Consider the following 72089-nt stretch of genomic DNA (forward strand, 5'->3'; position numbering starts at 1 on the left):
AAGCATTGGGTGCTTAAGGCCTATTCTAACCCGGATTTTCACGGGTCTGTCTGATTAGGATTTGTATTTACATTAAGAGGGGGGCACGTGCATGCCTTAATATTATGCGAAAACGGAGAAACGGAGCATATCAGACAAGGACACAAAAACACATCATCAGATATAAAACGTTTATTGCCACACTATCGAGAACAATTACAATTTGTTGACATTACGTTCATAGTTTGAAAAATCGTTCAAGTCCGTGCTGTTATCATCAAGGTCACATGACGCAGCAGTTCAACTATTTCGTTTGGACAACATTTGACTATAAACAGAGCATGTGATCTGTAAATTAGCCTTTGAAGCGTCTCGTTGTAATAATGTAAGTTAATATTGGTAGAAGTTATAAGAAATACAAATATGAAAGCTGAAAACAATTGATGTGCGATCAGAAAATTATTGTGTTATGTGGTGGCGAGGGGTTAGGGTGATGGGGCTTGGATTTGTTTGATAAAATATCTTGTCCCAGAAAAAAAGACAAAAACAAATAACAGTTTGCAAAAAAATATTATATTGGTAGCTGGAGATGTTGTATGCCACAGGAATAAAGCGTGTATTGATGTAGTGACCTGTAGAATATATTGTCTAATACAAAACTCCTATCCTCCCCCCCCCCCCCCCCCCCAAAATGCACCCCCAAATTGTTCAACAAGATATTGTATATTTGACTTTTTTTTAAATACAGATTTAAATATATATTTATGGGGTAAAATCTTTTGAGTCACAGATTGTTTTCTTTCACTAAGCATTCGAAGAAGTCGGGGTTTTCAGTTTTTTTACGAGATTGTTAGTGTGTGACACAAGTACGTTCAGATCGAGAATGATAATGCTCCCGAACACTAGCGAAAGGAACACCACTCCGATATAGCCAATACTCTGGGAGCTAGGGCGATCGTCCATCACACTGATCAGCTTCCGCTGTGCGGCGGAAGTGTTCTTGCTGTCAATGGTAAGTGCGGCGACAATCTGTTCAATCTTCTGTTTCAAGGACAATGAGGAGATAGTTGGTTCCCACATCGGCGGAGGGTCGCGACATTCACAGTAGCATATGGCGTCATCTAACACTGAAGAACAAAATGGTTACAATAAAAACACAAACATTAAGTTTATTGAATATCTTAAAATATAAAATCTGAGCAAAGTGTTTTGGCTTTTTCCTCTACGTACCATTCAAAAACATTCTGGTAAACACAGAATCTGTAACCTGTCAAATGTCTGAGCTCCGTCAAATACAGTCGTGTACGATGAAATGCAATTAACAAGAATTGTGCTTTCTGAAATAAGGAAAAAAAGAATTGCAAACTAACTACTAAACAGATATTGTAGATGCAAGTACCAAAATTAGCGGGCTGAACGTAAGCTCCCCAAAAGTACCATTAAACTTTTACAACCAGATATGTTCAGTTAGTAAGGTACCGTGGCAAAAATGACCATATATAAATGAAAAATATCTAAACTGGGCGGCAAAAGAAAGTATAGGTCGAGTTCCATGATCGATAAAAAAATAGCAAGAAGAGGTTTTGTTGTGAATTATAATATAATCTAGGGAGGGGTAACAAATGATTGATCAACCACAGTTTGAATGAAATTGTGCAATCACAGGTAATGTAAGCTCAAGGTAAACAATGGTGGGGTAAGACATTTCATTTTCAAATGTTGTCTGAAATGTCACCAAAAACTTGTCAGACACACTACAAGTTCATTGTCGACACAGTTGCCAACAAAAACGTGTATGACCTCCAGCTGCCTCAATGCATGCTGTGATACGCCGCCTCACCGATGACGTCAGTCTTCTGATGACGTGGACTGGAATCCGTTGCCACTCGTCTCACAGGGCCTGCTGCAATTCTTGTCTGTTAACGGGAGGCTGATGGCGTGCTCTAATCTGTCTGTCAAGATGGCACACAGATGTTCAATAGGATTCATATCGGGTGAGTGGGCAGGCCAGGCAAAACGTCAACGTTCTGCTGGTTTAAAAAGTTCCGAGTCGGTCTTGCAGTATGGGGCCTGGCATTGTCGTGTTGAAACAATGTCCCCTGCTGTTGGTTTTGTAAGAACGGAAGCACAACTGGCTGCAACACTTGGTCTCTGTACTGCACAGCGTTTAGGATTCCCTGTATAATCACCAAATCAGCCTTCTGATCTCCACAAATACCGCCCCACACAATGACACCTCCCCCGCCGAATGGATGGACCTCTCGAATACACGCCGGAGCCAAACGTTCCCCTCTGCCTCGATAAACTCGTTCTCTGCCGTCATTTCGAAACAAGTTAAACCGACTTTCATCAGTAAGCAGCACTCGACGCCAATTTCTTACTTGCCAGCGTCGAACCTGCCTCGACCATCGCAGTCTCAGGCGTCGATGTTGAGCAGTCAGTACCATTCATCGGAAAGGACGATACGCTCGGATTCCAGCAGCACGAAGTCGTCGTAGTACTGTACGTTGGCTAATGGGATGTGCCAACGCCGTCGCCGTTACGAATCTGTTTCTCAGGTGAATGAGCCTTATCTTACCGTCTTCCAGTGGCGTTGTCACTCAGGGTCGTCCGGTTCTAGGCCTGTCCTGTGTCCTCCCTGTCTGCCTGTACTGTTGACTCAGCCTGGCTAATGTCAATGGTGTACAACCAAACCTTCTGGCAATTTGGACCTATGTTGCCCCCATTTCGGCCATACCGATGTCTCTCTCTCTCTCTCTCTCTCTCTCTCTCTCTCTCTCTCTCTCTCTCTCTCTCTCTCTCTCTCTCTCTCTCTCTCTCTCTCTCCTGTGACAGTCGTGGCATTTCTTTTGTGTGCTTTCATCACGTGTGGTTATACCCTGCAGACGAACGCATTTATACAGCTAACATGCACGTGCAGTTTATCCCATAGGCGGGAAACCTGTTTCACCTTTTTTTGTCACCGGACGCGCAACCTTTCATGGCACAGTGGAGCGGCGCTTCGGACCGTGACGAGCTTGTTTTTTCTTCTCGGTGAGGTGAGGTGGTTTTTGGTACCTGTTCCTGGGCAGTCATTTTCCCAATACCAACTTTCCACTAGTTATCGCTGTTTTTAGGAAAATTACAAATTGCCAACTTATACTTTCTTTTGCCGCTTAGTTTACTTAATACAAGATAATCCCAGTAATCAAAGAAATTAAACACTTCCAATACATGAATAAGCTTGCATACATATATGAGATCATAGATGTATGAGATTAAACTGCCAGAGAATAAACTTTTCAGACAAAGAAATCTCTTACAATTCCCTTATGAACATAAAGACACCGAGCTGTGCCGAGTTGTGCCGAATTGTGCCAACCGCCAGACGGCGGTGAGTAGAGCGGCGCTTCGGACCGTGACGAGCTTGTTTTTTCTTCTCGGTGACATCCACCTCGCCTGACCACCCGATCAAGTTTATAATAAACAATAATTTTATTGGGACCTATTCTAACCGTCGGGTTGTAACTATTAAATAACGTGTGTGAAATATATAAATGTTAATAGAAAAAGTTCCCTCACAATACACTGGCAAATGTTCTGTGTGAACATGCTTAATTACGTCCCTGTATCTGTGCTCCAACATGCATTTATACTCGAATATATAATGCATATTTTATAATGACATACATATATGAGGTGAGATGAGGTGATATGGGGTTTAACGTCGCGTAAAAGATTTTTGTACTTATAAAGCGACGTGCGTGCATGTATGTGTGTGTCTGCTTGTACTGATCCTGGCTGATGCCGATTTTATAGTGCTAGCCCACTGAGATACCATGCCGCAGTTTAACATGAATACCCCACTTAAACACAGTAAACTGACTCCGAGCCGACCAGTCCTTGTTTTAGCCCCTTAATGCCGATTGCCAGACAGGGTAACAACAAGTACCATCTTTTAACGTCTTCTGGTATGACGCGGCCGGGGATCGAACCCCGCGGCCGGCCCTTCCGCTCTACCACTAGACTACGGAGGCGGTCTATACATATATACAATATATTAACATGCACTCGGTATGTGATGCATGATGATGATATCATTTTATTTACAATTAAGTAGTTATTAAAAAATCAATGTTGGACTTATGCACGTGCATATTTATCACGTGAAACATTAGGTTGTCTGTTAATTTGTCGGTTAAAACTGTTCATTGGAAGGGCTAACTGAAGTATAACGAAACAAGTTTGTCAATCGACTGGAAGCAAGAAAAACGCAGTCGGTTGTACTTAGAGTAATCAATGTGTTCCAGAGCACCATCCAGATTTTGGTATCGGTACCAGCCGCACGGGGCGTTACGTGACCGACACAGCTCTGGCCGCCCTTTTTTCATAACGCTACCATCATTCATCATCCTGATGTACAGTAACATGTACGTTACTTCCGACTCCAAAAACGGATTATGCGTTTCAATAATTGACGTGATCCATTTCCCACTACCAAAACAATTACACGTATTGAACCCATCGTGTTTCATTGAAAGTCCTAGTCCCATCAAACAACCTTAGGGGCCGCTTCAGAAAGCGATCGTAGGGCTCCATCTGACCTTTACCGATGTTAGACCAAAACAGGTTTGGGGGGCAAGGGGAAGGGGGCAAATCGCCCAGTGTGCCGTAATTTGATGTACAGTTTTTGCCCCTTAATCGACAGTATTTGCGATACGATATGTACCATTTGTATGTTTTGACTATTATAGAGACTGGGCTCTTGTGTGCTCAACACGGTCAATGTAGATTATTCAATAGGCGTGTACTTACCGTCATCCACAGTGACGAGATCGGTGCAGTTGAGAACCCGCGGTTCAACATTATTGTCGATGTAGTTAACATTCACACTCCGTAACAAACCTGAAACATGGATGACGATCAAACACTTTAACCACTATGCCATACCACACCACTCTGTTCATGAACATGGTGAGTGAGTGAGTGAGTTTGGTTTTACGCCGCTTTTAGCAATATTCCAGCAATATCACGGCGGGGGACACCAGAAATGGGCTTCACACATTGTACCCATGTCGGAAATCGAACCCGGGTCTTCGGCGTGACGAGCGAACGCTTTAACCACTAGGCTTCCCAACCGCCCCCATGAACATGGTAACGAAACGCATACATACACATAAAGTCATACGTTTGAACTAGATGCAATTACAAAAGCAATGGGCGACACATTTTGAAACATTAATTCACATGCAGTTGTACATGAGACACTATGCTGGATCTGTAATTTCTTTTGGGGGTATGGAAGACCACGATCCGTTGTGCAGACTTGCAAATCCTGGGTCATCAAAATGGTAAGCGTTTAAAACTTACGTAACTTCGGGCTTTCCTCTAACAGAAATAACTAAAATGCCGTCCAAAGCGGTGTAACCCAAATTCGCTCACGAACGAACGAACGCTCGCTCGCTCACGAAAGAACGGACGAACGAACGAACGATATGAACCCTTACTCAATTTTATCAAATATAGAATAGGCGAATATGGAATAAAATCCCTCGCAAAAGAAAGCATACTCTTAAAAATTGGATTAGACTATCAAATTAGAAATGTTATGAACACGTTGCTGAATCTCTGGTATCTGTGAACCAATTTATGCAACTCCGCATAAACTGAAACTCACCCCCGACGCATATCTTCGCATAGAATGTCCAGTCAGTGTTCACCTCCAAGGTGTTAGATGTATTGTTGATGAAGATCGCGGAATCAGTATGGTAGTGAACTCTGCATGTATTGTCAGAGACTCGGTATGAAAACCCCCAGCATTCCGTACTGTTGATCCATCCGTTACGACAGGAAGTAGCACAGTCAGCCTCGCTTTCAACGACAACGTCTTCAATTGTTAACGTCTGTGCAGTAGCTATGGTGTTGTCTCTGGGATCAAACCAACAGTCCCCTAAAAGACAAAACATTCATCATTGTTACATGTATTGAACGAATAAACAACATATACATACATGGAGCAGAGGAAAGACAGTTATTTAAATATTTCATCTTTTATGACTTGAAAACGCCGATCCTGTTTTTGCTCTAGAAGTGCATCACTTTGTATCTTTTTACGAGAGGAGAGCCAAACGAGGGTTATACGGACTAAATCTGATCTACATCTTATCCAGTTCATATTTTTGTTATGACTATCCTGACTGCTTACAAACAAGTTTAATATTTCTGATTTTTAAGTCTTTTTGAATATTTAACACGTTTATATTATCTAAAACCTCTTTAAATAAGTATGGAATGTATTGTACAAAGTGCAATAGGGTCGGCGTTTTGAAGGCAACAAATATGTACACTCCTGGACTTGTTGTTCCCTTGGCAAAATGACACGCAAGCGTGTCAATGAGTGAAAAATGATATATATATTCCCGGTTTGGTCATGGCAAGGATATGTTCAACGGATATGATACGAAAAGACGGCCCTGGCAATTTGATTCCAGGCATTCAAAGCTTTGTTTGCCTGGCAATCCTACATATAATGACGATCACGTTATCAACTTTGCTTTAATCTATCACATATAGAAAATCTCATCCTTGTCTTTTGATATAAAATACATCAACACGGGGACTTGACGGGGAGTATTTAACCTTTTTCGACGAGACAAAAGCATCTTCCCGAGGCAAGAGAGTTAACTTATTATAAAAGTCCAGTTTCAACCCTTGCCGAACTAGGCTGGTATTATTGAGTTACATTTTGGCTGGACTATGAGTCTATGCATAGTCCAAACAAAATCACGCACCGAAATCGAAATCCGGCTCGTAAAATGTCGTTCAGATTTCGGTGGATTGCAGGATTTGGAAAGCATGTGCTCCGCCAACTCGTTGTTAACAGAGATTTTCCAAGTCTTTTCATGCTTTTAATCAAGGTGCTCACGTGATTTGATGCACTTCGCTATGCAAGACCCGTTTTATCACAATATCGATCAGATCGTCTTGACTGTAAGCCGCCATTTTGTTTGAAACAAATGCAAGTGATACGAGAGGTGGAATCTGATTGGTCCATAGGATAGGCTTAGGAGGGACATAATAACCACTCGTAATAACAACTGGTTTCGCTACGGTCGAGCCCATGAATTCCAGCCTAGTTCGGCAAGGGTGGAAACTGGACTTTTAAAGTCAGTTAACACCCTTGCCTCGGGAAGATGAGACAAAAGAGGTAAATTCTATTATCATCTGATATAATTCTTCTTATTTTTTCAACAAACAGTTATAACCAGTGTCTTGAGTGTAAAAAGTACAGCTGACAAGCTTCAGCGGCAGAGATTAGTGATTTTACTGTGACGTCATGGTAACTGATGACATCACAATGGTTTGCAAAGTTCATTTCTAAGCGATATCTACTGTGGAAGCCAGTTTTGGATGACAAAGACATATATTCTAGACCTTGACTGGACATGGGCAGCAGACCAGGGTGTGTAGGTCCACGAATAGGTGATAATAAAGAATTAAGTAAGACCAGATGAGATTGTAATGGTTCCGATGGTCATGCATGTTCGTTTAACCATTTCTGTCATGATACGCGACAACTGCGAGTTGAAAACATATGGACGTGAATTGTATGCACATTTATCTTTTCTGTTAAAAGTGAGTGAGTGAGTGAGTTGGGTTTAACGCCGCTTTGAAACATATTCCAGTTATATATCGGCGTGTCAGCCTAATGTGGGAGGAAACCCCGAAGTGATGCAGGTCTCGGATGTTTACTACCTGGTGAAACCCACGGGCACGGGTTTGTTAAGGACAAAACTTGAAATATAATCGGGGCGAACAAGGATTCCAACCCACGTCCACACTATGAAGATTCTGGTGTGCACAGGGGACGCAACTCTGCGCAGCGAATTGCGGGTATTATCTTCCCGTGCTCCTGTTCATGTTAATAGGAATAAACCAGAAATCGTGATCAGATGGTGTTGTGCCATAACCTGGCAATGTGTTGTCACCACATATGATCAAAACTTTAAATAACTAACGTCATGCATGTCATCGTATCCAAACTGCGTGGGTCGATGCTTATGATATCAATCACTGGATTGTCTGGTCCCGACTCGACTTTTTACAGACCGCAATGATATAGCCGGAATATTGCTAAGCGCGGCGTTAAACAACAAACAAACAAATCTCCTCTACATGGACCCTTTTACAAGCCAAGTACCACTGATTTTAACAAGACGTGCTTGTGCATGAGTCATAACCTTGTTATCCGATTGATTCATGCAAACCCTTTTATCTCTAAATCGTTATAGTAGAAAAAGTACACTATCCGTTTCCACGAGAATCGGAAGGAAGACAAGGGAATGTTGCAGCAAGCCCGTGTTGGCCGTTCAATAGACAACATTGTCATCTAACGAAGCCAAGCACATGGCCATGTGTAAATGTGTTACCAGTATTTCTGAGCCGTTACTTGTATCGAAGGCTGTGCTTTTATGTTCGGAAGCATGTAAGAGGGTCTCGGTCGAAGGAAACAATTTAGATGGTGGAGAACATTTCCAAATTTGACCTATTGCAATTCCCTATTTTGACTTGTATTTTATGATTCCGTGCTTTTTAGCTGAATAATTGACTTGTCCTTGCATGTGTTTCTGAAGGATGCATCACTGTTTGATTGTGATTCTTGATCATAAACACATGCATATAATCTAGTCAGAATCGTACAATTGACTAAAGTATAGATTTCTTATTATGATTATGGAAAAAGTTGTTTTTCGCTTTTATTAAGACTCATATTTAGACTGAATAATGCAAACACACACCTAGATAGAGGATTGTTTCAGAAATAGTTTAAATAAGACATTGTGGGCATTCAATATGATCCATAAACACTATATTTGACGGAATATAGCTACAAAAGGCATGTCTTCATCATCTGACATGTCATATACCCATACCCCCCTCCGAAAGGGACCGCCTCCGTGGTCCAGTGGTAGAGCGTCCGCCCGGAGAGCGGAAGGTCTGGAGTACGATACCCGGCCGCGTCTTACCAAAAGCCTTTCACAGGTGGTACTTGTTGTTACCCTGTCTGGCGCTCGGCATCAAGGGGCTAAAACAAGGACTGGTTGGCTCGGAGTATACATCTATTGTGTCTGAGTTGGGTATTCATGATAAGCTTCGGCATGTTATCTCAGTGGTTTAGCACTATCAATCGGCATCAGTTCGGACTAGTACAAGCAGCCACACAAACACACGCGTGATTGCACGTCGCTATATAAGTGCAATAATCTTGGACGCGACGTGAACCAAGAATCGGTTCCGTTTGTAACGGAAGCCTTTAATTACACAAACATACATAAAAAGACGATGGACGAAGTTAATCACTCACACCATGTACGGGTATTTAGTACTATTTAACCACTACTTAACGTGCGTACGTGCAATGTTAATGTAATACACCACCTTCCGTGCGACTACTCTTACCATCGTTTCGCTGACATATGAAGTTGTAGGTCTGGTTGCAGTTTTGTAAACTCCACTGATATTTGGAGTCCATGGCGACACAGAACTCCTGGTTCGGCAGGTTAGTAGGCTGCGAAACTGCCCAGGGCCAGCTGAATGAGTCGCTAGGCTTGATGCAGCCGTGGTTGAGGAACTGGTTGGCAGTGTCCTGAGTCTCATACAAGGCCAGCCACATCATGTTCTGGCTCATCCTACAATTGGAGAGGAACATATCCGCACAACTGTTTCTTTGGAGAAACTAAATGTTAATGGTATGCTGTTGGTATTATGGGTCAGTCCTCTAAGACGTGGCTTATCCATGAGAGGATAAGCATGTCGTGAGTCCGAGTACCAAAATTTGCCGTGCTAATAATACCTGGATTGTCAGAACCGTAATCGTACGATTTGGTCTCATCAACATAGTATTACTAAAAGTACACGAGTTTTTTCTTTACCCTTATCGACTGACACAGCGTGATGGAAATGATTACTGCTCCATGATATTTCCAAACACTTTCAATTATTGATCACTCCTGAAGAACGCCTCTTAGAGACCGCGAGAAAGGACATAACACTGACCAGGGCCCCAAGAAATTATTCTTAATTCTTAATTAGACTTATTTGACTAAATTTAGCAAGAAAATTATTTCTGTGACAACATTCTTGTTAATGCAGAAACCTGCATACCACACAGACCAGGGTTCTGATTTCGGGTTAGAATAGATCCCCAGCAACCTGGCTGGTTGTAAGAGGATACCAAATGGATCGGGTGATCAGGCTCGGTGACTTGGTTGATTGTATGTCATCGTACCCCGACGGCGCGGGTCGTTGCCCACAATATCAATCACCGGATTGTCTGGTCCAGACACGTTTATTTACAGACCGCCATCATATAGCTGGAATATTGATGTGTGCGGCGTTAAACAACATACAAACACAACTCACAGTTTACTGAAGTTCCCATTCCATTCTGTCATTCCATCAACAAACTTCAGTTCGTCAATAGTGTTCCCATTTTTCACTCGGAAAAGCTCGGCGGATTGTGCTTCACATATCAGTTTGGCCTCGTTCCAAGTTCGAGGTGTTGTATGAAGGTAAAACACTGAACGCACAGATGGATACGCACTGGTCCCTGGAAAAAAGAAAACAGACAAAAGGATTAGGGTGGATATCCATGGCACTACGATATGAATGGCGAAACGATACACTGGTTTCAAAGTTACTAACTCTAAATACGTACTCCTATTATAAAACAATTCTTGAACCTCAAAAATATGGATTACATCTTACAAATAGAAAAGATCTTGTCCGTATAACATGTAATTTTCATTTTTTCTCACATAAATTGGAAATTCATCAATGTCGCTATCGCCCCATCGTGGATATTAATGCGCTTATTTAAAGAAGGGGTAATTTGCAGCTCATGGAAGATGAATATAAATTCCGTCTTGTTTGCTCTTTTTATGCAGTTACCCGTAAAAAGTTGTTGAAACATACTACAGTCAACTACGGTTATAACGAACTCGCTTATAACGAACTGACGGATATAACGAACTTACTTTTTGGTCCCGACTATTTGCTGTAGTTATGCTGTATATATGCTTATAACGAACTACGGTTATAACGAACTAAAATTAGAAGTCCCTTTGAGTTCGTTATAACCGAGGTTTACTGTAGTTTATTTATTCAACGAGAGAAAACAATTGTCAGTTAATATCTTCGCAAAACGTTGAATATTGAATGATCGGGAATGTATTTAAAAAGAAACCTACCTATCTAGTTACATATATTAATGTATATAATTAATGTTAAGATGCTACATTCTAAGTATCAAGTGATGTTGCGGCACGCATTACTATTAGTCTCATTGAATTTTGTACTATGGGCCGTGAGGCCGGAAATACTACATAAAATTTGTCATTTGTAATTTGTTATTTTGCATGTGTATGAAGCGATATATTTTAATTAACTAACCGTTGTTCTTTCGGATTTAGACTAAGCCTTACTTTAACAATGGTCCCGGTAGGATGACATGTTATCTAATAAACTCTTTAATATTCATCATGTCCCAACCATGAGAGCGTTGACGGAGTGTACGTACATCGACATGTGTACATTGTGTAACGTGACCTTGCCCTTCACAAACGACGGGTGCTACCCCTACATTCACGTGAGCGCTCATTTTACGCAATATCCAACAATGCAAATACGAATACCCCTTGACATTTCATTTCATTTCCATTCACTAAAGGAACAACCAGGCGATTATTCGATATAAAAGGAGATGTGGCCATTACAAATCGGAGTTTCGGAGAACATGTGTAACTCAAAACAGTGACGTCACGATCAGGATGGATGAGAGCTGCGGGGTATCGCATTGAATTAGTGAGTGAGTGAGTGAGTTTGGTTTAACGCCGCTTTTAACAGTTATCCAGTTATATCACGGCGTGTCAGCTTAATGTGGGAGGAAAGCCCGAAGTGATGCAGGCCTCAGACGTTTACCACTTCGGTGAAACCCACGAACACGGGTATGGTGCTGACAAACCTAGAAACATAATCGGGGCGAACCGGGATTCGAACCCTCAATCATAGGTTTCTGGCGTGCCCAAGGGTCGCAACTCTGCACAGCGAATCGCGGCGCATAAGACGACTGGGCGACCTGTTACCCCGCATTGACTTAAATGCACATTGCGGTCACAAAATAATATGTAAATAACTGCGTACACAAACAAATTGAAGTTAACTGGATTCTGTTTAACCAGAGCGTTGATTATGAAGCTGTTGAACTATAAAACTGCAGATGTCTCATTGGGAATAACACAGGAATTTAACACAAGCCCAACTTATTTCTCCCAATATCAGAAGGTAATCAATTCGATAATGAAAAATCATGACAGTGCAGGAACCTTAAACATCAGAGAGAGAAAGAGAGAGAGAGAGAATAATGTTTATTATAGTGTCACATGTTATATACACTTCATACTAAAACACGTACACGTACAGTAAAATATAACATCCGACCAGGTATGGTCTACGAGACAGTTAGACATAAAAGCAAATTATAACGCCATGATCTGGGTAAGGTAAAATAAGACATATACTAACACAATATTTAAAATTAAGGTTAGGTTATGAACACGCACGCCACATTACTTATAAAGTCACGCACACAATCATACACAAACACGTAGGTACCCACACACCCAACCCACACCATACCACGCACACACGCACACACGCACATACACACAAACACACGCACGCACACACACATACCATACGTACATTATACCATACACACGCACACACACACCATACGTACATTATACCCCAGACACACATACACACGCACGCACTCACGCACCCCCCCCCCCCTCCCCCCCCCCCCCCACCCCACACACACACACACAAACACACACACACGCACGCACACACGTACACATATACCATACGTAGATTATACGCCCCAACACACACACACACACACACACACACACACACACACACACACACACACGCACACGCACACGCACACGCACACACACACGCACACACACCAAACACAGGGGTGCATTTATCCTCACCGACAATCAGAACAACATAATCAATTAATGATAGTTATATTGTAGGTATATTGTAGCATTAGCGCATGGTTACTGAGGTATATGGCTGTGTGGAGTACGACCACTTTTGCATGGGTATGTATTGACCAACATGCAAGGATGTTTCCATGGTTGAGATATTCAGTTGCGTGAAGAACCCGTAACGAACCATCAATACATTTGCTGATACTGCAAGAATTCACAAACAGAATTGCATTACATTTTAAGCACAGCATCACTTTACCGTATATCGCCTTATCGAAGCCGTATGTCTTTCCTTTTCATTTGTTTTGTTTTACGATTAATACGACTACGAAAGTATTCGCACAAACAACTGTGCCACAATCTCTACGAAATGGAGACCATGAGTGAACCTTGTTTCATTTGCATTTTATTCCAAACATGAACGCCAGAGAATAATCAGTCTCTAATATCTCCAAAGGAAGAAAAAGGCACAATAATAATGAACAGTACACAAACGGATCATTGAAAATTTGTAATGACACCAGATGTTCGCGAAAAGGCTAAGCATGTCCTGCTCTCGTGCTAGTGGGTAAAGTGGTTTAGAAAACTCCTTGTAAAGGTCATAGCATGGGTTAAAATTTGAGACAATTTTGTTGCCTTTGGAGAAAGAATCTGGGTTTGATTGCTAAAATGCTGCTAAAAGGGGCGACTCACTCAACCGCGATCCACTCATGAACAACACAAAACTCCGGCCCATTTTGACATTACCGGTAATTTTATTATACAACTTACAGAAAACGACCTATGAAAATCCGGGTTAGAACTGATCGTTAGCAACCCACGCATGTCACTAGAAGCGACTCACGAGATCGTTATGGAAGGAAATATTCAATTATATATTCTTGAGGGTGTAGTGGCGGCAGCGATTTGTTCATTATGCTCAGCTCAAGACAGTAATAATGAAGTTTACAAAGTGACTTTAAAATTATTATGGAAAATTGTGACAAAACAAAAACGTAACGTTAAAGGTCTATATGCCTCTTTTCCTAATGATTGGCCTGGTTGTCTATTAGACAGCGTTGTTTTTTTAAGCAAGATAAAAATGAAAGACTGTTGAAAGAACTTTTCACCGCAAAAACAATTAGTTCCATTGCCATATAATGGCATAACATTCTGTTACGTACGAAAGCCTTTTAGGGCCATTAACTTTTTCTTTCTTTTATCGATACAATCTTGAAATGTCAAGAAACTTAGTGGAAATTTCAAGATACTATCTTGAAATTTCAAGATTTAGAAGCTGAAATTTCAAGATACAGAAGTTGAAATTTCAAGATAATAAGTTAACATCCTAAGATGTAAAAATACGTTTGAAGTGAATAATCTTGAAATTTCAAGGTACTATGGAAGCCTTTAAGGGCCATTTTTTTTTTAAATTCGATACTATCTTGAAATTTCAAGCTACTAAGTTGAAATATCAAGAAACTAAGTTGAAATTTCATGATACTATCTTGAAATTTCAACTTAGTATCTTGAAATTTCAAGATAATATCGAAAAAAATTAAAACAAACAAATGGCCCTAAAAGGCTTCCGTAGTTGCGCGATTCTGATTGGTTGTCATAGACTGATATTGAAGACGGTGTTCAATGGGAGCCTCATGTTGACACAATGCGAGGGTGGATTGACAAGTTCTGAGTCTGCACAGAAAGAATTTCGTAATAGTGAAATCTTTTGTTGTGGACATTACATGATGGCATAGAGATCTATCCACAAACACTGGGTCATGTTTTCGCTGTGACAAGTTGCTAAAATAAGAAGGGGTCTGTGAATCTTTGATAATTTACAAGCTTGCAATTGAGGAACTAGAACTTATCAATCTACCCTTGTATGAGTTTTGAGTTACAAGGATCCGAATCCCGAGAAGATCCGGGTAAGAATTCGTCTTCAGGAACCCATGCTTGTGGTAAGAAGCGACTAACGGCGTCGGATGGTCAGGCTCGCTGACTAGGTAGATGCATGTCATCGTATCCAAGGTGCGTGGGCTATGCTCATGATGTCAATCACCGGATTGTCTGGTCCAGACACGATTATTTACAGACCACTGTCATATAGCTGGAATATTGCTTAGTGCGGCCTTAAACAACAAACAAACAAATGAATAAAAGATTTAGAAAATTGGCGGTGACTATATCTTAGCAATTTGTGTTGATAGACTCAGGAATCTGCTTATTGACATGGACTTTAGGTGCTCGCCGGAAGACGTCCCTACCTTATTGCCACTGAAGAAGATTATCATGTAACTAGTTCTGGTAACAGATTAACTTGTTAATCTTGTCGACAGACAGGAATATAGTTATTGACATTCATTGTCTTGTTCACTGTCACCATTTGATTGCACGCTGAAGGCAGCATTTTCAGTTACTTAGTTAAACGATATTCTCATGAAGTTCAGTAAGTACTTATTTTATACGCAGTGTACCTTGAGACCTACAAAACGTCCGAATCAAGAAATTGTTATGGCTTACGTGATCTTCAAGGTAATCTCCACAGACGCTTCCGGTTAAGCGCAAGATTATTCAGGCTGTCGTGTTACAGTGTTATATTGCTGTTTGTGGCATAACGAATGATACACTCAGTAAGAAGACGGTACTTCGTCAAAAGAAAACTCTAAGATTATATATAATAGAAGTCCGCCGTCACAAACCTTTGACCAACAGAGATCAAGGGTATTACAACTCGTCTGCCCATGAAGATCTAAGCAAGCAATAGACTACTTTTATAAGACTGCAATCAGCTTATCACAACTGTGTAATCCCTACAATCCCTTTAATCATTATCCTTATTGTACATGTAGTTATATTACCTAGGGGGCGGTTTGGTAGCCCAGTGGTTAAAGCGTTCGATCGTCACGCCGAAGAAACGGGTTCGATTCGATTCCCACTTCTGGTGTCCCCCGCCGTGATGTTGCTGGAATATTGCTAAAAGCGGCGTAAAATCAAACTCACTCACTCATACATTACCTAGGTGTGTGGGTTTGTTATTCTTACTGTATATTTGGCTTCATCCAATTATATGTATGCTACTTGTTATCTATCTCATGTTGTCCTCAAAGTTAATCTGCTGCTCATCGGGGGCACGGGTGCCAGACCTCTAAAGCGCCGCCATTCGCTGTGCAGAGTTGCTTCCCTTGGACACGCCAGAAACCTATCATCGTGAGTTCGAATCCCGGTTCGCCCCGATTATGTTTCTAGGTTTGTCAGCACCATACCCGTGCTCGTGGGTTTCACCGAAGTGGTAAACGTCAGATACCTGCATCACTTCGGGCTTTCCATCCACATAAAGCTGACACGCCATGATGTAACTGGAATACTGTTAAAAGTGGCGTTAAACCAAACTCACTCACTCTCTCACTGCTGCTCATCACACATGTCATTCATATATACCTCTCATGATTTGGTTGTGGTAATTCAAGCTTGATAACGGTATAAGAATCAACCTCGAGGCGTCGCAGCATGCAACAAACCAGAAGTTGTTATCCATAAAGTTATACGTTTTCTTACTTACTTCTAGAATGCCAACCAAACAGTTAAACATACACTCAACTCGAAGATCCAACACATTTACATCAACTTATGTAAAGAAATAATCAAGTGCAATGGTTAACCTCACGAAACATGTTTATGTATTTGGGTAAGCGCCACTGCTCACTTCCGTTTTATCCCACCAGGTGCACACAGCTAACCTGGTAAGAAATTAATATATAATTAAGTCAACCCATTATATACATCTCAGTCGACGCGCGTTTGTCAACAAACTGTAGAATATTCACGTGGTGTGCAAATAGCTTCTGACAGTCACCATGGTGACAGGCTAATAAGACTCAGTTTCCGGGTCTCGTGAGTGCCTTCATTTTCATGATGCGTGACTGTGTGAGTATGATGCTACGCCGCTACGAGGTATTAACACTATTCCAGCAATATCACAGAAATGTGGGCAGTCGAATCCGGGCCTCCAGTGTGATGAACACACGTTTTAATCAATAGGCTAAACCTACCGACTCCTCGTCAGATAAAGAAGAAAGACGTAGCCTCGAAACTCTCGAATAGATAAGGGGGGGGGGGGGGGGGGGGGGAGATATATCGTGTGGGTTTAGCGTTGAAATAGTGAAACTGTCTGAAAAAAAGTTAATACTCAATTTGTCATGCACATTTGGCAATACGTTTGTACTTCATGTTCTTATAAGTCACAAGTCAAATCTGCAAATCTTACAAAGAAAATACTGTAGCTTTTTCCGTCGTTTATATGCATACGGTAGCAACGACATTCTTAATATTTTCCATGTTAATTTCTTTTCATTTCAAGTGAACCATTCCTTGTCTGGCTATACAGCACAAGCCGAATGTTTGTAGTCGGTGTTTCGATCATGCTTTATAAACTGACAGCATTATTAATAAGGATTCATTTTGTAAACCAAACAAAACGGGACAGTTTCTTTGCTTGCAATAAACAAAACTGAGAACAAAGATCCCTTGTTAACGTGCACTGTCCATACTGATGTGAACTCGCGTAGTACATTAATGATTATTTACCTGATGCCGTCAGAACATGGTCATGTGGGGAAATCCATATTTCGAAGAGACAGCTGTCTATATGTTACCTGGGTTACATGTCCAAAATATCTGTTATCAATCAAGCAAATATTTACTCTCTTTTGAACCACTATACTATTTTGTCTTCATGCTATGCACCAACAACGTCAAGTATTGTAACAGCTCAATGCCAACCTAAAGCTAGAATTGTGATTATGTTAATTAAAGTAAGGTTTCTGAAAGTGGATTCTACCTATGAACTGGCACGATGGTTTAATCCCTTCACTTTGTAGACACAACGATATCACTTGTGAAGAAATGTATCATTTACTTAAAATATGTATAAGGTGATTTTTTATTTTTGTTGGTTTGCGTCATTTTTGTTTGTTCTTACAATGTTGGGGGCCTGATAATAATACTTGTCTTCGATTAAACACGTCGGTGTTCAAACAACTATATTTTAACGATAAAATCTTTTAAAATTTTGTTTTCGGTATCGCATGGTATGTAATCCTTTCGTCAATGGACTCCATGAACCAAGATGGAATATCAAGCGTGCAGATATTGCAACAATTGTACTATTTTATTATATATTTTAAACCAAGATATTAAAAAGGAGTAATAATTGCAGTCACTGTTCTCAATTACAACTACGGTTATAACGAACTCAAAGAGACCACTAATTTAACATCTTTATAACCGTAGTTCGTTATAAGCATATATAGTCAGGATTCACTGCTAACAATGAATGGAATAACAGTTTAATGAATTGTTTTTTTGTGATGTCAGTAGAGCGTTGGATAAGGTTTTGCACAAACTTACTTCACGCGGCATCAAGGTAAAATTATTAAAATGGTTCAGGATCATTTGTAAAACAGAGTTCAGACGGTTACAGTTCTAATGTAACGCCAGTGACGGCTGGAGTACCACAAGGATCAGTAGTTGGACCTTTATTATTCCTTATTCATATAAATGATGTTGTGGAAGGTATTGACAGTAATATAAGACTTTTTGCAGACAAGTCAATACATGTAATTGTGGAAGATCCGACCATTGCCTCAAACTACCTAACTAATGACCTAAATAGAATTTTACTTGGCCGAACAACTGGCAAGTAACATTTAATCCAAACAAGATCGAATCTTTCCAGTTCACACGTAAAGTAATTCCTATTCCTAAACCAGAACTAAAAATAAGAGACAATATCATCAAAGAAGTTTAATTCCACATACATTTAGGAATTAGTCTCCAATACGATTGTTCTTGGGGTGGGCATATCAGTAAAATTGTTAAAAACAGTAAGTCCTACGCTAAAATGTCTCAGAGGTATTAAGTAAGGTTTAAATAGGAAAACTCTAGAAACTATGTACACGTCATTTATACTGCCAAATTTTGACTACTGCTCTCACATCTTGGACAACTGTTCAAAGTTTGAAAAACTAAACTTAAATTGAGCAATTCTGCACAGCGAATCGCGGCGCCTTAGACGACTTGGCTACCCGTGCCCCCGCAGATATAACAAACGCCTCTTAGTGAAGGAAGTCATCAAACCAAATTAACTCCCTTTTACAAAATGTCCATTAACCTTGCACCAAGCTATCTCTGTGATCTCGTCCTGCCTGAAGTATCAGGAACTAATGGCTACAAACTTAGGAATAGTTCTCAATTACTCTAAATTGCAGAACAGCAAGATATGCGAAATCGTTTCTTCCTGATACCGCCAAACTCTGGAATCCTGCCTACTGCATATACTGAAGTCGGTAGATTGAAAGACTATAAAAGAATGATAAAAGCTGATAAAAGCATTGCAACAATCATGATTTAAACTATGGCTCTAGGCTCAACCAAATTGCATTGTCACCTAATCCAGATTGATCTTGTGGCTACCACCATGAAGACGCACTTTACCCTTCAGTACGGATTTGTTGACATGGTATTTTGGGTCTTACGTGCTCACGGTAATGTATTCACGCTTCATTTTGTGAGTGTATTTTCGCAACCCCCAATACACAGCTGTATTGTTTGCAGAAAATCGTGAGCAGAGAACTCAAGAAAATAAGGTAGGTGACCAGGCCAGTGAACATATTCCCCTCGACCTAATAAATCAGAGTTAATCTGGGTTAAGAATCCATAATCAGCGGATCCTTGCACTGATAATGGAAACAACTTTGTACGTCGACTTGATATTTTGTTCGTGCCCGCTTGTTAATCAACACCACGGTTTGAGCGGGTAATCAGACTATTTGTAATTACGTAAGAGAGGTGAGGTGAAATTGGGTTTAACGTCGCGTCCAAGATTATTGCACTTATATAGCGACGTGCATGTACGTGTGTGTGTTTGTGTGGCTGCTTGTACTAGTCCGGACTGATGCCGATTTATAGTGCTAGCTCACTGAGATACCATGCCGCAGTTTAACATGAATACCCCACTCAGACACAGTATACTGACTCCGAGCCGACCAGTCCTTGTTTTAGCCCCTTAATGCCGAGCGCTAGACAGGGTAACAACAAGTACCATCTTTTAACGTCTTTTGGTATGACGCGGCCGGGGATCATTACGTAAGAGAAAACTGGAATATAATATAACATAATTAATTACTCTCAGATCTGTGATGCCAACTTCATATCCACCAGTCCTCCATCATGTGTACCCCATTCTTCCAAAGTCAAATCTGTAAATATGGGACGTTTTTGTGTCTACGGACATGTATGTAGGTATCTCTGTTGCCAAAGTGATGACTCGATGGGAACAGGCCAAGATCGTTTGACATCAGGAACTACAGGTTCATATCGTGTTCTATGACAAATATCTTAATTGTTTGATAGGCATTACTTAGATGTTGACGGATGGCAAAGTAGACACAATATATGGATAACAACCTCTTTAATACTGTAAAGGCGACGTTTCGGTATAGATCCTTATACTGTTGTCAAGCAAGGCTGAATGAGGATCTTTGTACAGAATATATGCAGTAGGTATAGTATCTCGGACCATATCAGAAACTGCCCTAATCACAACATCAACTGGGACAACGCCCAAATCTTCCATGACGTCACTAAAAGAAAAATATCAGAAGCAGTCCACATTCGCTGCCACAAGCCATCAATCAACAGAGATCAAGGCTATTTCATCCCATCCGCCTACTATGAACTGATCAAGCAATAATCACCCCACCTATGCAAACTTTTCATGTCTAATTGGCTTCATGTCCCATTGGCTTCCACCTATGTGTTCTCTGTCTATCATGCTGTGTCAGTATTATCATTCTGTTGTCATTACTAACTCATGTTATCCCAGTCATGTATGCAAATTGTTGTAAGTGTTAATCCTCTACTGTTAATCCTCCACCACTATATATATTCTGTACAATGTTCCTCATTCAGTTTGTTTAGATCCTCAGGTTGGACTTTTTGTTCCGCCCAGTGGTAAATATTTATGATGTTTATGTTTCGGTTATTTAATGTGATTTTAATGCCGTTGGCTTCTAGGTTTGGCGTGTCTATTTTTATTTCTTCGTAATTTATATCTTCCCTGATAAATATGATTAGTCCTCCTGCGGCTCTTCTTGTTTTCGGTTTAGCTCTGTCAGTTCTAACTGAGTTGTAGTTAGGTAGTGTGAATTTGGATTTTTTTGAGAATTTGGTTTCCTGTATACAAGCAATGTGAGGGCCTTTATTTAGTTTAAATTTAGTTTTTAGTTCATGGCCGTGGGAGGTGAGTCCGTTGGCGTTCCACTGAAAAATATTTAGTCCTTCGAATATTGGGTTCGGGTGATTGGTGATTTATTTTTTATTTTTTATTTTATTCGGTGAGTTCTTTTAGATGGAGGTTAAAGAGGAAGAAGGGAAGATCGGTTAATTTTAGATTGAAAGCTACTTTGTAGAAGGATTTCATGCTAGCTTTTGGTGAGTTTTGACTATGCATGTATGCTAGGAGTAAGGTGAGGTTGTTTAGGTTTTGGGTGTTGGCTGGTTGGGGAGTTTGGTCTAAACAAACTACTCCAAATAAGCGATAAATCTACTATATTCCTAGGAGACTTTAACGCTCACCATCCTACATGGAGCATAGATGATAAAATAGATAATCATGGCAAATTAATCTCCGAATGGATAGAATCAAACGACCTAGTACTCCTTAATAGCAACCAACCCACGAGGTACGATAAGATAAACCAAAAAATGTCGGCTATCGACCTAACCATATGCACCGCAGATCTAGCCCAAAGTACTCAATGGGAAGTGCACGACGTCCCGCTAGGTAGTGACCACTTCCCCATAAACATAACCATAGGAAATACAAACGTACCAATCCAAACAGAAAACCAAGAACCAAAATTCCATTACAATAAAGCTAACTGGGACCAATTCCAAGATATCTGCAACGAAGCTAACCTAAACGAAATAGAAAATAATGATCCAGAAACCTATTGTCAAAACCTAACAGACTATATAATAAACGCAGCCAAAACCTCCATCCCCTTCAAAACATCTAAGACAGGCAAACCGACGGTACCATGGTGGAATGAGGAAATAGAACAGACTAGACGAAAACGTAAATCAGCCTTCAATAAAGCAAAACGCGACTACAAATATTTAAACATAGCCCACGAACTAAACCACCAGGTTCAAAAACTAGTCCAAATAGCCAAAAGTAGAGACTGGAAAAAATTCTGCGAAGGTATAAATAACCGTACAGATGCCAGAACGGTCTGGCGCAAAATCCACGCCATCAGAGGCTTAAAACGACATAAAAAAAAACCTAACATTGACAACTCAACCAACCCCGCCCAAAAAGCAAATAATCTCGCCAACCACTTTTCGGCCGTTAGCAGTAACACCAACTTCAGTAAAAAATTCCAAGATAAACTTAAAACAGAAAACAAACCTACAAAAGAACCAAACAATAACAATCTAGAAATAAATCAACCCTACACAATGGAGGAGCTCCTCTACGTAATCCAAAACAGGAAAAAGGGCACAGCCCCAGGATTAGACCTAACTTCTTACCAAATAATTAAAAAACTCCCCCTAAAACTACTCCAGGCACTACTCAAACTATACAATCTCATCTACCTAAACGGACAGGTTCCTACTCCCTGGAAACAGGCCCTAGTCATACCAATCCCTAAACCTAATAAACCAGCTAATCAAGCTAACTCATATAGACCAATATCCCTAACTTCAAACTTATGTAAAGTAATGGAATCAATGGCTAAAAATAGATTACAACATTACTTAACCCAAAATAACATCATAAACCCAGATCAAAGCGGTTTCACTCCTGGCCGCTCAACCCTAGATAACCTCACCCGACTAGAACAAGATATTAAGACAGGACAGCTAAATAAACAATATACCACAGGCATCTTCTTAGACTTCTCTAAAGCTTTCGACATGGTATGGCACGATGGGCTAATACAAAAACTTAAAAAAATAGGTCTCAAAGGTCAGATAATAAACTACATCCAGGACTTCCTAAACAATCGTAAAATAACCGTGGGTATAGACCAAACTCTATCGGACCAATGTCCCCTAGAAAATGGTACTCCACAGGGCAGTATCCTCAGCCCCACCCTCTTCAATATAATGATAAACGATCTATTCGAGGGCCTATCCCCTAAAGTAAACACATCAAAATTCGCGGATGATGGAGCCATCTGGATCCGCACTAAAAGCATGAACATGGTCCAAAATTTACTCCAAAAATCTCTTAATAAAATACAACAGTGGGCTGACAAATGGGGCTTCTCCCTTAACTCAGAAAAAACAACAGGAATAGTATTCAAACATAAAAACATGAAACCCGCCTCCCCAATCCTCCAGCTAAACAATCAAACAATCAAATTTCAAAAACAAACCAAATTCTTAGGACTTATTTTCGATGAACATCTCACCTGGGATGCTCACATCCAAAACCTAACAACTAAATGCAGTAAAGACCTAAACACCCTAAGATGCCTAACTGGTTCTAACTGGGGAGCATCCAAAGATACCCTCCTCTCTCTCTACATATCACTAATTAGATCAAAACTAGACTACGGCTGCGCCATATACAACACCCTAAACAACTCTCTATCTAAAAAACTTGACTCAATACAATATCAGGCTCTCAAACTAATTACACGCACCCAACATGGCACCTCCTACACCTCACTTCAGGCCTTAACAGGAGAAATGCCACTAAGTCTACGCAGGGAACAGCTAAGCTTAAATTTCTGGGCCGCGTCCCAATCAAACCCTCTCATCCAAAACTTAATAAACCAAAACATCAGCCCCAAAAACCAAGCTCTAGCTCGTAAACACCCCTTACTTACCCCAATATCCCAAAGAATAACAAACTACCTAAATGAACACCAAATTAAAAATCTTAAACAAAACTGCAAACAATCAAATATCTTCACCCCTAAACTTAAAATACCCAAAATAGACACAACACTAGCTAGCCAAATAAATAAACAAACCGACCCAAACATAGCTAAAACTACCACACTAGCATACATACACGAAAATTGGCCTAATTGGTGTCACATTTACACGGACGGATCCTCAGATCCGACCTCCAAACACACAGGTTTCGGAGTCCATACCACACAACCAACTAAAACCACACAATCCTTCCGACTCCCAAACAACCAATCAATATTCACGGCAGAACTAATGGGCATGGCCTCAGCCCTCCATAATCAAGAATCCAAAAACCACAAAAAAATCCTAATACTTACCGACTCCCTAAGTGGACTGCAAGCCCTCCAAAACAAAAATACCAAAAACCGACCTAAATTAATAAATCAAATACTTAAAAGCTCCAACGACCTAACTAAGGCAGGCAAACAAATAACCTTCTTGTGGATACCCGCCCACGTAGGAATATACGGTAATGAAAACGCAGATAAAGCAGCTAAACTATCCCTCAAAATCCCAGAAATAAGCTTAAACTTACCCATCTCAAAATCAGAAATTAAAAGTGTAAACAAGCAAAAAATCACCAAAAAATGGCATAACCTATATCTAAACTCAAATAGCCAAATCAAAAAAGTGCTCAGCAAACCACTAACCAAACCAAAAATTCTCCATCCATCCAAAAAAATCGACAGAGTAATCACTAAACTCCAAACAGGACACACCAACCTAAATAACCACCTAAAAAAATTTAAAAAACACACTACAGGTAACTGCCCGCACTGCAAACAACCAGAAACCCCAGAACACGCACTCATCCACTGCACACACTACCTAACACATCGAACCGCATTACAAACCACCCTCAATCTAAACAAGGCTCTAACTCTAGAAGCAATACTAAACCCACAAAATAAACTAGAAAACTTCAAGGCCTTAGGCGTATTCTTAATCAAAACGGAACTAATAAAACGCATCTAAAAACACAATAACTCACCAAATCAAAATCACATAAACAAACAAACATCCACCATACCCAGCTCCCTTAGTTCTCCTCCCCAATCCCATCGGCATCTATTCCAAATCTCAAAATTCCCAAATTCTATATAAGCAACCCCTAAAACCCCCCTCTTGGGTTGCACAGACCACCTTCGCCCCTTTCGGAAACACATTAAATGGCCTGGCCGGGCCCGTGTGCGAAATACGCATCAGTCGGAAAGCGCACGTTAAATCTCCAAAGTAAGTAAGTAAGTAAGTCCTCATTCAGTCTTGCCTTACAACGGTATAAGGCCCCATTCCGAAACGCCGCCTTTACAGTCTTAAAGAAGTTGTTATCCATACATTGTGTCTACTTTGCCAAATATCTGTTTTGATTTGAATGTTGAATGATCAGAATCATTCGATATTATTTATAACAAATGACGGCGGCATGTAAGTAATCTAGTCTTGACCAGACAATCAAGTGATTGATATAATTATATTAACCTTCCCACGCAGTAGGAACACGATTACACGAGATCAATTAAGTAACTGAATCTGACCATCCGAACCATTTTGTTCCCTCTTACGAGAAGCGCTAAAGTAGGTAGCTGGGGGCCTATGTTCACCCAGAATTCCTCCGGGGGTGATCAGTACGAACAGGATGAACATATTGTAACCTAAAACCCACAATCTTGTTATTTCTCAACTTCTCGCTATTTCCCGTTTCATAAATTCGCTAAATAGCATCTTCAAACTAGTGTTACTAAAGCTCATATTACCATGAAAGAAATCTTTATTCTGATAGTATAGTTCTCTGTCGATGTGGCCCCTTAAATTGGAGGTATGAAGGTACCTTGAACTGAAGATTTGAGACCTTCTGACGAATAAATTTTCAGCAACATTGCCTACATGTCCAATTTAATCGTCCAAAAAGATCACATGTTTTGTTGACATGCAACACGTGTATTTTGGACTGATGCCAACGAACAATACGAAATGGTAGAATCGCGATCAATAACATGAATACAGCTACAGTAAACAAAAAACACAGGGTAACAAAAAGAGAACGTAAAATGGCATTTCACAGAATCCATAACTTAGTGAAGTGCCAAATACAAACTTGAATTTTACTGCTTCCTATACAAAATTACAACCAGTGTCATCGTAAATGGTGTATATGACGAGTGTATGCCCATACTTGTTTGAAAAAGAAAAATGTTATGGCGTATAACTCGGAAGCGTGATCAAACATTCCAGAGTGAGTGAGTGAGTATGGTTTTACGCCGCTTTCAGCAATGTTCCAGCAAAATCATGGCCAGAAATGGGCTTCACACATTGTACCCATATCGGGAATCGAATCCGGGTCTTCGGCGTGACGATCGAGCGCTTTAACCACTAGGCTACCAGACCGCCCAAACATTCTAGACATCTTGTCCTTGTGGTCACTATGATGCAAACACCTTGACTAAGTTTGTTGACTATTTTGTATACGAGGCGAAGCAGACCGAAATGGATAACAACTTACTTATTTTACTATGACAGCGACGTTTCGGTGTAGATCCTTATACCGTTGTCAAGCAAAACTGAATAATGAACACGGTACAGAAATATATATGGTAGGTGAAAGATTAACAGTAACAACAACTATCATACATGAGGCAGTGTTCTGTACCAAAGTGTAATTTTCAAACATCGGCCACTTGTTTTAAGGTGAGGTGATGTGAAATGCGAGTTTGCTAAAAAAGTTTGCACTTACTTGTCTATTTGAAAAAGGTACATAATCATAATCTTATATTTAGATATGCCGTACTGTATTAGCAATCCGTACTCTATACGGTACTCTGTAATCACTCTCTAATCTATACGGTACTCTGCTATCAATCTCTAATCTATACGGTACTCTGTAATTACTCTGTGCTCTGTACGGTACTCTCTAACCACTCTGTACTCTTTACCGTACTCTATAAAACTCTGTACTCAATACCGTACTCTATAACCACTCTGTACTCTATACGGTACTCTGTAATCACTCTCTAATCTATACGGTACTCTGCAATCAATCTCTAATCTATACGGTACTCTGCAATTACTCTGTGCTCTATACGGTACTCTCTAACCACACTGCACTCTATACGGTACTCTGTAATCACTCTCTAATCTATACGGTACTCTGCAATCAATCTCTAATCTATACGGTACTCTGTAATTACTCTGTGCTCTATACGGTACTCGCTAATCACTCTGTACTCTATACCGTACTCTATAAAACTCTGTACTCTATACCGTACACTATAACCACACTGTACTCTATACGGTACTCTGTAATCACTCTCTAATCTATACGGTACTCTGCAATCAATCTCTAATCTATACGGTACTCTGTAATTACTCTGTGCTCTATACGGTACTCAATAAAACTCTATACCGTACTCTATAATCACTCTGCACTCTATACGGTACTCTTTTTGTGTGTATGTATCAAACCTGAATCCATGTACACTATACACTAACATATACCAGTGTGTACACCAAATTGAAGTAGGTGTAAGTGATGCCACCATACGGTATAGTATGGTGAGTGAGTCAGTTGGGTTTCAAGACGCCATTAGCACAATTGCAGTAATATTCCGGCTGATATGGGAATATACACGGGAATGGCTTCACACATTTCCCTAGTGCGACATGAAATCCTCGCCTTCTGAGTGAGGAAACAACGCTTTATCCACGAGGTTACCTCCCCTTCCTAACACACATACACAGAGACACATATACATACACATACTCGCATACACATAAACACACGCACATACAGAGACATACACACACATACACAGATATAGATATACATACCCATACACACATGTACATACACAGACACACAAACACACATACACACACACAGACATACACAGATATACATATACATACCAATACACACATGTACATACACATACACACAAACACACACACACACAGAGACATACACAGATATACATATACATACACATACACACATACAGAGACACACACAGACACATAAACACACACACACACAGACATACACAGATATACATATACATACACATACACACATACATAGATAGAGACACATGTACATACACAGACACATAAACACACACACACACAGACATACACAGATATACATATACATACACATACACACATACATAGATAGAGACACATGTACATACACAGACACATAAACACACACACACACAGACATACACAGATATACATATACATACACATACACACATACAGAGACACACACAGACACATAAACACACATACACACACATACACAGATATACATATACATACACATACACACATACATAGATAGAGACACATGTACATACACAGACACATAAACACACACACACACAGACATACACAGATATACATATACATACACATACACACATACAGAGACACACACAGACACATAAACACACATACACACACATACACATACACACATACATAGATAGAGACACATGTACATACACATACACACAAACACACACACATACAGAGACATACAAACATACACAGATATACATATACATACACATCCACACATACAGAGAGGCATACATACACATACACATTCATGCACACGAATAAACACATACACACAATCACACGCACATGCACAAAGACATACACCCACACATACATTCACCCACAAACAAACACATACATACATACATACATACATACATACATACATACATACATACATACATACATACATACATACATACATACACAAACATGCACACACAGGCGTCTAGCACATAGATACGTACACGTACAAAACGGGCAACGCGGTACAGACACCTGATTCTTGACACTGACCTGAGCAGCACACCAGAATGCCGAGTAACCACACGTGTAGCTCCATGCTGGCTCCGTCACATCCTCCCCTCCAATCTGCAAGTACAAACATTCCTATGTACAGATCGATAGAGGAACCTCGCTGATCCGGACCTGGTTAATCTGCTTTTCGGACGGTTACTTTTAGGAATGTTTTCATATATACAAACAATACCCATCCGTAGCGATGGCAACGGAAATTTGGCGCGCAACGGTTCTGTTCGTTTAAACAACAGTACTTTATACAAGGCTGGAATATAGATATCCAAGGAACGTATGCTAGGATTATATCGTATATGTATGTCTCTCTCGTATAACAGATAAGCTGATAATCCATCATTCAGCCAGCCAGCCAGCCAGCCAGCCATCAATCCATTCATGGACACGAAGATATATTAGTTACCACGCAAGCAGCCGAACAGAGGACCATGCGAATGGAAGTACAATCAAACGATCGGGCGCCATACTGAAGAGTGCCATGACGATATAGTACATCTCACTGACAATCGCCAATGGTATTAACCAATATATGTAACACTGACAGTACTCACACAACGTCCCATGAGCTGTAATTCCAAGACTATTGTCCTGATTCAGGATATAGACAATACAAGACACAAAACATGCATGGCGACAATAGGGCTTGAGGAATATGACTATTTGTATCCCTGGCGTTGATTGCAGTTTAATAGAGATATTACACGAGTAATGTGATAATAATTACTTACACGATGTAAACTTTAATGAATTATTGGACATGAAGAAAATGCTTTACACATCCGTCAAGCCCATGAATCACATCGTCTGCTTGGGAGTATTGTTTTTCATATCCGTGCGTTATACGATTATCGCTACGGTCGATACTGTTGCTCGACGTCAATGGTTATATTTTCTGTTGTCATCGATATATTGCAATTGGCCAATGGACAATTGGCTGCATCGAGATTTCGATCAATCAGCACATCCCAAGTAAATGATAACTGTTGGAATAAGATGAGAGCCCAGATGCAACAGGGGATGTTAGTAATAGTGAGCGAGTGACGTTTTACACTACGTTAAAAAATATTACAGCAATAGCACGTGCGAACACCAATACTGGACCTCACACTTAGTGCCTGCGCATGCGTGGAATCGAACCCAGGACTCGTGACGAAGATCTGGAGTTTGGAACAATAAATAATAAATACAATAGGTCTTGCTTATTCAATTTTTTGAATGTTTCTTGTCGTGAGATCAGAAAGCCGCTTTTACCAATATCCCAGCAACAGAACCCCCATGGGAACCACAGGGATGTTTAATACATTATGAGCAGATATCAAAACGAACCTGGCGACAAGCGAACGGTTTAACCTTCAGGTCACCTAGTCGGTGTCAAAGGTCACCGCTGTTAATTAGAGCGTACTGTCAACATTTCAGATAAATCATTCAGGGTATAGTTTTCACATGGTTTCTTTCCCATGAAGAGCTTAACGGGTAGAACCGCTACGTGAGCTCATCGATATGGAGAGGAATGGATACATAGTTTACACAGCTCCTTCTAACGATAACACTGCAAGTACTTAAAGTTAAAAATAACATTCGATAAAATGAGGTCAATACAAATGTCTGGGAGACCTATTCTCGAAGCTGTCTGTGTTTAGACAAATCTTAGCGGATTTAATTATTCTGTAAGCTTTCCAAACCTATCGCAACGTTTACTTACGACATTTCTCTTAGCTAAGACAGTGAACCCTTTGTGACAGAGAGAAAATAAGTTGGAGAGATTCCAATGACATCATCAGTTATTGAGGGAATTCCCTGTATTGAAATTCGTGTATGCATTGGGGTAGTGAGTGAGTTGGGTTTAACGCAGCTTTTAATATTATTCCAGTTATATCACAGCGTGTCAGCTTAATGTGGGAGGAAAGCCCGAAGTGATGCAAGTCTCAGACGTTTACCACTTCGGTGAAACCCACGAGCACGGGTTTGCAGGTTCCAGATGTTCACGAAAAGGTGAGCGTATCCTGCTCCACCGGTGGTACCCATCACAAACACTTGCAAAGGCAAGTTAATTGTTCACATGAATAAGACGGGAACATATGGTACAAGTCAACATTTGGAACTGCTTCGGACATCATTTTTGTCAGTAATGCGTCACATTTGGAAATGTCCTCCAAATGTCTGCCATTAAAGTTTTTGAAAGCTTTACTGAGGTCTTGAATGTTGTATCTTTTATGAAACAACTATCGAGCAAGAGCCTATGTCGCTCTCGGTGGATAGTTGTGAAATGTAAACACGAAAGGCTGGAGCTGCAGAAATATTGCTCAACATAAGGGAAAATTGACTATTGGAAAGTTGATTTATCACTCTTGTCATAGAGTCTTGAGGAGAGTGTTTTGTCACTTTGAATCTTTATGTATAGATCTTAATATGAATCAGATGAGGCGGTCTCACTGGTATCCTTTATTTCTAGTTCATGTGCGATAATCAGTGGAAGGGATTTAGCTATTTGATTGTTATTGAACGATATAAGATCATCGATATACCTGAAGCTTAAGTTAAATTTTTTGACCAGATTAACTTGTTTTGACTTTGCCATTCCGAGCAGAAATTCCGATTCATGTGCATAAAGAAACAGATCAGCAAGGAAGGGTGCAGAATTTGCAGTTGCGAGACTTCGTAAGTGTATACATATATGGGACCCCCCATTTGTCGATGGTCTGTTGGTTTTAAAAAGAAACACAACTGCAGCTTGCAATATGTGGCGTTAGTGATTTTATTTAACGTATGATAATATAAGGTGTACCAGGATCACGAGGGGTACGTGGGGTTTTATGTGTCCCGCGTAAGGTTTTATACCACGTCCCGGAATCGAATAGAATAAAACCTAATAAATCCCTTATACCCCACTTCGAAGCAAAATCCCACACGCTTTTTCCGAGTCAATGAAATTCACTGTGTAAGGAACATGGGGTTTTATGCGTCTTATGCGAATTTATTTTACCGACATGTTTTACAAACACAAATTCAAAATTGATAGAAAACAGTTGTTCGATAGCGCTGCGATTACCTTGTGCTATGTCACGTAACTTTCTTTGCGTACGGGTTTTTGCTTCGAAGTGAGGTATTAGGGATTTATTCTCTCGCTGAGAAATCCACATCCAGTCTGTTTTCTGCGTGGTGGGGTATAAGGGATTTCTTCTCCCTCTCAGAAATGTATTGCCCTCGCAGACGGGATACATCGTATTTTATCAAGATAACGTAAACCAATCAGATATAGACATTCAGACATGGAGGAATGATAAGATTATTTGTACATTTCTTCTGAGCATCTAAATAGTAAAACAAATCTTTAAGAAAGTTCGCATGTTGAAAAAACACTGATACCTATTTCATCCATGAAAAAGACGCCAAAGACATAACAATAGGGCGTATCCTGCATATATGTTTCATTGTTATATGTACAAGAGTTCTTTGTGATGTCCATTAAGCTTACACTATCTACCAGGACGAGAGTTACGTGCATTATGTCGGCATGGCCGGATGTCAAACACAGATAGATTGCATCAAACACATTGATCAAACACCCTTTTGCTGGATGTGAAAAGGAAATCCTGAACATAACAATCGAACACACATTCATACAGTACAGGATGTTCCGCAACTGCGACGTGGTTTATGCAAAGCTGCAAGAGAGCAAAATCGATAAATTGGGAAGGAATGTTTTAGGAATCAACCTACATAGATTGTAAACCGACACCGGTTATCTTAAGTATATTTACACAACACTGAAGAATAATTTTGAATCGTTTCTGTTATGATTCGTAAGGGACTAAGCATTCACAAACAGCATGCACACCAGCTATATATAATAGACAAGATGTTTACCCCATTAGACGCTATATATTTCATACATACGCACACACACACGTACGTACATACATACATACATACATACATACATACATACATACATACATACATACATACATACATACATACATACATACATACATACATACATACATGAATAGGCGGTCTTGAAAACAAACTATACACTGAAACTCGTTACACCGGACCCGTTAACTCTGAAACCACGAGTCCCGGACAAGTACTCCTAGAAACGTCTTCATAAGATCAAAGACGACAAAACCAAATCCATAATCACACGAAAACTCTATAAATTAGAAATGATAAGGGGTGTTCGCGAAACAAGAGCCTATCCTGCCCAACCGGTAGCACCCGTCACAAACACGTTCAAAGGCAAGTGTTCCCCTGAACATGGGAACATCAGTTAACCTGACATTTTCAAGTCAAAATAGTGAATTTCATCGGATATCATTTTGGGCACCGATGCGTTAAATTTGGAAATGTCATCCACATGTCTGCCATTTAACCTTTGGAAGCTTTACTGAGGCTAAAACAAATTTATGACAAGAGTCCTATGACGATCTTTAAATCTTCGTTGAAAAACCACGCTCGATTGTATCCCCAATGTTGGCAAATGTAGACACCAAAGGCTTGAGCTGTTTGAATATTACTCGAAAAGGAAAGTCGATTTAATGGAAAGTTGAAATGTCCCTCTTGTCACACAGGTACATGGATAATCTCTTTTCACTCTGAATCGCGATCTACACATGAAACAGGCGAAGCTGGTCTCTTCACCGTCTAGTTCACGCGGGTACATCAGTGGAAGGAATTGACTATTTAACGATATCAGCTTGTCGATATAGTTAAAGCTCTCGTGTTTTGATTTTGCCAATTCGAGCAGAAATTCCGAATCAATGTGATAAAGAAACAGATCAGCAAGGAGGGGAACACAACTGGTGCCTACTTCTTGCCTAAATGTCCCACGTCAAAAATGCACATAATGTATAAGTTATCTATGAGGAAGTCCAGCATTTGACATATTGCCAAAGTGAAATCACTAGTAATCAAAATTTGTTCCTCCGGAACTTTGTGAATCCGGATGATTTCATTGGGAGACAAAAGAGTTGCTTCACTGTATATCAAATAAACCTTAGAGGCGATGTTAAACGGTCATATTAACATCTCTCAATAACATTTCCTTGTGATGTACATTTACTTTAAATTGGCGCATTCCTTTAATCCAAAACTGAAACATTAATGTTAATATGATACAGTTAAAATATTATGGTACCTTTGAAAAGAGCTATAGCAAATGCTTACCTACTCTAGGCAAAGCACACACGCCATCATCCCCAGCGCAACTGCCGATACCGCCTTCGAAGTCGCCAACTCTAGCAACAGTGTTAACTCTTTATATATCGGTAAACAGGTAGGTGGTCGATATATTGGCACTGTTCTTGTTATTGTCAGGCGTTTGCCCTGGTTGTTGTGTGTCTGCTATTTCCCCTGGGTGACGTCAGACCATGGACTTTCACTTGGGATGTTGTTTGTTATGTTAAAATGTTTAACGGAAAATGAAAAATGAAAAGTTGATTGGAAGAAGCACTTCATAAAGTAGTTGGGTCCAGAAGGAGAGAATGTACATGATTGTCATCTTTACCCGAAACCGTAATTTATAAATAAAACATTTGTTACTTTATCAATTTATAATTTTAATAAACGTTATATCTATTTCTTGAAAAGCTATTTTTTACGTTATTTACATTATGATTCGATTTGTTATTTTATTTTATAAACAGTTTTAATTTTTCTTTTGGCTACAGTTTGTAGTAAAGATAACGACTAAAAGTGAAATCACACAAAAGCCGTACAATTAGATGTATAACCCAAACAGTCAGAGACATGTCCTGCAAACCAGGGGTTGATGTCATGAGCATCGGCCCATTCTGTGGAGAGCCATAGCACACACTCCGATTGTTAATAGTATTGTATAATGTAACGTCACATCTACCATAATTGGCAAGTAAAACACGTGCGATATCGTCCGTTACCGAAATAATGTTCTAATCGACATTAAACTCACTCACTCAATCACTCACTCACTCACTCAGTTGCGCCAAAGGACAGTAAGCACAATATAGCTTTCTGGCTGTACATGAAATATAAAGTGTTAATCCTCTGCTTTCTTAGCATCCCCTTCAATGACGGAGCGAGTGACGTCGACAACAGTAAATGGTGTTACCGGGGGTTGCCATGATCACATCAACATACCCGCACAATGTGTGGACCGCAGATAACCAGGCGGCGAGGAAGCTGGTCATTGATCATGCGTGGCTGCATTGTTCTCTTCACGTGATTAACTGACTGTAAGAATCTGTTGAAAGAATTGTTTCCATGCAAAGGGTTAGGTGCGTATTCTTGTTAATAAGGCTTTTAAAGAGTAGCGGACAATTTAGGTTGTCCCATTGGTGCTACCATTGAACTGTGCAGCTTAAATGATGTTTTATTATTCTAGAGTGATAACCTAATATGACCTTGCATACATATAGAACGCAAAGTGGCATTTGTGTTATAATAACATAATGTAATCCATCATTATGATATGGCTCAATCACATTGCCACCCCTGCATATTTCATTCTAAATATTGTAGACCCTTTGTAATATTTTGTTGGCTGAGCCTGATAACCTAACTACAAATGGCCAATGTCCCAATATAACACATGGCACTTCTTATAACATCAAATCTGTATTCGTGTTAATCTCTGCTAAACTGAGGATGGTAAAATAATTCTTAGGTCAGCACTATTTTGTTCACCATCGTGTCGGCGTAAGAATTATATAGTATCATGACGTCAGTTCGTAAAAATAAATGCGTACACCCACTTTGTGACGTCATCAGCACAGATACATTGTATGCAGCTCTATAGCTGTGTTGTACGCACTGACAATGATATTATATCGTTGTACTCTTGTCTTGTGTAGGGGCCGGATCTCTTTAGTACAATAAAACATCTTGATCTTGATCTACGACATCGCATAGTCCACCTTTACATGTACAGTAAACTACGGTTATAACGAACACGCTTATAACGAACTGACGGATATAACGAACTAACTTTTTAGTCCCGACTATTTGCTGTAGTTATGCTGTATATATGCTTATAACGAACTACGGTTATAACGAACTAAAAATAGTAGTCCCTTTGAGTTCGTTATAACCGTACTTTACTGTACTGTAGTTGCATAGCTAAACATCGCCAGGTTAAAAGAATAGAGATAGGAATGACATGGTATTGTAATTACTACCCACGTCAGCAAACATGCAGTACCGTTTTATTTCATAGGCGTAGCTTGCACATGTCAACTAAACATCAGTATTTCACTACTGTTCACTGAGGCAAACTGGAATATTACTTTATTGCAAAATGAAAATTGATTAAATGATTCGGGGCTAAATCCGTTCAGTCAATCATTTATTCTCCCGACGTCGGATATTAAAGCATCGATTGAAATTGCTTCACTTTCACCTTTTCTAATCATGACTGATGTTGTGATTCCTTCTATGCGTCTTGCTGGGTACCAACAGTGTGGGGGAACCCACAATACACATTTCACATCCGAATGATCAGTTATGGGACAACGGAGGGGCCTAATCATTATAAACATGTATTATTGTAGCTCAGCGTGAGTGTGTTGGTGTGGTTTAGGGGTTGGGGGTTGTGGGGTTCGGGGATGGAGCTTAGACGGTAGTTTTTGTCCCATGTTATCAATGGCAATGAATCAGAATCTTCACGAGATACACAACCAAGAGACAGAGAGTCAGAACTAAAAAGCCCAGTATTTTTTTTAAAATGGATTCGAACATGATAATAAATAATGTTCCAAAATTCTGTAATATCAATCGTAGAAATGCAGGAGATATGGTAGCGGCTTGAAATGTGGCTTTAGTTCACGGTTATCCGTGTAAAATGACTAAACTCGTTAAAGTTGAAAAAACGCGTGCAGTGTGATCAGAGGATGCATATAGGTATAAAACAGCTCACATGTTCGTCATTGAGGAGTTCAGAACTCAACAGTAACATGCTACGTATACTGGCAGAGATAAAGAGTCATTGGTATGCTGCAACTAGGAAGCACATATATGACACCGTCGCTTGACACTATGGTTGCTACCGTCCAACAATCACCAGTAGTAGACAGGTAGACAGTGCAGACGGTGGACAGTACCCGGGGAAATAGATCACGCGTCACCACCCCCAACGAACATCGGTATTTGTGTATTCTTCATTTGAGGAAGCGCTTCTTGACTTTGACATCACTGCATCCAGACATCTTCCAGAGGCAAGAGAGTTAACTGACTATAAAAGTCCACTTTCCACTCTTGCCTAACTAGTCTGGTATTATAGAGTTAGATTTTGGCTGGACTAACGAGTCTATGCATAGTCCAATCAAAATCGCGCACCGATATCGAAATCCAGTTCGTAAACTGTCCTGCAGATTTCGGTTGATTGCAGGATATGCAAAGCATGTGCACCGCCATCTCGTTGTCAACAGATATTTTCGAAATCTTTTCAAGTTTTTAGGCGTAACTCAATACAGGGGCCAAATACTGAATGACAGCATCCATCTGATGATCTCTACATTGCTGTGATCCGGTGATACAATACAGTGACTGCAAACTGACAATGTCCTCCAAAGTCCTCGTAATACTCGTAGGTCCTGTATTTTCATAACACGTTTACTGCTACAACTTACAGCATTACCTGGGGTTGAGGGTTTACCACAAATACTAGATCAGGTACCCTGTATATCAATTGAGCAATATAGGAAATGCCTATACTCAATAGACCGCCTCCGTGGTCCAGTGGTAGAGCGTCCGGGGTTCGATCCCCGACCGCGTCATACCAAAAGACGGTAAAAGATGGTACTTGTTGGTACCCTGTCTGGCGCTCGGCATTAAGGGGTTAAAACAAGGACTGGTTGGCTCGGGGTCAGTATACTGTGTCTGAGTGGGGTATTCGTGTTAAACTGCGGCATGGTATCTCAGTGAGCACTATAAATCGGCTTCAGTCCGGACTAGTACAAGCAGCCACACACGTGCATGCACGTCGCTATATAAGTGCAATAATCTTGGACGCGACGTTAAACCCCATTTCACCTCACCTCACCTATACTCAATAACTGTCCGCAGGTAATTCAGGCCACCTTTTCACAGATCACAGGTAATTTTCCCACCAATTTCACAATCACGAATAATAATCGTCTAAATTAGTTCATAGTTCATATTAGGGAAAAGGAATAATTCATTTTTACTCTGTAAGTGACCAAAACCATATCATTAGATAAGTTTATGTTTTTACATGTAACCATATCATTATCAAGTTTATGTTTTTGCATGTATAAACTTGGACTGTATCTCATTGTATTGTAACATATAAACTTGGCGACAACTTGTCAGACGGACCATCCTTGGCTTTTCTTATTATTTTGGTCCCCCAAATTTACTAAATGGTATTCACGGTTTGGACACACAAAAAAACGATAGCGACTGGTAACAATTTACAAGCGAGATAGAATACGTTTAACAGAAAACATGTAATATATTTGGAAATTCACGATAACAGGACTGTTTGGAAAATAACGTATCACAGCTAAATCGTAACGTGACATATCGAATCACGGCAAGATCCAATAACGTATAACGAAATAGGTATTCCCTTCCCGCAATATATGGGGAAGCAATTCAAGATGACCTGGAAAATCAGTTCTTATATTATCACCTTGTTGTGCATCCATTCACAATCTTACCAAGTGTGACTTACATAATGGTAGCGTCGTTTACCGGGTGCGGACGTGGCCACTAAAACTTGTAGCTAATCCTCAGCCAAACAAGAATGGATGTATTTGAACTGAAGCAAAAATAAATCAAAGACTTAATATAAACTACCGGGCAAAATAAAGTATACACTTGAAAATTAGATTTGACAATAAAATTACAAACATTATCAAAACATTACTAAACTAGTGTCCAAAAGAAACGATACCACCTGTTTGCAACGACATAAAAGAAAAACTAAACAATGCAGAAGTTTAGGATTGGTGTTATGCTTTTGAGAAATCCTTTCACAACATCTGTACAAAAATTGCATTTCAATAAAATCTGTACAACCAATATGACAAGCCTTTAAAGATGGGCGGGGTCGAAAAATGAACATTTCGTTAGAGCACTGATCACAGAAACAACGGGAAATGTCACACCACACGTCTCAAAGTCAAGTCAGTAGCGGGTATGTCCACCGTGAGCATCAATACATGCCAGAACACGCCTACGGACTGATGACGTCAAACGTCTGATGACGTTGGGAGTGATGCGTTGCCATTCCTCGAGGAGACATCGTTCCAAGTCCTGGACGTTGACTGGAGGCACACGGCGACGTCGGATTTGCCGATCGAGGTGGTCCCATAAGTGCTCGATGGGATTCATGTCCGGTGAACATGCGGGCCATGGCAAAACCTGTACGTTGGCGTTGGCAAGGAAGTTCTGTGTCAATCTTGCTGTGTGTGGCCTTGCATTGTCATGTTGGAAAAGGAGTCCACGAGGCTGTTGCTGAATAAAGGGCACCACAACAGGCCGTAGGATGTCATCAAGATAACGCTGTACATTCAGGTTTCCACGAATTACGACAAGCATCGTTTTGACGTCACCACATATGCCACCCCAAACCATTAACCCTCCACCTCCAAACGGCCGGACCTGTTGGATACAGTTAGGCGCCAAACGTTCACCAAATCGTCGGTATACAAGCTGCCGTCCATCGTTTCTGAAGATGAGGAATCTGCTCTCATTAGAGAACATAACACGTGCCCAGTCCCGCCGTTGCCAACGTCGAACTCGCCTGACCCAGATCAGTCTGTTGTTCCGGTGTCGAGGCGTCAGGAGCGGTCCGCGGTAGGGATGACGTGGCCGGATACCATACTGCCGTAGTCTCCTGTAGACGGTCTGTCGACTGATCCTGTGTCCCAGTGCTGTAGCCGCCGTGGACGTCGCTGTTACGGTGCGGTTCCTCAGGTGTAAGACCCGGATGTAACGATCTTCACGGGGCGTGGTTACTCGTGGTCTTCCACTCCTGGGCCTGTCTGACGTCTGACCTGTCTGACGTAACCGCTGCATCAACCTGGTGATAGTGATGCGTGCGCAGCCCAACCTTCTGGCGACGTCGACGTGTGACACCCCTTGTTGGACCATTCCAACGGCTCTCTCTCTCTCGATGGCTGTCAAACGTGGCATATCTTGTGTTCTTTTTGTTGCTGTGATATCAACGTGTCTGATCAGCCGTTTTATACAGTTTTTATGCACGTGCAGAACATGCTAGAGAGGGAAATGTCACTTTCACGAAATTTACGTTTTTCCCCGGAAGTAATCACGTGTTCCCGGTATTTTTATCGACTATGCTGTGTTTGGGATGTGCAATACGAATTGGCATGTTTTCATACTAGACAATTCACTTAGTAAAAAACAATTTTGAAAATAAGTTGGTATCGTTTCTTTTGGACACTAGTTTAGATGGAATACAGTAACCGAATCACTGCAAACTTAGGGTCCAAAACAAAAATATGATACCCGTATCAAATACGTCACCACCAAATAACCATTTCTTGTAAGTTTCATTTTTAGCCAAAATCAATCATGGATGTATACTTTCCTTTGCCCTGTAGTTCATTGTAACACAAGTATTATACCCTTATCTGTCCTATCCTTCCTATGCACAACCAACATCCTGACCTCTTAAACAGCATACTGTGTTACCAGCGATCCAGTTGTCAGTACACTAGTGATGTTATTCATTCTATTCATATTGTAAAATATCCCTTGTGTGGCGTTCTAATAAATAATGTATGTGCACTGCAATCCCTTATTTCAGGACTTAGCTTTTATTCCCATGAGACTAGACTGGTACTTAAGAATACAGATAAAGAGTTTGGATGATAATGTTTTTTATTTGCTTCCGTTAATTTTGTCCTTTAAGAATTAGGTCCATTAGTTTATTATTAATTTACTGTTCAGAGAAAACCAGAAACGTATAATTGTAAATTCAGTGAGCCAGTGTACAGTACTGTGCATTTATATTTCATGAAGAGTATGCAGTGAAGAGAACAGTACAATGTACTGTTCATTGTATATTCTTCATGAAATGTGAATGCTATGCATCACCTAGTAGCGTCAAACACGTGCGTAGGGTGCCATTCCTGATTGTGACACTTTCAAGGAATGTCGACTAATCTCCGTGGACCATTATTTCTGTCAGTCTTATTGATTCTGCTTGCCATACAGTTGTGATATACTTGATTTCATTCATTGTTTTGTACATGACCTAGAAAAAGGGTCGTCTGAAACACGCGGAGCTTCTAAGTGCTAAAGGCATAATGGACACTGGCAGTGGCCAATATTTTCATTGTTTCACAGTCTGTGATAAAGGAACAGGTATCAACAAACCCAAAAGGTTGACGATCGACCCCGTTCATGGTGTCCCAGGTCAACGAGAAGAGCACAGGGGTCGATTGATCCGAAACCGGGCTCTCCGAAATCGAGCTGCAACAAAGAAATTTCTGCTAACTTTCATCAGGGTTCTGGGGTACGAGTTACGGGTCAGACGATTAGAAATCGCCAACATGCAGCTTATCGCATTGCTCGACGGCCACATGTTGTGCCGCCCCTTACAAATTGTAACATTGCCAACAGATATCAATGGCGAACAAAACGTCAAACTGATTCACTTTGCGCGTCCTTGATCCTGTCTGGCGACGTCGAAATGAACGTCAAGCCAATGTCAATCTGAAATATCATGACAGATTTGGCAGTGGATCGGTTATGGTGTGCGGTGGCAGGACAGTACTATCGGGACAACATACTGACACCCTTCGTTGCCTGTTTGCAAGGCGTATGGGTCGACGTTTTGTCTTTCAGGGCGACAATGCCCATGCTCACCGTGCACGAATCGTCAATGTTCACCTCCAGCAGCACAACATCCATAGAATGTCATGGCCAGCAATGAGCCCAGACCTTCCCCCAATTGAATACGTCTGGGAGATGATAGGGAGACGTGTGTATTAACGTCGTAGGCCGCCGACCACGTTGGCTGAACATGACCATACGCTGCAACCGGAATGGGACAGACTAACTCGTCGAGTGAATGAATGTTTGACAAATGGTGGCAGTATTACGCATTCCTGATCCAAAAACGTCAACTTTGGAATTCCCCATCTGACCCCTATCGTCCTTCAAGATCGTTGGCGTTCCATGCCCGTGCTCGTGAGTTTTATCAAAGTTGTAAACACCAGAAACTCTTCGGGCTTTCGTGCCACATCAAGCCGTTAGAGACTTGTGAATATCCGGGTTAGAATTGGTCTTCAGCAAACCATGCTTGTCATAAGAGACTACTAACGGGATAGCATGGTCAGGGTGATGCATGTCATCGTAGCCTGTTGCTCCTAATGTCAATCTGAGCGTCGCGCCGAAGGCCCAGTTTCGATTCCCCACATGGGTACAATGTGTAAATCCGTTTCTGGTGCCTCCCGTCGTGATATTGCTGGAATATTGCCAAAAGCAGTGTAAAACCCAACTCACTCATTCTCACTCCTGATCACTGGATTATTTGGTCCAGACTGTAGTACTTACATACCGCACGTCATGTAGCTGGCATGATCCTGAGTGTGGCGTTAAACAACAAGCAAACAAAAGAAACAAAGTGCGTTTGCTTCACATGGCTGAATTCCAGTTGATTCAGCAGTTCCTGAGACTTACACATACATTACCTACTCGTACGACACAGCCGGTTACACGCTGCTGGGTGATGTTTATGCACTCCAGGCTCCGGGGGCCCCTCTTTCCAGTAGATTACTGTTGAATAACCGTACCAACACAAGGAGCTTACTCCATACTTCCATAATCGGTAAATCCTGACATTAATAACAACGCAATTATCGAAATGAACAGAGACTATCTGTGCACTACATCTACATCATGCAGCTTCGCTGAACAAAAATAACAACAGATCATGAATAGTTTATGGGGGATATTGTTTTTGGCAGTGCAGACTGTGTTTCTTTAAATATGTACGGTAGATAAAGTTTCTCATGATCCCTAACGTTTTTGTCAGTTTATATTTGGCGTAATACGGTACGATGATTTATGGAAATGTAACTTACGTTCTTACATAAAATGTAACTACTAGGATGGTCGTAATAACATCATAATAGGAATTATTTAAATAATGTAAAAAACTCAATATTTGTGCATTTTCCTCTACCCTGTTTGATCACGTGTTCATCAATGTTATATTGTTATATTGTTTTACAATTTAATAAACTGGAGACTGCTCCAGTCTATCCAACTCCAGTTTAGTTCATGTCTTCCCAATTTCAGTTCCGTTACTTGTATAAAGACAAACATAGTCGATGCAGACTCACAAAACAAGCTTGACAACAGGACTCCATCGATGTCACAGATGACACGAGACGTCCTCTACTGGTGCTGACACAATAAAAGTGGAATAAAAGTCACTTTGTCCTCCGTGTCTGTCAAAACAACTCACAAAGACATCATCCGGATGTAGAAAACACAAACACGAAAACGCAGGGGATAATCGATTTATTGATATCATACAGTTTGCACCTTGGAAAAAGTACCTATTTTCATTTGATAATGTATTGATCCTTGTATTAATTCTGTAAGTGGATGGACTGTGAACGCCATGGTTTCATTTAAGCAGTTCGCGGTTTATTATATACGATTTATAAGATGAACGGGGTGCCGGAATTCGACGTGCAGAGTTGCGCCCCTTAGGTGCATCAGAATCCACTGTTCCTGGTTCGAATCCCAGATTCGCTTTGTGTATGAGTCATACCTTATCAGTACCATACTCGTGCTCGTGATTTTCATCAAAGTAGTAAACGTCTGATACCAGCATCACTTCCCACACCCATCGATGTGCTTTGTACATCTGTAAATATTTAGAATTGATCTTCCGCAATCTCCCAGAGCAAGCTGACAAACCAGATACAACTGGTATACTGTTCAAAGAGGCGTTAAACCCAATTCACTCACTCACGAACTGAGTCAGCACAGGAGGCTGTGCTCTGTAGCCTGTGTCACTTCAGTCGTGCGGGAGCGAGGCGGTTTGGTAGCCTAGTGGTTAAAGCGTCGGCTCGTCACGCCGAAAACCCAGGTTCGATTACACTCAGTGGTACAATGTGTGAGGCCCATTTCACGTCCCTCGCCGTGATATTGCTGGAATATTGCTAAAGGCGGGGTTAAACCATACTCAGTCACTCATGCCGGGGAGAGGGTCAGGCTCGTGATTAGTCAAACCATTGCTGGTAGTTTGAGGGATTCGAGCAAGGTACGCTGAGTACCACTTGAAGTATAATATATTCTAGATCTGTCTAATTAATTAAGGGACGGGCGGCCAAGTCCCCAGCACCATACCCAAAGAGGTAATCGGTTGTGACCATATTCACCACAGGCTTTTCCCCCACATCAAGACGACGTGAGGTGAAATAGGATTTAACGTCGCGTCGAAGATTATTGCATTTATATAGCAGGGTCCTATGTAGGAGATACTTAGACAAAAAAAATGTCACCGTGGCCCTACTACGCTTCCGTTGGGTATAAACAGCAACATAATGGCTTATTTTGTAACGCCATCCGTTGCTTCCTGGTCCTGACAAAACAAATGTTCAGCTTATTGTGCTATGTACATCTATATAGTTCACCAGTACATCTGTATAGAGCATGTTTGCATCGGATGCGGGCTCACTGTTTCCTATGATTTTTTTTATGAATGCACTGTCTGATATTTCAAGTTTGAACGATATTATATATTTTCCTAGTCAACAACTATCTTAACAAGAGCAAACAGTACCTTCCGTGCAATTGCTACTTGCTATTTGAAAGGACTCTTAAGGTCTATGGTATTTGTTATTGATGAATATGTATCGCGGATGATGTATTGAAAAACGCACTTTCACATCCACGTACATTGAAAATAAACACCGCGGAGTCACGTACATTGATTTGTGAATATGCTTGATTAAATGTCAAGACATGATTCAATTTCTGACCATATTTGGTGAGTAAATTCGATAAATCGCTCAATGATCACGCCATCGCGAAACTCCTTTTATACAGCCACACGAGGTACCACGTGACGCAAGGTACTTCCGGCAAACGTCCAAGGAGGTTAACAGCATATTTTCTGACAGACCTCATCACACTTGCACATGTTCTGTAACATATTGCATCAGTGTATTATAAGGGTGTGTAACAGCTTTTTGTCATTGTGAGATTAGTGACATTGTTTTTAATTATTCAGTCTACAGATGATAGTGTGGGCCAGTTTAATTGTCAGTTTCGACTGATTGAGATCATGTGACCTGACAGTAATCTATTCTCAAAGGCAAGAGAAGTTTGACCATTTTCTTTTTTATCGTAACTCCAAACTGTCCCCTCCTTCCAAAATGGGGGGGGGGGGGGGGGGGGGGGGGGGAAGTGACTCAGTCGTCTGTGCAGAGTTGCGTCCCTTGGGTACGCCAGAAACCAATGATTGTGGGTTCGGATCTCTATTCATGCCGATTATGTTTCTAGGTTTTTCAACACCATACCCGTGCTCGTGGGTTTCAGCGAAGTGGTAAACGTCGGAGGCCCGCATCACTTCGGACTTTCCTACCACAGAAAACAGACACGCCGTGCTATAACAGGAAATTGACACGTTTGTTGTGGAGTAAACAATTTGACCATGGTTAAAAAAAAATGGGGCTTTAAAGTCGAATTTTCAATCATTAAAAGTTTTATTGATTTTCTAGTTGCCAATAAATGAATTGATAGTATACTCGCCGAGATGTCCGACCCACCCATCTTCCCGAGGCAAGTGAGTTAACTGACTATAAAAGTCCAGTTTCCACCCTTGCCGAACAAGGCTGGTATGATGGAGTTACATTTTGGCTGGACTAACGAGACTATGCATAGTCCAATCAAAATCGCGCACCGAAATCGAAATCCGGTTCGTAAAGTGTCATGCAGATTTCGGTCGACTGCAGGATTTGCACAGCTCGGCACCGCTAACTCGTTGTCAACAGATATTTCCAAATCTTTTCATGTTTTTAATCAAGGTGCTGACGTGATTTGATGCACTTCGCGGTGTAAGACTCGTTTTATCACAATATAGATCTTGATTATCGATCAGATCGTCTTGGCTGGGCGCCACCGTTTTGTTTGAAGTAAATGCAAGTGATACGAGAGGTGGAATCTGATTGGTCAATAGTAGAGGCATAGAAAGGACATAACTCGTAATAGCCACTGGTGGCGCTACGATCGAGCCCATGAATTCCAGCCTAGTTCGGCAAGGGTGGAAACTGGACTTTTAAAGTGCACAACAGTTTACGAACAGGATTTCGATTTCGGTGCGCGATTTTGATTGGACTATGCATAGACTCGTTAGTCCAGCCAACACTCCATAATACCAGCCTAGTTCGGCAAGGGTGGAAACGGGACTTTTATAGTCAGTTAACTCACTTGCCTCGGGAAGATGCCCTCCACTGAAACACACGTTACACGTGGAGTCTCCATGGGCAAGTGACAGGTTCGAAAGTTGCTGGGGCTACAGCTGGAGATGGTGATTAGACTGTTAATCGCATAGGCAGCTTGGGTATACTTCCGAGAATGAAGGACTGAAGGAATGGATGAGAGAAGGAAGGAAGGGATGGAGGAAGGAAGGAAGGAAGGAGGGAGGGAGGGAGGAAGGAAGGGGTGGAGGAAGGAAGGAAGGGATGGAGAAAGGAAGGGATGGAGGAAGGAAGGAAGGAAGGGATGGAGGAAGGAATTAAGGGATGGAGGAAGGAAGAAATGGAGGGAGGAAGGAAGGGAAGGAGGGAGGGGGAAGGAAGGAAGGAATTAAGGAAGGAAGGGGTGGATGGAGGGAGGAAGGAAGGAAGGAAGGGATGGAGGAAGGAAGGAAGGAAGGAAGACAGGAAGGAAGGAAGGGATGGAGGAAGGAAGGAAGGGAGGAATGGAGAAAGGAAGAAATGAAGGAAGGAATGGAGGTAGGAAGAAAGGAAGGAAGGGATGGAGGGAGGAATGAAGGGATGGAGGAAGGAAGGGATGGAGGAAGGAAGGAATGAAGGAATGAAGGGGTGGAGGGAGGGAGGGAAGGAAGGAAGGGATGGAGGGAGGAAGGAAGGAAGGAAGGAATGAAGGAATGAAGGGGTGGAGGGAGGGAGGGAAGGAAGGAAGGGATGGAGGAAGGAAGAAAGGAAGGGATCGAGGAAGGAAGGAAGGAAGGGGAGGGAGGAAGGGGAGGGAGGAAGGAAGGGATGGAGGTAGGAAGGAAGGGATGGAGGATGGAAGGAAGGCATGGAGGAAGGAATGAAGGAAGGAAGAAAGGAATGATGAAGGAAGGAAGGGAAGGAGGGAGCAAGGAAGGAATGGAGGGAGGATGGAAGGAAGGCATGGAGGAAGGAATGAAGGAAGGAAGGGTGGGGAAGGAAAAAAGGAAGGGATGGAGAAAGGAAGGAAGAAAGGAATGATGAAGGAAGGAAGGGAAGGAGGGAGCAAGGAAGGAATGGAGGGAGGATGGAAGGAAGGGATGGAGGAAGGAAGAAAGGAAGGAAGGAAGGAAGAGACGGAGGATGGAGGAAATGATGGAGGAAGAAAGGGATGGAGAAGGAAGGAAGGAAGGAATGGAGGGAGGATGGAAGGAAGGGATGGATGAAGGAAGAAAGGAAGGAAGGAATGAAGAGATGGAGGATGGAGGAAATGATGGAGGAAGGAAGGGATGGAGGAAGGAAGGAAGGAAGGGATGGAGGAAGGAAGGAAGGAAGGGAGGCGGGAAGGGATTGGGGAGAAGGAAGGAAGGAAGGAAGGGATGGAGGAAGGAAGGAAGGGATGGAGGGAGGAAGGAAGGAAGGAAGGGGTGGAGGAAGGAAGGAAGGGAGGAAGGGGTGGAGGAAGGAAGGAAGGGATGGAGGGAGGAAGGAAGGAACGGAGGAAGGAAGGTAAACCTTATTTGACGGTGACTCGGATTATGAAATGCACGTTCCGGGAATGTATGCAATTATTTTGACTTCCAACATCCAGTAAACAATTTTCTTCTTGAGTCACAATTTTGGTTATCCAGTATGTTTCAAACAGCACTATCAATGCCCAGCCACATTGCCATTATTGTATTATTAGCATGTAGTACGCTTGGGTTAATACGACAAGCCTGTCTATTGATGAGTTATCTTTGAATGTATGACGTTGGTTGAAAAAACCATTAGTCTAATTGTTTAGTCTTATTGAAAAGTAAGCTATACACAGTCAATAGTCAATACATCAAGTGAAGACACACTGAACCGACTCCCATTAACAGGATAAATGTGTTCTGTGGAGTGCTTTGGCGAGCAGAATAAAAACCATTATATACATTCTACTGATGTTCTATATCCGTTGTACTATTGACAAAGATCTCATAAGATTGGAAGAGATACAAAGAATGGAAATGTCGTTTTTAATTGTTAAACTGTAAACAAAACGGCGTGGTCTGTCGACTGTAGCCTTTAATGGGTTGTAATCAATGTTTAAGTCTTTAAGAGCTAGTTTGGCGTCAATGACGTCACGGGAAGATGGACATTTGTACCTTGGCATAGCTCGACTTGTTAGACCAATTAGAATAATCAGGCATCTGGCGAGAAGTGTTTCCATTAAGGCAATATCTGGAATTACCCTTTACAGCCACCGGACACTTTAAATATGTAAATACGCGAGGAAATCCTGCAGAAGTGTAAGCTGTGGACTAATGATAACCCTCGTGTAACCATCAGTGAGAAATGGGGTACAATGGGTGATCTAATTAATTATCCACAAAATCATGCTGTCGAAAAGGAAATTATAGTGACTCTCGGTACCTATGTGTCTAACTCCAGTTGTAGCTGGTAAATCCAGAACATATTGTTCCACACGAACGTCCGGTGGTGTTTCCATGGGGGATTGTAAATGACCAATTTGGGAGACAAATCTTCCAGATTTCCCTATCGGCAACGGGAAAGCCGGCACCTGATGTGGGTGGAGAAGTCGTCGGCGTCAATGTTGATGTACCCTAGGCCCATTTGTAGTCCCCTCTGGTGAGAAATACTCGCATCGGCAACGATGGAGCCAGCAACTTTGATGTCGATGCAGAAGTGGTAGGCGACAAAGTAAAATTGCTGTACTCTAGGTCCATCTGTGGTGACACTAACACGGCGAATTATAATGCAGGTATGTGCGTGTGTTTAATATGCAAGTTATAAACTAATAACAATAGAGAGTTGGGTTTTTTGCGAGGCTTTGAACAGTTCTAATTTACATAACGGCAGGTGAGCTTAAGGGACCTGAGACCTCCCACTAGGGCTTGGGGCTGTTTGTGTTTTTGTGTGAAAAACGTAATTTGTTAAAATTCTATAAAATATTTTACCCTTAAGTTTCAAGAAAAATTTAAAATATGTTTGCTTTGTATGCTGGATGCACTGACGAAAATGTGTGAAAAGAAATATACATCTGTTTGGCTTCTTTTTGAGACTAAACTTGTATGTTTTAAGGCAGTGAACGAGAATATCCTCCAGGTAAATATGTCTGTAAATATGTGTGATCAACCCCTCACACACTACGTATCACCAGCATGTAAGTCCAAATAGATAAACACTAGTTGAATACAATAGTACCCAATAGCCAAACTATTACTGGTCTATATTAAAGGAATACAGTTTGCTCTACCCCATGTTTAGTGTAATAAAGTATAGTTTTGACCTGAGCTATTATGGTTAAAGAACGGGGACGCTTGGGAGTGGAGCAATTGCAAACTTTGTTTCTTTTCTAAGATGCTGAATGTTTAAAGGGTGATGTGTTCAAAATCAAATCTCTAATAAGCGGCGACGTAAATTGAAAATCTTCGACCAAGGCTAACTGACGGACTGTTCCACCTTGCAATCTTACCCTAAGGGACGAAACACGTTTGAAACCAACTAAAACACAAATGTAGGTTATAGTTAAATAAATCACATCGTATTATCCGTTCATGGTATGATTAAACCTTATGGTTATCTCACGCAAGAGTAAGTTGGATTTTTATTTACGCTCTGGAAATTTTAACCAACTCATTACTTTGGAGTGAATGAGTGATTTGGGTTTTACGCCGCATTTAACAGTATTTCAGTTATATCACGGCGTGTCAGCTTGTGGGAGGAAAGCCCGAAGTGATGCAGGTCTCAGATGTGAATCCACGGGTATGGTGCTGACAAACCTAGATACATAATCGGGGCGAACGGGGATTCGAACCCATAATCATAGGTTTCTGGCGTGCCCAAGGGACGCAACTCTGTACAGCATATCGCGGCGCCTTAGACGACTGGGCCACCCGTGCCCCCCATTTTTTCGGAGGAAATATCTGAAGCGCCTAGGTGTGCCAGTAGGGGAAAGTCCCCCGGATGTGATTACATACCAAACCAAACTTGTGCTGAGTTTTTAATGTAGACTTTTCAACATGTGTTTCATGTACGGAAATATACCTATGGAATGGAAGAAGAGTATCATCAATCCTATTCCAAAATCATCGTCAGCAGACAGGTATGATCCCGTATCACACAGAGGCGTTTCCCTCACCAACTCATCGTACAAACTGTATTGCTGTGTTCTGAATTCAAAACTGTATAAACATGCTGAGAATGAAAACCTATTGTGAGATAAACAGAATGGTTTCAGGAAAGGAAGATCCACTGCAGAACATGTATCAGTCCTCTGGAAGTCACTGAAGAAGTCAAAATTTCTGGCCTTCGTAGATTTAAAAAAGGCACACGGTTGTGTTGACAGGTCTGTGCTATTGAAGAAACTATCTCATCTTGGTATAACAGGAACGATTATAACGCTATTGCCTCATTATACGACAGTGTTAACTGCAGTGTGAGATTAAATGGACATGTCACCCAGTGATTTACGGTAAAAGGTGGTTTAAACAGGGGAGCCTTCTTTCCTCACTCCTATTTAATCTGTACATCAACGATCTGATTCAACTTTGAATGGTTTAAACCTTGAAGTTGAAACTGAGGATGCAAGGCTGTGTGTGAGACTGAAGTGCACCTAAATGCTCTCTGGAGAAGATGGCAGTAAACAAAGATAATCAAAGTTTTACATTGTAGAAAAATGTCAACAGCTAAAACTGACTGTGTTTTTCAGATGTGGTGAAATTACTTTAGATGTGGTGTATAGTTATTGTTATCTAGGACTCCTCATAACAGAACATCTGGATTATACCAGGATGGCGAAGGCAGTGGAAACTCGGCCAGCAGAGCACTGGGTCTTCTTATCTCCAACTTCAAGTCCTATGGCGGCATGAGGTGTAACACCTACACCAAGCTGTGTGACTCTCGTGTGGTCAACTATCGAATATGGATCAGCCATATGGGGGAGCGGCAACGTAGCACCAGTAAGCACAGTACAAAATAGAGCCATGAAGTTTCCTGTTGGTGTGAAGAAACACGCTCCAAATGCAGCTGTACACGGGGATATGGGGTGGACACCCCCGGAAGTGAGATTGTGGGACGCGTGATGCGTTTCTATACAAGATGTCACAGTCTGAACACACAGAGGCTGACATATAAAATGTTCCAGTGGTCCAGACGACAGGTTCAGAATAATAAGAAAAACTGGATTAAACGAGTTCACTCAAAATTGAAATTGCTTAACTTGTTAGAACTGTTTGATATAAATAACAGACTCAAAGCCAAGTGTGTTGCTACAACTGTTAAAAACGCAATAATCAACAATTTCATTGGTGATTGGAAGCAGAAGCTTGAATGTCCCGAGAGCAGACGGGGCAAGGGAGGTAATAAACTTCGACAGTATCGAACCTTTAAAGTCTAACTTCGGAGTTGAATCAAACTTGACATGTGACATACCAAGGAGCCACAGGCGAGTTCTCTCCCTGTTCAGTTGTGGAACAGCACCCCTCCATATAGAAACGGGACGGTACTTAAACAAGCCGGTTGAAGAACGAACCTGTTTCGACTGCCCGGATTCTGTGGAGGATGAGATTCATGTGTTAGTCCAGTGAGTGAGTGAGTGAGTTGTGTTTGACGCCGCTTTTAACAGTATTCCAGTTATATCACGGTGTGTCAGCTTAATGTGGGAGGAAAGCCCGAAGTGATGCAGGTCTGAGACGTTTACCACTTCGGTGAAACCCACGAGCACGGGTATGGTGCTGAAAAACCTAGAAACATAATCGGGGCGAACCAGGATTCGAACCTGAGGCTTTTAACGGTTTGGTTCGTTTTCATTTGCTTCGATATATCGGGGCTGGGACGAGTCCAAATTTAATACCCGGGTACCCACCCCGCTATTACCCGAACCTACCTTGGTACCCGCTACAGGTCTCGAGAGTTTGGTACAAAATGTACGATTGGAAATAGTTTGTGGGTAGCCCTGGTAAAATGTATTTAGATACATGTATAAAACGATCTGATCATGCATAAACAGAAGTGTTATTTTTATTCAAACTTATAAAGGCCAGAAGCGATGGTCAGAATGAAATGCGAACATTAGTGACTTGTACTGTAACCATAGAGTTCTTGATATTTTTAATCATTAAACAATATATCACGTGACTAACCACGGGTCCGGGTAGTCCTGTGGGTACCCGGGTTCTACTCAGTACCCACCCGACCCGAGTACCCGTCCAAGCCATATTCGATACGTCGTGGTTCAGCGCCTTGGTTTTTTATCATTATCATTTGATCATTTTCGGAACAGTATGTATCTAATAATTCATTTATACATGATAAAATAATGCCGCTTCGATGAAACATGTTGAAAGATTTTGTTTTCTTTAGGACGTAAATTACGAAGCGGAAACGGAACACTACTCGGACGAAGGGAGACAACTCTACTTCAGTCGCCAACCACAAACTATTCTAGTTCCCCTTCGTTCCTGTAAACTTGACTCCCTTAATATTTGCTTTTTTAACGCCGCTCTCAGCAATATTCCAGCTATATGACGTCGGTCTGTAGATAATCGACCATCCAGTGACTGACATCATGAGCATCATCGATCTATGCAATTGGAATACGATGACACGCATCAACCAAGTCAGCGAGCCTGACCACCCGATACCGTTAGACGCTTCTTGTGAGCATGGATTGCTGAAGATCAATTCAAATCCAGATTTTCACGTGGGGTATTGCCATTGTACAGTAGTGTATCACTTTTGTTTATTAAGTAAGTTAGCAGTAACAATACCAGTGTCACCTGCTGGCCATGTTGGCGAAGTTCTTGTATGGGGCGAAACAGGCGTCTTACCAAAAACACACTGGCGGCGTGTAAAACTGTCGTCTGCGTCACTTGTGATGACGTCATCGGGCAGAATCGCGTGAGGCACTCCGTAAACCTGAAGCCGTCCCTACTGAAACAGATAAACACAATGTGTGAAATAACATTGAAACCTCGTTAGTGTGCATCCCGCTAGTCAGAAAACTGTTAGTCTTCAGGACTATCACTGTGGGGGCATCGTCCCTTCATTTCCAAGTAGCACCTTGGGAGAACAGACTATGGTTGGATGTCACCTACGGTATGTTGTATTCATACGCCACCTTATACACCAACACCGTCTTTTTCCAAAGTTCGATTTTAATAATAGGCAAAATTTAAGTGAGTAATAAATATAGAGTGAGTGAATATGGTTTTACGCCGCTTTTAGCAATATTCTAGCAATATCACGGCGGGGGACACCAGAAATGGGCTTCACACGTTGTACCCATGTCGGGAATCGAACCCGGGTCTTCGGCCTGACGAGCGAACGCTTTAACCACTAGGCTACCCGACCACCCAATAAATAAAGACACTCGTCTCCGTTAGATACAGTTTTTAGAACAACTCGTATATCGAACGCCAACACTTCTAGTTTTTTTTTCTAGTAATCTATTTTGCCAATCAATGGGTCGAGTTCTAGATTTGCTCTGATTATGTTCCTCGGTTTGTCAGCACCATGGTATGGGTTTCACAAAACTGGTAATCTGGTAAAACCTGTATCACTTCGGGTATTCCTCCCACATTACAGTGACACACTGTGATGTAAGTGAGGTACTATTCTAAAGGGCGTTAAACTAGGCTACTTACACATTCCGGGTTTACCGGGTTTCACTAAACCATTGCACAAGCTCGTGTGCACATGCATGTATTATTTTTCATGAATGGCATGCATTTATAAACTGGGGGGCAAAAGATAGTATACCGAATTTGTGTATGTAATTGAAAGAACTATTGTTACTTTTGATAATGTCTTTTTAATCATTACGTATTCCTGTCACAGTTTGTAAAAAGTAAGAGGTTACTGGTTAATTTCGTGTAAAAATAAACGCTTTCCATGAAAAGGTAAGATAGGCGTGGAAATGAATTTGCAACCACATGATATAATGCTATAATATTACCTTATTGCAACAAACCATGAAAGGAAATTATTGATTTTCAAAGTCATGATGTCTAATATACTCATCAGCAGTTTAACAGTTTTAAATCAAATTATATGTTCAAAAATAAAACCATGTAAAAGTATTCTTTGAGTGCTGACTAAGCGCCAATACAGTTCATGTTTTGTTAACTTAAACCAAACATATGATACAATCAACTGAGAGGTTTAGTTTCCTATATCCCTCACGTTACATCCCTTATGAAAATCATATCAAAGACTTGCTCATGTTCTAATACTATACCATCAATGTTGACAATCGAGAATATGAACTTGGACAACAATGCGATTCTAGTCTGGAATCACCATTTCCTTAATCTAAGAATTTCGAATCGACAACCCCTCGCCAGTCCAATTAAGACTCTTGACGAAGATTTGAGTGAACGGAGAGAGTGATGCTCCTGCTTCTGTGTTTCGCCATGCGGTAGTTACAACCGTCGGGAATGGAATCACTTCATTATTCAATGGGAAACGGGTTTTAGCCAAACTTAGATGTTGGCGCCGGTGGTCTTCTGTTGCCATTATTGACAGCTATCGTAGAAAGTCAGGTCAGGGCCCCGTTCCACAAAGTGATCTTAGCGCTAAGTCGATCGTAACGCCCATTCTTTAACACTGATTTGTGACAATCGTAGCGCTAAGATCGCTTTGAGGAACGGGGTCAGATGTCGTCTGTGACTTGTGATTTTAAGGGCGCTTTCTATATTACCGAATATGTGCCACGTTTGAAATACAAAGCATTCCTGTCAACCAAGCTAACATATGTATGCTTTGTTGCAGCGAGTCCAGGGACGATAACACCATTTTGTCTTCCACAACATGTAAGCGTGGGTCATGTTCCCACAATAAATGTCGTTAAACTTCTCGACAAGGCGATCTGAGCTCAAAGACAATCGTGAGTCTGTTAAAGAATAGTAGTTACCCCTGTGTGAAACCGTTCCCATTGCCTATGTTACGGAACCGTTCCAAATGAAAGCGTCATGCACGTAATACATTGTATAACAGGCGAGTCTTCGTACGGAGTAGTGTCCCTTTGTATATACTTTCGAAATTATATTAAATAACTGCATTGTGGACCTCTGGCCAGAGACCATATAATAGAGGGACGGCCCTCTAGCCTATGCGCGAAACCATCAGTGCTACGGCTTGTACTGCGCAGCCTGTCCGGAAGCGAACAGAAACGCGTTCACTGCAGTCATCGTTGTTGCCTTTTTTTCCCATGCAAAAGATATATTTCACAATACATAATTACACTCATGTATTTCTTAACATTGTTAACATTACAAGTGAGATTTGTTGGTGCCCTAAAGCATGTCGTTGTCACTGTATTTGATGACTGTGATCACGCTTTGTCTTTGTCCGAGAGAACAAAATGGCGCACATGTAAAATCGGCAAAAGTGCAGATTTTGATTTTCAATAACGGCTCTAATTCTATTATATGGTCTCTGCTCTGGCCTTTACACTGAATAAATCTGCATGCCTGTCTGTCTTTACTTTCTAGAAATGCTTCCATTTCTTTTGGTCACCAAAACAGGGTGTCCTGACTCTATACATACAGTATCACCGAATACACTTGTTGAAATTACAAAATGACCAACATTTGGCATGTTTAAAAGTAACGTGGAATAGTCACACCAGTACTGCAGTAATCCAGTCAGGAAAATACGGAAAGGTATCTTACATACTAGTAGTTCAATCAGATCCACTGATCTCTATGAAATCTTTTTTTGTAAATATTTGACACATTACGGTACTCCTATTCTTTTATATGGAACAGAGGTCTGTGGTCTTATTGAATACAGAGCTTTAAAACTGGTCCATCGGTGTGTTTGTAAAAGATTCCTAGGCGTAAAAACAGTTTACATATGGTCTATGTTAGCTTGGAGCACTCTACTTTAAATTTTCAAAATGTTGATTTTTTTAGTATTGATTCAAGATTCTTGAAATGCCCATTAATAGATTACCAAGAAAATGATATAATATAATGTTATTATATGAAAAAATTGGAATTCGTAATTGAGTGTATGATGCCTGTTTGTTTTTTAACGCCGGAATCTGGACCAGTCTTGACCAGACAATCCAGTGATTGACATCATGAACATTGATCCACGCAATTGGGATACCTTATGTTATGTAATAAGAATATGATTTTCTTGCAACCAGTCCCGAAAATAGATTTCTACTATGGCCCTGTTGCCTTTCTGAGTGGAATAAACTTATCAACATAATTTTAAAACATATTTTTCGAAAGAAAATATACAACATCACTTAGTATGCATCTTGCAAGCTAGCATAAGACACCTTTAATGACGGACATATATAACAGGATTCACGCTTTCAATCACATTGTTCACTGTCAGAGATTATTTTTTATCGGTGTCAAAATGAAGATTAAAAAACGCAATTAATAAAACACGTTTTAGTGATTTCATAAAAGAAATTTGTTTGGAATAATTCGAAAATGAAAATGTGTTTTGGGGGATAAAAACGTCAATAGGTTCCTCCACTTAATGTATTGAAAGACTGTTCACTACTGATATCAAAAGCAACAAAACTGACGCTTCAGTGTGTGTGTGTGTGTGTGTGTGTGTGGGGGGGGGGGGGGGGGGGGGCATTTCTTCAAGATAATTGATATTGCACCTGACTTATTTGGATCCAACTGGTCTCGTCAAAAGTGAACAGTTGTGCAGTATGCGTCCTTTATATATAAGTCAGCATACTGATTAACCTGTTCCACCATCAAGTAGTACATTAGGCGACGCCACATAATTGTCCTTTTAACGCGGGCAATGCGCGCACCTGCCATGTACATTTTAATCACGTGCTATATCACAGGGGCTGTTGTCGGGCTGAACGTGGGCCTTGGGCATAACGCCATTACCATTATAAACTGGCTAATCATTCAACCATGGGCTAATCGCTCGAACAAAGAAACGTACCGCACTGTGGTTGATTTATAAGGTAAAGAAGCAGAAGCCTGTTAATATAACTACAGCTAATAATGGAACAATAACATTGATTGGAATGACTCCATGAAGTCTGCGTCTGGTTCACAAGAAAAATTACGCGTATGTTAGGTATTAGGAAGTTGAAAAAATAATATTCCATTCGATAAGTTAGATATCAAATGAACACGTAATTAATTCGTGCATAGCATATTTCGAACGTTTTAATGGAGAGAGAGAGAGATGTGGGGTGAAATGGGGTTTAATGTCGCGTCCAAGATTATTGCTCTTATATAGCGACGTGTGTGTGTGTGTTTGTGTGTGTGTACAAGTCCGGACTGATGCCGAGAGTAATTACGGATGGTCTGTCACGATCTCGAGTAATTTGTAGTGCTAGCTGTACTCTCATCAGCGTTCACATGTTGTACAGATGAGCGAGAGAGAGAGAGAGAGATGGGGGGGGGGGACCATTCGATTCACAGACCGCCGTCATAAAGTTGAAATATTGCTGAGTGCAGCGTTAATCAACGAACAAACAAACAATAATGTTTCCAGAGAAGTAATTCGACTTATTTGAGTTCAACATATCCGACTTAAGCTATATGCCATTATAACTGATCAAACTTCTACCTTATCCTTTTCTTTTAAAAACAAGTTTGAGTTCGACTTATTAGGGTAAGTTTTACATGTTTTGTTACCTCGTGGGCAATAAATTGAGTTCGAGACAACTGGGAATTCGACACATCCAGTTGATCACATCCGTATTAAAATAATGATATACTTGTATATACTAAGTTCGACACAACCGGGTATCCGTCAAATTCGAGTTCGAGACAAAAGGGTTCCACTGCAATTTATATAGCCAAAACCAATAAATCTGGAGTGGGTGTTGCTTTGCACCGCATTGTATCTATATGCTCATTTGAGTCGACTCTGCTGATAAGCATTGCATATAGGGACACAGGGGACTAATAACGTTTCAAGACGTGACAGTCGGCGATAACGCGTACATGAGATAAAACAAAGTTGAGTCTGATATGAGTTATTCATTCTAATATTGCAAACCATTCTTAATAATCACCGGATCTTTACGATATCTCGCCCCAGTGAAGATCCGGGTTAGAATTGGCAGAACTCTTATCACCAAGACCATTGGAGATCCGGGTTAGAATAGGTCTTCAGCAACCCATACAACAGGCGAAAATGCTTGTCGTAAGAGGCGACTAACGGGATCGGGTGGTCAGGCCCGCTGACTTGGTTGATGCATGTCATCATATGTCAATCACTGGAATGTCTGGTTCAGACTCGATTATGTATATACTTCCGTCATAGACCTGGAATATTGGTGAGTGCGGCGTTAATCAAGAAACAAACAAACAAACTTAACCAATCTCAACCAGCATCACACTCGTACCACTGATATCATAAGAAAGCAGGTAAAACACAGCTTACATGTAAATGCACACAAGTTGAAACAATGGAATGCATGGCCGTCCCTTAACACAAGTTTCAAACTCCAAATATAATGCACCATGTACCTTAAGCTAACGAGATCATCTCCTATCATTGATGACAAGGTACTTTCCCGATCCCTACATTCCAATCAGACCTCCACAGCGGAACTCTTTATACTGCGTCTTATTAATGAATCGGATGCGCTCCCTACTGCCGTGCATGGAGTAAACACAAGTACGCAGACGATTTCCGTCGATCACAAATAGTCCTCTCACCTGCGTTTTTTACCTGAGGTTACGAACTCGAAGCCGTTATCGGTGAGTAAAATCCATGTTACTTTTATATATTTACAGTGTATATACACGTGTTTTGCAGTAAAACACTTTAATGTAATTATGATGTTAGCTGTCTATAACCGAGCAGGAGGAAACACTCCCTTCGTGAATACATAACCGTCGCCTACATCAGTCTTAGTTTTGTTGGATTTCAATACATGAATGAGGGAAATACACATTATAGAATGTGAGAAATACTTTCAAGTAAAACGTTCGTGTGAAACCATTAGAATCTACCATACCTAGACATGCCAAGAACGGTGTATTGGATACTTGTAGCTGTTGGAATGTGTGCATGTAAATTCAAGATTAATGACTCTGTTTAGATTTACTGTAAACCGTTTGTTTATTCTTAAGCGCTAAGAAATAACCCATTAACCTGTGCAGATTGTGTCTAATAGGTCTGCAAAACGTCATATTTCATAGTTAAACGCAGGTGAGATGACCACTAAATGCGTTGTTCTGGGTAGTTCCCATGCATGCAATGATTCAGTGATTCAATGGTCCAATGCATGTTCTCTCTGGTCATATCCATTAGGACACCTGATTCCACTCTGATTACATTTAGTCGTGTACAAAACGATGCTCTCTTCCCTGGAATCTCTGCAACTGGGAATAACTATGAGTACACACTTTAGATAAATGTTGTGAGCTGTAGCAACAACTGCAGGACTAATCGATGCGAAATGCAACTGCGGAAGGCACACAAAAACACAGATTGTGTTAGTAGCACGCTACAGTAACAACCGATGAAACATTATTAATTAACGGCCACTGGGGTTTCCCACACGTACCAGACAGGGGTCATGTGTCCATCAGTACCTCGACTGGTATACTACGATATATGAGCCTGACACCTTGGTTGTGAGTAACCAGTTGTCGATAGTAAATCAACTCGAGACAGTCATCAAAGTAATAAACGAACATCGTTACTGGCATATACTTGAATGTATTTGTACTAGTAGTGTCCCGTGCAACGAATAATTCTTTGTGAGGACGGTCCAACTAACTTGTTTGATAGGCATTATTTAGAAATTGATGGGTGACAAGATAGACTCAATTTTATGGATAACAACTTCTTTATATAATTGTGTCTACCTTGATGGTCCAACTGTCTCAAAATATGCCTGCACATGGTGATACGTGTCCATCAATTCAGCCTTGAATCCGCTGTGTGAGTCCCCAGCCTGTAGTACTATAAATAAAAAAAATAAAAAATTTAAAAAAACAACGAATTTGTTTTTTAAATATTGCAGTCTAGTTGCATGGAATGATATATGTTAGTGAAGGGGTGGCCCGTTCTCGTCTAATGCTCTCTCTCTCTCTCTATGAGATGAGTTGCGTCCCTTAGTCATGTCAGGCTCCGCAGGTCGTTGGGTTGGTTCGATTCTCTCTCTCTCTCCCTCTCTCTCTCTCTCTCTCTCTCTCTCTCTCTCTCTCTCTCTCTCTCTCTCTCTATCTATCTCTCTCTGCATGATCCCTGTAAAACAACCACAATTAGTAGTCACAATCACACAATCATCAACGACTACGTATAATCTCATCATAACAATAACGCCATGTTTATGATCTCCCTATGATGAGGCTAACCCCCGGGGAAGCATCACCATTACATCCATCTACCTGTATTGATTGCCCGTCTTACATCACCCCCATCGTCACACCCCTCCCCAATCACGACATCATCTATATTGTATGCCGTTGCTATGTTGTCAGGTTGTAGACCCTGAGTCCAATTAACCCTGCTGTCGGTATCAGATGCAGCTGCGGCCTTTACAGTGCACGTCTAGCGGTGTCGTGTACATGCATATTGGGAAAATTGTATACAGGTTTTTAAAAAGCTGGTACACAGCTGAATGTCTGTACGCAACAATGAAAGCTGGGTCATACTATATAAGATTCGTGTGCCGGTCCTGTAGGGGCTAAAGAAACGATCATCAAATATTTGTGCTTTTGATCGATCGTGGGATTTTCACGTGGTGATTCGGAAGACGCAGATAAGGAGGGCATGCATTGTTGCCCCTGAGCTGACCTAGCGAGTTAGAACTTACACTAACCATACTTGAAAACTATACCTTCACGTTAATTTTTTAAAACTATGTTGCCTTGTACGTCCAGTGGAATCTGTTTCGTCGGATAATCGAGACTTTTTAACGTTGCTCTCTAGCGTTGACGTTGTATAGAAAGGTGTCGAGCAATATACAATGTATTGTTACCTTCCAGCTCTTGCGGCTACATTTCCCAATTGCTTTGGTACTTTAGAGCATTGCTTTTCATTCCATTTTACTCTACTTACAGATAAGCTGTTCAATCAAGGTTTCGCCATCGAAGTTCAGATCAAGTTTTCACTAGCACTTACTTTTTATTAACCCTTATGCTTAACCTTTTCGCGAACACTTTGTGTCATCACTGACTGGTGATCTCTGTCATCAGTATTCGATTAATATTATCTCTTTAACGCTGTGGTGTCTGTTTCGTCAGATACTCGCGATCATGCTCTGGCGTTGAGGTTTTGACTTAACTACAAGATATAAGTCAGTTAAGTTATTATCGCGAACTCCATTATGGCGAACCTCGCGGGACCGTGTTGTAACTTCGAGATATCCGGACATTCGAGATAACGCGACATGGACAGAATATAGTAAGACGGTCCGGCCCGGGGAATAGGGTTCGAGATATCGGTACGTTCGAGATAACGGGGTTGAGATCACGAGGCTCGACTGGAACAGTGGGGTAAATAAACCTTTAGGGTGGATTTGACAGCTCTATAAATTTTACATCCCACAAAACTGACTTTTCAAGGGACTCACAGTTCAAGGAAATGAAAAACAGCCAAATAGTCATCGTTTGTAGAGGAGTCCTAAAAGAGCCACGTAGAATATTTGATTATGGCAAAAAGTGAAGAGAGCGATAATGTTGACAGGTATTAATAAGCCTTGGTCTTGAGTTCATAAAAACTTTGTGTTTTTTGTAAGCATTAAACAAACGTATCAACAAAACCTGAACACGGAAAAATAAAAAAAATATGTATTTAATAAAACACAATGAAGTTGTACAGAATATATGAGGCGAGTATTCTCCAGAGAGTACGAGATTAAAAGTGGGAGTGTTAAAAAAGCAATTTGTAAAGTAAGTTTCACACACACACTCACTCACTCACACACACTCACCAACACACTCACCAACGCACATTAACATCACCGAACGCACACAAATATTCACAAACAAAACTAATGGTAATATCTCTTCAAATACAAGTATTGTTACAATATTTTACTTGGTTGGTGCATGTCATCGATCCCAATTGCGTGGATCGATGCCCTTAATGTAAGTCACTGGTCCAGACTCGATTGTTTACAGATCGCCGTCATATAGCTGGTATATTGCTGACTACCACAAATAATTTTTACCCGACACAGTGCGAATGTGGAATGAATTACCGGATATTGTTCAGTCAAAATATACTGTATATGACTTCACTAAAGAAACTAAGCGGCAAAAGAAAGTATAGGCTGGCAATTGGTCATTTTCCTGAAAACAGCCATAACTAGTGGAAAGTGGGTATTGGGAATATGACTGCCCAGGAACTGGTACCAAAAAACACCTCACCTGAACGCGCCACCTTTGACGGCGCTCGTGCAGTGGCAAAAAAATGGTGAAACGGTTTCCCGCCTATGGCATAAACTGCACGTGCATGTTAGCTGTATAAATGCGTTCGTCTGCAGGGTATAACCACACGTGATGAAAACACACAAAAGAAATGCCACTGTCACAGGAGCAGAGAGAGAAACATCGGTATGGCCGAAATGGGGGCAACATAGGTCCAAATTGCCAGAAGGTTTGGTTGTACACCATTGACAGTAGCCAGGCTGATTCAACGGTACAGGCAGACAGGGAGGGCACAGGACAGGCCTAGAACCGGACGACCCGAGTGACAACACCACTGGTAGACTGTCAGATACGGCTCATTCACCTGCGAAACAGATTCGTAGCGGCGACGGCGACGGCAGCAACAGCGTTGGGACATCCCATTAGCCAAGGTACAGTACTACGACGACTTCGTGCTGCTGGAATCCGAGCTTATCGTCCTTTCCGAGGAATGGTACTGACTGCTCACTGCGGGGCGGTATTTGTGGAGATCAGAAGACTGGTTTGGTGATTATACAGGGAAACCTGAACGCTGTGCAGTACAGAGACCAAGTGTTGCAGCCAGTTGTGCTTCCGTTCTTACAGAACCAACAGCAGGGGACATTGTTTCAACACAACAATGCCAGGCACCATACTGCAAGACTGACTCGGTACTTTCTAAACCAGCAGAACGTTGACGTTTTGCCCTGGCCTGCCCACTGTGGCCTGTGGGACCATCTTGACAGACAGATTAGAGCACGCCATCAGCCTCCGGTCAACAGACAAGAATTGCAGCAGGCCCTGATCATGAGAAACGAGTGGCAACGGATTCCAGTCCACGTCATCAGAAGACTGACGTCATCGATGAGGCGGCGTATCACAGCATGCATTGAGGCAGCCAGAGGTCATACACGCTATTGAAGGCAATTGTGTCGACAATGAACTTGTAGTGTGTCTGACAATTTTTTGGTGACATTCCTGACAACTTTTGAAAATGAAATTTCTTATCCAACCATTGTTTACCTTGAGCTTACATTACCTGTGATTGCACAATTTCATTCAAACTGTGGTTGATCAATCATTTGTTACCCCTCCCTAGATTATATTATAATTCACAACAAAAACTTTTCTTGTTATTTTTTTATCGATCATGGGACCCATACTTTCTTTTGCCGCCCAGTTTATATCACCACAACAGAAAATCCTAAAATATTTGGCTATGGTACCCGTTTCTGTTAAATTATCCATTGCCGCCTCAGGTTAGGATGCAGTGATTTAAATGCACACAAATATCATGGACATATTCATGAGTTTACTACCTGCTCCTGTGGATATCAGTATGAGGATCCTACACATTACTTCTTTTCATGTCGCAACTACTGCAGTCTTCGGAACAATATGTACTACTATGTAAAGGGATATGTCTTGGATTCAGTATTATATTATATTAGATTTGAAACTGTCGGTAGCAGAAAAAATCAAATTTAATGGTGGCATTTGGCAAAGTTCTAAATATGACCGTTTCCTCTATGAGTGAGTGAGTATGATTTTACGCCGCTTTTAGCAATATTCCAGCAATATCACGGCGGGGGACACCAGAAATGGGCTTCACACAGTGTACCCATGTCGGGAATCGAACCCGGGTCTTCGGCGTGACGAGCGAACAGTTTAACCACTAGGCTACCCGACCGCCCCGTTTCCTCTATGAAGACGTTTTGTTGTCAGTATTGAGAAAGGTATCTTTCAGAGTAATGCCCATTCCTTATCATACTGAATTAACATCAAGAACAATTACAACTGATATCCAATAATTTTATTAAATATACAGGTTCCAATAAGATTAATTATTAGATTATTGGTGAAGCTGGGTAAATAGGGATGACAGACTTTGCTACCGGGTAGTGCCAGCTGCACACAGTGACATACAAAACACCTGACAATAGACGATAAACGAATGAGTGGATACGTTACCTGCACCTAATGATGTGTTAAAGCCTTACCAGGCTAGAATAGGTCAGAATGAAATTTACCTTGTAATATTTTCCCGTGTGTTGCCTGCAGATTAACATACTTAAAGGTTCGCCCGGCCATATTATCACATAGCCGTCAAGTTCAAGCAGCATGCTAAATACGTCTTAGGTAAACCCTTCACGCAATACCATAATTGTATAACTCTTTATTTGTACTTGGATTCTACAAAAGATTAGTGGACAAACGATAGGGGCGAACAAATGCACAATGTCCGTTTTTAGTTGGGATAATGTTATTACATAATATCATGTAGAACATTAGCGTGTACTTGCTTGCCCGTCTACCTGTCGTCAACATAGTACAGTTGCGATGGACTTCGGTGCTGAGACAGGCTGAGGCCACTACTGGGGAACGAGATCTCCATCTAGGTAAATGTTTATGATCTAGTACATGTTCAACAACACATCCGTATACAACAGTATGGCTGTTCGTACACGTTTTTAAGTATTTTTTAAGAATTGCAGTTCAATTCTGTTGAACGCTCATACTTGATCTAAGATAATATTGTACTAACCGTTTTCCTGTAATCGCCATTGTTATATTGTGTACATTTTAAATTAGTGTAAACCGTCGCGATTTCAATTATAAATTAGACATAATCCCAAGCGCAGGTTAATTAATACTTTATATGCTACAGTTTGGTTTAAACAATATCCCACAGCGGATTTGTTGACTTCCTCATTGTTTTGTAACAAAACAAGATTGAATTTGTAACAAAACAATTACCAGCGGTTGTTAAAAGAACACTACTGACTCAACCTTATTGACAAGGGCGCTAATTAGCATCATTAAGAGCAACATCGTGTGCATTGAAATTGACATTCATTTTGACACCCCTTCAACCCCCGTTGTATTGTCACGTCGTTTGTAATGAGACCCATTGTTACCAGTAGCGCTTATTTGTATAACCATAGCAACGTTACTTTGCTGACATTAACGAACTACTCAGAAACGGGTAATCGGTATATAAGACGTGTGTTAGTAAGCGATACCGCCCGTGTTATCATATAAAATTCACTTGTCAAAGATCAGGGTCGTGGGCCACATTAGCTAAGGTACGTTTCTGTCACACATTGGTGCCTTTTGTAACCGCTATGTTTGTATTACGAGTGTAAATGGGTAATTATTAAGGCTAAGCATCCGCCTGTAACATGATAATAACATGTAATAGTACAGATACAGCTGACTTTGATTCTGCAAAACAGTGGTTAATGTTTATTGATTATAATAACTGGCTTGTAGAATTATGGAATGATAGAAATTTAGTAAATGGTAATAAGCTAAGAACGTATAGACAATTTAAAACTGATTTTTATACTGAGAAGTATGTCAGTGCTTCACTTGATAGACATGAAAGAAGTATTCTGAGTAAATTCCGGTGTGGAACCCTGCCTAGATTAAACTAGGGAGATACACAACCTGTAACATCTTAAGTAAAAAGACTCTGCAAGTTTTGTACCAACTGTGTTGAGGATGAAATGCACTTCCTTGTAACTTGTGATCTTGACTCAGACCTTCGTTACAATTTGTTTAATTCTATTTCTAGTTTAGATCCCTCCTTCCTACAACTTAATCCAGCAGACAAGTTTAATTATATAATGAATAATGATTCAATATGTAATAAGTTAGCCGTTTTACTGACCAAAATGTATAAGCGTCGTTGTCACACACTTTCTTAAAATCATGTCACTACCCAATTAATCCCGTTTTCATGCATTGATGTATATTTTATATTTTATATTTTATATTTTATATTTTATATTTTATATTTTATATTTTTATATTTATGTAACATGTATATTCGTGTCTCGTAGGCCAATGCTTGCCGGTGGATGTACTTTTAATTCAGGCCATATTTGCAATGTTACTGATTTTTATGCATCCAGTGACACGTTAACAAAATCTTTTTCTTCCTCTTCTTTTTCTTCTTCTTCATCTTCTTCTTCTTCTTCTTCTTCTCCTTCTTCTTATATGTAGAATTCCGACTCCTAGCATAAAGAATCTGATCAGCGATGTTTATATAATTAAAGGTAGTAGAATTACGGATATTTTATTGAAAGAGCACCCAGATGTTTCCAGTTCTTTTTTAAATAAAAAAACTATGAATGATAGATAAAAATAGAGCGTTATTTATTATTCGCTGAAAAAAGGCACCCACTTCAAAACATTCCGTTTTGTAGCCACAATGTAGTGTTCTAATTTACATGCGAGTCGTAGATTCTTCTTTCAATACATTCTAAGCCAATTACTTCGGTAATTTGGTTATTGAGATGTATTTTGGATAGTCATGTATGATTGTTTGTTGTGTAACCCCGCCGCACTCAGCAATATTCCAGCTTTATGACGGCGGTCTGTAAATAATCGAGTCTTGTCCGGACAATACAGTGATTGACATCACGAGCATCGATCCACGCAATTGGGATACGATGACGTGTCAGCGAGCATGATCTACGATCCTGTTAGTCGTATCTTACGACAGTACAGTCGCTTTTTACGGCAAGCAGGGGCTGCTAAATCTCACCCCGATTTTCACGGGGACAGGCATGTATGAGAGAAGCTCGATATTGTATACCGTTAATACCTTACGAACGATTTGATCATTCCAAAATTATTTTTACAGACTATCGCAGAGTCGGGTAATCAAACATTTCCAGTGACAATCTCCACAATCGATCCCCATCAAGACCAGTATTACCCACTAACACCTGCCATGATGGGCCTTCGGTTGCTAAGTGTGAGAAATGCATTGTCTACATCTGGTAAGTGATTACAATTATCAATGTGTCGGTAATCATGCATGTTCACGAAGGGACCCATTTAGAACTGCGTGAATTAAAAGCTACATGAGGGTTTAAACACGGCTTTTTTACATTTTGTTAGCAATATTGCCGCCATATCAAGGCGGAGCACCCCAAAAAAGGAGGAATCAAATCTTCGGGTCTTCGAACGAACCTTTCATCATCTCATTTTGACAACTAAACTACTAATAGATATGTAAATGCTTCACATGTTACTCGTAGTGATACTCCGAGTGTTCAACTGGGAACTGAGAACGCGTGTTTGGAACTATGTCATACAGTTGACACGAAACTGAGGCGCATGTAACTTTACTTATAGTTAAAAGCATAGGTACACAAGTATTATAGTTATTGCCCCCAGAGGTGTGTAACGGTGTGACATGTACCCCCATCACATGTCCAGTTAAGTCAGATCGAATGATATTCCTCGCCGTGAAGACACTTTCGTCCTCTAGCATGTTGTGTGTTGTAGTATAGGTGTCTATTTTGATTTAATACTGTTCGTAACGCCGCCTGTTGCATTTTGTAGTATACGGGTCTGGTTTAATACTGTTTCTCAACTTGAAGACACGTACATAACGTCCTCCAACAGCGCCTGTTGTAGTGTAGGGGTCTGGTCTTATACTGTTTCTCAACTTGAAGACACGTACATAACGTCCTCTCACACCGCCTGTTGCATGTTGTAGTGTAGGGGTCTGGCTTAATACTGTTACTCAACTTGAAGACACGTATATGACGTACATAGCTTCCTTCACCCCGTCCTTTAACTAATATCAGTAATGATGAAGTGAAGCAACCCTATCAATTTGTCCTTCTATTATCACTTGTAACATGTTTGTTTCGTTTCTACAAGAAAGAACACTTTCTACATGTTCTTACATTTGTTTTGTTCAAGGACAATGGAGACTGTTATCCAACAAGCGCGTTCTTCTTGTGTGTGTGCTGTTCATCTGGTTCGTGATGCTGATGTTCAGGAGCTCACCAGAACAACACGACTCCGAAATCAAGCTTCTACATCGTCAAGTAGTAAGAGCTCTCAATCAAAACAATTTCTACGGCCACGCTGACATTTACAAAGGCATGTGGTACTTTGAACCCAGAGACCGCATGGTCACACCACTTGAATTCCCCTTCATCTTAGATGGCGCTAAGGTCTGTGAGCCTAATGGCAAGCCACTACTACTGGTGGCAGTCATGTCTCTCCACAATAAAACAGAGCAGAGGCAGGCAATAAGACGGACGTACGGACGTACTGCTAAAGGACGCAGTTGGCCTGGCAAGAAGCTATTCGGACCTGTGAAGCTGGCGTTCTTTTTCGGTGTCAGTAATTCTTCACGGGAAAACTCTATCATCGAACAAGAAGCCAAGCTGCATCAAGATATTGTGCAAGTCAATTTCACCGAATCGTATTTTAATTTGACATACAAAGTGTTAATGGCAATTAAGTGGGCGAAGATCTATTGTCCGAAAACGTCATTCATTATGAAAGTTGACGAGGACTCATTTGTAGACATACCACGCATGACAGACATATTACTGTCAGTCAACATGACCAACCAGATCTACGGCCACTTCCACTATGCCGATCCAGTAGAGAGAGCTGGAAAGATGAAGGTAGCCAAGGATGCTTACCCCATAGAAAGATACCCACCACATGTGAAGGGAAACATATATGTGATGCCTACTCTATTAGCTACACGTATAATGTTACTGTCACAGTTTTTGCCGTATGTCAACATGGAAGACGCTCACATCACTGGAACACTTGCCAAGATCCTTGACGTTAGACATCATGACATCCCGACTGATCAATATAACCCGTATGGAGGGCCGGACGTCTGTGACTTTGCTTTGAGCAGGAAGATCGCAGCGCAACAGGTAAACGCATCTGTTGCGTATCAGATATGGGATGCTATTGAAGATCCGACATTGTGTATAAAGTAAACGCATGGGTGTCTTTTGAACCATATTGTGGCAATGGATTGCTTAAAAACTTGGGTTGTGTGTGGATCAGTGCATGAAGACACATGTACAGAGCATGGTTTCATGGACAGCTGGTGTCATCTTTGTGACATCTCATGTGTGACAATAAACGCAGATGTGTACCTAGTGGACAACAAGTGATCGGAGATATTTATTACGAGCAGTCTGGGTGCGGAGAGAACCTGTTTTAAATACATTTATTCATTTATTTTTGTCAAAACCACTTTGTTGACGATTGCATTTTTATGAAGATGAAAAAACCCTGGATAAATGCGATAAGAAATGTATGGAGACGAAGGAAACATAATTCGTAGGGTTGCAGCCTCTGCTGTATGTGTGAACACAGGTTATTTCCCAGCATCGATCGACATACAAGAATATTCATACATTTCTTTGCTCAAAATCCATCGCCAAGGTAGAAAACATTGAAATTCCTCGTCATGTAGTGTTAAGAGGAATACAGTTTGTCGAAGTATCAATAGCAGCATATAATGACTCAAGCTCAAAAGAATCATGACGTCACGGTGACTGATGCAAATCTGTATGACGTCATCACGACTGATAACGCTTTTCAATGTTATGATGTCATTGTGTATCTGTTGAATACAACAACAACTGAGCAACTATGCATATGCGCAACTTGTTTTTATATTCCATGTTTCGTAAAGTCGCGTCCTATTTATTTGTATCTATGTTTCTATGTTTCATTAAGCTGTACTTTGTTCCGAAATATTTACAATGTTGATGGCGACGTCTTCACTGTCCAGGTGCTGGCCAACTTGTGATATGCGGTGCCAGTTTATCCGAATAAAACATGTATTAGTTACCACGCCGTTTTTACTGTCTTCTGAATTAGGTAAGGGAACAACCCATGCTGGACGTATATCTGTACTCAGAACAAAAGTTACAAATGCTCAAGTATCACCTTTTCACCTTGAAAAGAGACCCGTGTAGATCCGGGATGGAAAAAGTTTTCAGCAACCCATGCTTGCCGTAAAAGGCGACTATGCTTGTCGTAAGAGGCGGCTAGAGGGATCCGGTGGCCAGGCCCGCTGACTTGGGTTGTCATCGTAACCCAATTACGTGGATCGATGTACATGATATCAATCACTGTATTGTCTGGCCCAGACTCGATTATTTACAGACCGCCGTCATATAGCTGGAATATTGCTGAGTGCGGCGTTAAACAACAAACAAACAAAACAAGGAACACTTGAAACCAATACGACGCTGTTTCTACAGTCCATGTCAACACCTAGAAACCATCGGCGGTGTGCAGTATGTATAGGCTTCTAAATATTACGGGTCCGGGGACTAACAGCCCGGAAGGGGTGTTTCCGGAAAAGTTGGGTAACGCAGACAAGGAATACCCATTGGACCGATGTAATGGCGTCACAGTGTCGAGTGTAAGTCTGGGTAAGCGAGTGAGTGTTATGGTTATACACCACTTTTGTCCATATTCCAGCAATATCATGGCAGTGGACACAAGAAATACGTTTTACACATTGTACCATTGTGGGGACCGGAACCAAACCCGGGTATTCGGCGTGACTAGCAAACGTTATAGCCTCTAGGATGCCCAACCGTTACTGTATTTGAAGGAATGCCTCTAAAAATGTAGGGATATATAACGTGTTTACAATAAGTAATCATGCCAGTTATTAACCGTAGTTGCACAAAGCAGTAGGACAATGGCGAGTCAACTTTTCAATAAGGGGCTTTAGGTGGTCTAATGTAATTATTAGGGCCCTGGATTGTAATTCCCAAACAACGTCCTGGTGTACATGATTTCGATACAAACGACTTGTTTAATCTTATTGCGTGTGTATATCATTATTATTTGAATATGGAAAGGATGTTGTCGCTTTTACTTAAGTTATCGGAAAGAATCAATTATGTACTATCTTGTAGGTTTCTAGGCATTTAAAGCAGTTAGATAAAACTGTTTTATATATGTATACTGACTCCGAGCCGACCAGTCCTGTTTAGCCCCTTAATGCCGAGCACGAGGCAGGGTAACAAGAAGTACCATCTTTTAACGTCTATGCTATAACGCGGCGGGGTCAAACCCTGGACCTTCCGCTGTCCAGGCGGACGCCCTATCACTTGACCACGGATAGAGGCGGTGACTTAAACAAGTGAAGAGTGATAGGCTAGCTTAGTGGTTAAAGTATTCACTCGTTAACCTGAAGGCCCAGGATTTGATTCCCCACATGGGTACGCTATGTGAGGTACGCTTCTGGCGAACCCCGTCGTGATATTGATGGAATATTGGTAAAAGCGGCGAAAACCCAACTCGTTATTAAACAACTGTATATTCTTTACTTATCGTTATCGTAATAATTAAAATTATGTTAAGTGGTTTGCACTGACCACATGAATGATGAATACCAAGTTACAGGTATCTCGATCTATTTATAAAATAATTATAAGGCATCCATAATCTTGTTTAATATTTAGCTCCTGCAAACTATGCTGTTTACTGGTTAGCTGTGAAGATTAAATAAATAGAAAACTTCAAAATAACAAACAAAAACAATCCTACATGGATATGAGATGTAGAGTTATCCTAAGAGCCGGGAAGATGAAATACTTTTACTTAGTTAACAAATATTGTCTTGGCACATGTGCTAATACACCAAATAAGGATGTGGGTAGCCTAGCTGGAATATAACT

The 72089-nt window shown here is 40.9% G+C and overlaps 2 protein-coding genes across 3 annotated transcripts; one reads left to right on the top strand and one right to left on the bottom strand.

Moving 5' to 3' along the window:
• Positions 1-683: 683 nt before the first annotated feature.
• On the bottom strand, positions 684-34098 carry LOC124113445. Its single transcript, XM_046473793.2, has 7 exons — positions 34038-34098; positions 28851-28925; positions 10381-10567; positions 9418-9647; positions 5636-5908; positions 4774-4863; positions 684-1106 (listed from the first exon to the last, which is right to left on the bottom strand). Exons 2-7 carry the CDS (start codon positions 28894-28896, stop codon positions 784-786), a joined length of 1149 nt encoding a protein of 382 aa, XP_046329749.2. The 5' UTR covers positions 28897-28925; positions 34038-34098; the 3' UTR covers positions 684-783.
• A 24734-nt stretch (positions 34099-58832) lies between these two features.
• Positions 58833-70232, top strand: LOC124113452 (beta-1,3-galactosyltransferase 5-like). Of its 2 annotated transcripts, none has more exons than XM_046473801.2 (3): positions 58833-58956; positions 67253-67391; positions 68326-70232. In XM_046473801.2, the coding sequence occupies exons 2-3, from the start codon at positions 67343-67345 to the stop codon at positions 69372-69374; spliced, it is 1098 nt and encodes a 365-aa protein (XP_046329757.1). In that variant the 5' UTR covers positions 58833-58956; positions 67253-67342; the 3' UTR covers positions 69375-70232. The 2 variants fall into 2 exon arrangements, with proteins under 2 accessions (XP_046329757.1, XP_046329756.1); XM_046473800.2 differs by lacking the exon at positions 58833-58956 and adding an exon at positions 64921-65000.
• The last annotated feature ends 1857 nt before the right edge of the window (positions 70233-72089 follow it).

This window comes from Haliotis rufescens, unplaced genomic scaffold (assembly GCF_023055435.1).
Source record: "Haliotis rufescens isolate VD_foot unplaced genomic scaffold, xgHalRufe1.0.p SCAF_6, whole genome shotgun sequence".
Taxonomy (NCBI): domain Eukaryota; kingdom Metazoa; phylum Mollusca; class Gastropoda; order Lepetellida; family Haliotidae; genus Haliotis; species Haliotis rufescens.

What these genes read in the sequence shown, in the direction of transcription:
- LOC124113445 (XM_046473793.2), bottom strand. Translation starts at nt 28,896, where the DNA reads ATGGAGCTACACGTGTGGTTACTCGGCATTCTGGTGTGCTGCTCAG. An exon ending in AATGGGAACTTCAGTAAACT is followed by an intron (nt 9,648 to 10,380) that starts GTGAGTTGTGTT and finishes CTCCAATTGTAG; the next exon opens with GATGAGCCAGAACATGATGT. An exon ending in CATATGTCAGCGAAACGATG is followed by an intron (nt 5,909 to 9,417) that starts GTAAGAGTAGTC and finishes TTTGTCTTTTAG; the next exon opens with GGGACTGTTGGTTTGATCCC.
- LOC124113452 (XM_046473801.2), top strand. Translation starts at nt 67,343, where the DNA reads ATGATGGGCCTTCGGTTGCTAAGTGTGAGAAATGCATTGTCTACATCT. An exon ending in AAATGCATTGTCTACATCTG is followed by an intron (nt 67,392 to 68,325) that starts GTAAGTGATTAC and finishes GTTTTGTTCAAG; the next exon opens with GACAATGGAGACTGTTATCC.